Source organism: Hibiscus syriacus, unplaced genomic scaffold (genome assembly GCF_006381635.1).
Source record: "Hibiscus syriacus cultivar Baekdansim isolate YM2019G1 unplaced genomic scaffold, ASM638163v2 tig00111917_pilon, whole genome shotgun sequence".
In the NCBI taxonomy this organism is placed as follows: domain Eukaryota; kingdom Viridiplantae; phylum Streptophyta; class Magnoliopsida; order Malvales; family Malvaceae; genus Hibiscus; species Hibiscus syriacus.
In genome coordinates this window covers 226,662-298,750 of record NW_024063213.1, presented here as the reverse complement: position 1 = coordinate 298,750, position 72,089 = coordinate 226,662, and the positions used below count along the sequence as shown (strand labels likewise).

Below are 72,089 nucleotides of genomic sequence, written 5' to 3'. Positions count from 1 at the left end.
TTGTACAAGTGGAATTAGACAGAGTGCGTTATATGGTTAGACTTGTATTCGAGTCTAGTTTTCATTAGTGCAAACATAATAATTTTTCAATATATTAATTAATACAGAATAATATTTGTTTGATGGTAGTGCAAACTGTCAGAATATAGAATTTTGATAAGTTGTATATTGGAAGTAGTGGAAGGTAAATGATTTAAATCTAAAGCTTAGTGAGTCTTATATTTTGATTTAAAATGGTAGTAATAAAGGGTTAAAGTGAATTCAATTTGTTTATTTGATTATTATTATAGTCAAGGACGACTTGCGATAAGTCAACCTCATTTTATTTTCAGTATGATTTATAAATTTTCAGTATGGAGTATTTCTATAATATTTTGTTTTATTAAGCTCTATGAATATTTTGGGTATGAACTGCCCAAGTATGATATTTAAGATGATGAATTCTAAATGTTTACAGTTATCAGATAATTATAAGATCAGATATTTCACAATTTTCAGATACAAAATAATAAATGATTCTATTATGATAAGTATAAGCCCAATGTATGTTGCATTGAGAGTCGTAGGTACATTTGGCATGCCATTAAGTGAGTACATATCAGTTCAGCTTTGGTACATTCGTGTATAAATGCTCAGTTATCAGTTCAGCTTTGGTACATTCGTGTATCAATGTTCAGCACATTTGGTGCTCATTCAGGTTATGATTGCATTGAAGTGCATCATATCTCAGTTTTAGTTATGATTCGACACTGTGTTGTGCCTAGTGCGCACCTTAAACTCACGTACCTTATATTCTCTTACATATACATTGGGCTCTATACATATACATTCGTGTATCGATATTGACTTACAAGATTTTTGATAAAATCATGAGAATATGATTTTCAGGTTTTCATAAGGAAAAATGACTTGACTAGCCCGGTTTGGAGTTTAATGTTTTTATTTAAATTACAGTTTGTTTCTTATATTTTATGAAATTTATGGGTTTACATCACTTTAATTATATTTCTGCCTCACTAAATTTTACTTAGAGCGTGATGATTTTCATGCATAGGTTCGAATAAAGTAGAGGTCATGAAGTAAGGAGCTTGTCAGCATCTTATGCAAATTCAAACCTACGACACTATCAGTAAGACATCCTAACTTTGACTTATTAGTGGCATGTACATTATATTTGTTGGGTTGCTTTATCAAATTTATTTTAAAAGGGTTTGTAATAGTAATTAGGGTTATTTTCTTTAGTTTTGTCTAATTTTAGTATTAATCGTATTTATGAGTGAATAGTATAAGTGTTATATTTTAAATGATTTAAAATCAAGCGGTATTAGGCAGTCATACTTGGATATGAACAACACTGAACTGCCTAATTATTGATTGAAATCAGATTAGTTTTCAATGATCAAACAATGTTTTATAAATTTTATGATTAAGGAAAAAGTTTTCAAAGTAAAAAAGGGAAATTATTAAATGAAACGAAATTTTTAAGCCTTTAAGTTCAACAAAAGTCAGTTAAGTTGATGTGACATTTGTAGCTCGTATTATGAGACATATATGGGCTATGGTTGTTTCATAAAATTACCAAAGAAAGTGAAATCTGTATTAAAACCTAAACCCTAAAATCAAAAACAAATTAAACAGAAACAATTAAATTAAAAATATGGGTTGCCTCATATGAGCGCTATTTTTAACGTCGTTAGCCTGACGACCTAATTAAGACTGCAGGTTCGAAAAGAGATGATTTCTCTACTTCATACGTTTTTTATCCAATGAAGAAATTTCTTACAAGCAAGTCTTCGATCATAAAGTTCCTTTAGTTTGTCCTTGTAGCTTCGAACAATCTCATAAGCATTTCTTTGGATCTTTTTCAACTTTGAAAAATTATCTCCTTCGACCAAAAAGGCTTTCTTCAAATGTCCCAGAAGTGATTTTAATTTAAATTTTGATGTCTGTAAAATGTAAGGTAAACATTTAGTTTTTGTAGGAGTTAAGCGCAAATTTGAATCAACAAATGATATATATTTCAACTCCATTGATTTGTTATCTTTCACCTCAAATTCCCTACATAAATCATCATAAAAGTTAGATTCTATAAATTTATCAATGGCAGGTTCAATAACATCAATATAATTTAAACTCCCAACACTATCAGAATGTTGCATTGCTTTATACATGTCAAATTCAACAACTATACCGTTAAACTCCATTGTTAATATATCACTTCTCACATCGATCTTTGTATGCGCGGTGCTTAAGAAGGGTCAGCCTAAAAGTACTTCAGAACAAGTATTCGTCCTATCGTTTTCCATGTTGATGACATAGAAATCGAAAGGAAAGACGAGAACATCGACATTCACTAAGACATTTTCAAGCACTCTCTTCGGTAGATATCAGAATGATAAAACAACTAGATAATTACTATTGTTTCCTTCAAAGGCTCGTTACTTTTACAAACAAAAAGTGGTATAACGTTAATTGAAGCTTCTAAGTCGCACATTGCACGTTTAATTAAAATATTTCTTATTTTACAAGTTATAGCGAACATAACTTGATCATTCATCTTTGGTGGAAGTTTTCACTGAAATACTGCGGAGACATGTTCTCTCAAATTTACTTTCTCATGACCAATCAATCTTCTCTTTATGGTGAAAGTTCCTTTAAAAATTGGCAATACCTCGACACTTGTTGGATTACTTCAAGGAGAGGTATGTTGACCTGTACTTTTTGGAACACCTCTAGGATTTCCTTTTGTTCGGCTTTTTTGTCATTCTTCATCAATCTCGATGGGAAGGGTGGTGCGATTTCATGAGAAGGATCAGGAGGAGGTGGCGATGAAGATGTACCTTGGATGTAAGAATTTGGCATTTCCTTATTCTTTTTGGAATGTGTGACATTCTCCTCTCGGACTTTAGGTGTAATAACGGTTGCACTTCGGAGGGTGATAACACTAGCATTCTCTCTCGGATTTGACTCCATTTGAGAATGTAGTCTTCCCTACGACTCTACTCTCCCCATGGTTTGAGCCAATTGGTTCATTTTCTTATCCAACTCTTGAAGATATGCTTTAGTCCAGCTTTGGATTTTTTCTTGGGAAATCGCTAGCTTCTCCATTATCACCTCCAATGATGTCTTTTCCGATTGTTGTTATGGAGGTGGCTTCAGTATATATGTTGCCTTCTAGTTCTGTGCATAACTGAATTTTGAATGGTCTCGCCATCCTGGATTGTATGTATTTCCATATGGGTCGTATGGTCTGTGGGGAGGTCCTGGAAAGCTCCCTACGGTGTTGACTTGTGTGTTACCTCCCTCTTATAACATCGGGTAGCAATCCGTCGGATGATCCGACATTGTGCATATCCCACAAGCTCTTCTTATTCAATATTTTCCTGCAACAAGCAAATTAACTACTTTAGTTAATTTATATAATTTATTTTCAATGGAAAATGTACTTATCTTGTGGTGAACCCATCGGTTGGGTTCACTTGAAAACTATTGAGAGTTGGCTGCCATGGTTGAATTCAACTCTCTTGTTGTTGATGGGGTCATATTGACTAATGCTCCTCTACAGGAGGCATCTATCATTTTCATCTCTAAAGGTAAAAATCTTTCTTAAAAGTAATGAAGTAGCATTTGTTCGGTTAATCCATGCTGCAGACAACTTGCGCAAAGCTTCTTAAATCGCTCCCAATAATCATAAAGACTTTATTCATTCTTTTTTCATATTTAAGAATGCTCTTTGGTAACTCATTTGCTTTGGCTGTTGGGAAGTACTTGTCAAGAAAAATTTGACTCATGCCAGCCCATGAATTAACTGAATTTGGAGGTAAATGAAATAACAATTCCTTAGCCAAATCGGCTAAGGAAAAAGGGAAAACTCTTAGTTTTATTTGGTATTCGGAAACTCCTTGTGGTTTCATGCTAGAGCAAACCATGTGGAATTCCATCAAGTGTTTGTGTGAATTTTCATTGGGAAGACCGCAAAAGGTGGGAACAAGATGAATAAGTCCTGTATTCAATTGGAACGATTTTTTTGCTTTGAGTAAAGGTTATACATAACGACGTTTGAGTGGTAGGAGCTACAGCTAGTGCCCAGATCATTTGTTATGCTTCTTCTTTCATCGATATCTAATCTTCATTATTTATCTCTATATACGCATCAATTTCAGAATCTATCTCTAGATCTGGATCTGCTTCTGAACTCTACTTTTGTTTTTCTTGTCTTTTCCTTTTCTATCGAAGTGTTTATGCATAGATTCTTCAAGCTCGTGCTTTGATCTTCGGGTCAAAATCTATTAATTCTACAGGGTCCTTCTTGGTCATAAATTGAAAACAAAAGAAAGAAATAAATCAGTAACTTACTGTTAGTCCCTGACAATGACGCCAATTTGACACGCGTCATTTTCATGTCAATATAATTCCTTCTTTTCAAATAATAAATAAAATATATTAAACGTAGTAAAAGAGAAGTAAGGGTCGATCCCACAAAGACTAAGAAAACTTCCTGATTTATGCTTGTTTAAGAAAACTTCCTGATTTATGCTTGTTTAATCTATGAGCCAAGAAGTAAGTTGAATAATATTTAAGGCGGGGATTTGTGGATGAAAAAAGTAAAATAAAATAAAATAAAATAAGAGATTATGAATATTATTAAAAAGAAATATATTACATATGGTATAAGTCACCCTTAGGCTTTTTCTTTAACTCGGTTTCCTCAAATCATCGAAAATATTTTTTTAATTTGGGATTCACGTCAGTTACTTGTCTACAAGGACCAATACTTGTGACTATGCTTTGTATACCGAATACTTCAATGCAATCCTTGATATTGATTTTGGGAAATTGATCTACTCAACAATAATGTTGTAGATAAAAACGTTTAAGTTCGTAAAAAACCGACTGAGAATATGTTGTTTTAATAATAACTAATTTCGATCTCAGTTTTCTCTAGCAATTTTGCTAAGTGTTTTCCTAGGAAGTCAAATGTGCTTTCAATAAGCCAATCCTTCCTCCCACACATTTAACCATAACAACATCCTGACCAACGTCAATCTTTGGTTTTGAAATCGTTTTGATTTTGAAAATAAGCTCAAATAAACTAAGAGATATATCCGAAGTTGTTTAAGTGTTTTTCAATTCTCATGTTGGATTGTCATCGCTTTAGTCCTTAGCTTGCAAGAAAATTAACTAAGCATGAAAGAAGTCATATATAGCATTAAAAAGAAAATTGTAAACAAAAATAAAGAAAAAGAGCGAAAGTTAAAGAAAAATAACTTTATAAAACTAAAGAAGAAACAAAAGGATTCGAGAGATGAGAGATGATGTTTTAGGCTTACCCCGATAGGGTATTTATAGTCTTTGAAAATCCCTAAAATTACATTAAAAATCCTTAAAGATAATTCTTAAAATTAAATCCTAAAAATAAAGATAAATCCCAAATTTTAAATCGAATTTATGGTTGAGTCTTTTGCTTCCACAAAAATGTTGACTGCACATTCTAGAAGATGTTGATTGGATTCCACGTCAGCACTTTCATGCGCACTAGGTCGCCCGTGATTCTAAAAAAAAAAAAAAGGTGCAGGACTTCGTCTTTTAAGCATATTTTTCATAAGTCATTGTTCTACACAGAAATCATGTAAAAATGACCAAATTAAAGAGTATTTAAACACAACATAAACACTAGTCATCCACCAAGGAAGATAGTGATTCTAGTGATGAGGAAGATGAAGAAATGACAATGTTTTCAAAAGATTTAGAATATTCATAAGGTCCAATAAAGGAAGAAGATTTCAAAGAAATGAGGGTTTCAAGAATGAATCTAAGGAGAAGACTCCAACATTTTTTATGAGTGCAAGAATCTGGGACATATCAAGTTTGATTGTCCTCAATTGAAGAAGAATAGGTCAACCAAAAAGACACAAAAGACATATGTAGCTACATGGAGCGATGAAGAATGATCCGATGAAGAAGAACAAGAAGTAGCCAACTTGTCTCTTATGACCATCGAGGGAGAAACGGAAGTAACCTCTAGTTCATCCAATTTAAATGAACACTTATTTGATGAACTACAAGAGGCTTATGATGAATTAGCCTTAGAATGTGAGATCATGCTTTCGAAGAATAAGAAAAATATTTCAAAAATGAAAATGAAAACGATCCCTTATATAAGACCAATGATGAACTTGAAAGTAAGATGAAGGGTATGCAAGTCAAACTTGATGATTTTGAAAAAAAAAATCAAATTTTACATAAATTACTTTTTAAAGTTCATGATAATCATTAAAATGAGCTTGATAATCTTAAAGCTTCTTTTAACAAAGTTGGATCAAACCGATTTCAAAAAAGTCAAACTTCAAAATCCAACTATATTAAAAATAACTTTAGACAATACAAACATAGAATTCCTCAAAGAACCTCTAATGGAAAAGTTGTTAGGAGCATATGAGTCCCCAAAGGGCTCATTACTATTAAGGACAAGGATATACTAGAAAAATGGATACCCAAGGGGACTAGATTATCAGGAACTAATTCCTATAGACCCAAAAGAATTTGGGTACCAAAATAAAAAAATTAATCTATGTTTGTAGGTGGAGGAGGATTTCTACAAGGCCTAAAACGTAAGTGCAAATTCATGTTACATTGATAGTGGATGCTCAAGACATATGACCACTGACAATAACTGTTTCAAAGATCTTAAACCTAAAAATAGAGGAGTAGTAACTTTTGGTGACAACTCCAAATGCCATATAGAAGGAATCAATTCAATTGATAACGATTCTTCCATTTTAATTGAAAATGTGTTATATGTCAATGGTTTGAAGCATAATCTACTTAGTATAAGTCAATTGTGTGATAAAGGTTGCAATGTCATTTTTGAGTTTAATAGTTGTAAAATAGTTGACATTGCATCAAACATGATTATGCTTGTTTGATATATAATAGGAAACATTTACATGGTGTATTTAGACGATATTGTTTCCTCAAATGTATGCCTAGTAGCAAAGGATGAAAATGATTCATGATTATGGCACAAAAAACTTGGACATGCTAGCATGAATATATTAGATAAACTTGTTAAAGATGATCTAGTAAGAGGCATACCAAAACTAAAATTTGATTTAGAGAAAATTTGTGATGCATACTTAAAGAGTAAGCATAAAAGAGTTTCCTTTAAATTCATTAACGATGTTTCCTCTAGTAGAGTATTGCAATTGATTTATATGATTTGTTTGGGCCTATTAGGATTACTAGTTTGTATGAAAAACAATATACTTTCTTGATTGTTGATGATTACTTTAGATTCACATGTGTTCTCTCTTTAAGTACTAAGGATGAAACTTTAGATAAATTCATCACATTTTCAAAATAAACCAAAATGAAAAAGGTTACCCAATTTCTAGTGTTAGGAGTGACCATGAAATCGAATTTCAAAATCTTGGTTTTGATGATTTTTGAACTCTTGTGGTATTAGCCATAATTTTTAATCCCCTAGAACCCCTCAACAAAATATATTTGTTGAGAAAAAAATCAAACTTCAGAAGAAATGGTTAAAACAATGCTTTGTGAAAATAATTTGTCAAAATATTTTTGGGGTGAAAACCACAAACACCGCTTGTTATATTGTAAATAGAGTAATGACTAGACCTATTTTAAATAAAACTTCACACGAAATTTTCAAAAATAAAAAGCCTACACTATAGCAAAATAGATTTTTAGCGTCGTTTTTAAACTCTAGCGACGTTTTTAAGCGTCGCTAAAAATTTTACCGACACTAGAAAAAGCACAAAAAAAACATCGGTAAAGAAAATGCTACAATAGTTAGCAGCGTTTTTTAATCACAAACACCGCAAAAGGTCAAGATCTATAACAATGTTATAAAAACAAACGCCGCAAAAGGTCAATTTCTATAGCAGCGTTTTAGAGACAAACGTCGTTGATTACCTTGTCTGTAGTGGCTTTTGTTTTCTCAAATGTCGCTATATGTTATGATATATGGCGGCGTTTATGGTAAAAAAACCTTGCAAATTTATACACCATTAGTGGCATTTTCTTCACAAAACACCGTGAAAGAGTGTGGTTCTAGCGGCATTTGTTTACATACGCCACTATGATTGATTAATTTTGCATAACATAAATAAACTATGCGGAATTAGGTTCAAGAGTCATTCACCCACCATTCAGCTTTTCAGTGGCCTTTGGGAATACCATTTTAGTGGATATATCGTATGTTGAGCTTGGCCAGTTAAGCCTCTATGGCCGAGTATCCATTCCATCTGATAAAAGAACATCCTGTAAATTCTCACAGTGAAAAGTTAAATCTCTATTGCAAATAGTTCGATTCAACCTCGAGCTAAGTGAAAACCACCTGTTTAAGCCCATCCATGTGGATCAAAACAAAACACCCGACATATGGGTCAACAAAAAGAGGGCCTGCATGTAAAACACACATTATTCTTAACCGCTTAAAGGCTGCACGATGCCAACATTTAAAGTCAGAATAAATATGAGTAGAATCAGAAAACCATATATGTTCTTTTTTTTCTCTTTTCTTCCCATTATTCGAAATTGAATTGAAACTCAGTTTCAGTTGCAGCATTTGTACTCAGCACAATCATAATTTACTATGATCCTCCAAAATTTTGAGAAAATTTTGAATATAAACATACCCGTGCCCAACCCTCATTTCATTTGAATCTGGAGCATGTGAGAGAGCTCAGTCATTGACTGTTGTTAAGGGTTTGGTCACTGAAAATCTAAATAAAATTCTCTCTTAAGAATATTTCTTGAATCTCGAACATTTAAGACAATTCACTGTTGTTGCACCTCTAATCCATCATCCATGGTTCCAGATTAAGATTTATTTAACAGTCAACGAACATAATCAGAAAGAACCAAGAAATTTAATATACAAACATTTCCACGAATACCTGATCTACAACCCAATAGCTAGCAAAAAATTTAAACAAAATAAAAACAGATAAAAAATATTTCAAGAGCTGAAAAAGGGGAGATTTATTTTTTCTTTTAAAGATGCAATTATCCAACTCACAAAGCCAATCTGGAAAGACGCCACATACGAGCCTTAGAGATTCTTCAAGCGAGTTCTCATGTAAGGATCACAAGACAAGTAGAGATTCTTATTCCTAACCGATTCTTCACCAACCATTGTTGCTTGAAACCAAAAAAAAGAAAGAAAGAAAACTTCATGATTCAAAGGAAGAGTCAAGAAATTATGAAGTTATAGAGAGAAGAGAAGAGGCGAAGATATGGCACCTGTGAGTGACGCCTGAGAAAGATGAATGACGAAGACCAATGATTAGGCAGTACCCGTGAGATTCAGAGAGAGATAATAAAAAATTAGGGATTTAAAACTAGGTAACAGAGGGATAAAAGGATTGGGGGATAAATATATGAACAATGCGGCGTTTGTTTTCACAAACGCTACTAAAGTACTAAACAATTGCGACATTCAAAGTAAAACGCCACTAACCGCTATGAAATTATTAATCTATAACCGTGTTTCCACCAAAACACCACTTTATATCAATCTATTGCAGTGTTTTTACCAAAAACACCACTAATAGGTTCATGCTTATTGTGGCGCTTTCCTATAAACGTCGCGAATGTTAGCATTTTGTGACATTTATTATATAAATGACGCGATATGTACAGACTTAAAAGCGTTTACATAGAAATGCTGTGAAAAATGTCGCTATATACCAAATTTGGTGTAGTGTTAACATTAGCTATTTTTACTCTTTTGGGTGTATGTGTTTTATTTTAAATAACGGAAAAGGAAATATTGACAAATTTGATGCAAAAAGTGATGAATGAATATTCCTTGGATATTCTATAAATTTTAAATCTTTTCAAGTTTTTAACAAAAGAACTCTAGTGAAAAAAGAGTATATTCATGTTGTTTTTTATGATAACCCCTTTCGAGGAAGGAGTCTTGCGTGGAAGACAGAGTTATTATGACATTAAATGAAGTTGGTGAACCGTCATCTAAAGAGGATATGCAAGAACAAACACAATGTGCTCTTGAGGAGCTTATTCAAGAGGAAATTGAAGTATCATGCCCAAGGCAGTACAACTATATCAAGGATAGTGAGATATTGGGTGATCCATCCGAAAGGGTAACTATTATATCATCTCTTAGAAATATTTGTAATTTTGTTGCATATATCTCATGCATATAGCCTAAGAATATCAAAAAAGAATTAAAAGATGAATTTTGGATATTGGCTATGCAAGATGAGTTAAATCAATTCGAGAGGAGTCAAGTATGGACATTAGCTGAAAGGCCTAGTGACAAATCTACTAAGGCATTAAATGGGTATTTACGAATAAATTAGATGAAAGTGGTAACATAGTAAGTAACAAGGTTAGACTTGTTGCTCAAGGGTATACTCAAGGAGAAGGAATAAATTTTGGTCAAACTTATGCTCCTGTAGCTAGGATAGAGGCCATTAGAATGTTATTAGCATTTGCACGTTATCATGGTTTTACTTTATATCAAATGGATGTTAAAAGTGCTTTTCTAAATGATTTTTTAAAAGAAAAAGTATATGTAGGACAACCTCTCGATTTTGAGGATTCAAAATTTCCAAGTCTTGTTTTTAAATTGACAAAAGCTTTATATGGTTTAAAACAAGCTCCTATAGCTTGGAATGAAAAATTGTCAAATTTTCTTGTTGAAAAAGGTTTTTCAAAAGGGAAGGTTGACACTAATTTATTTATAAAAAGTAAAGGTAAAGATTTGTTAGTAGTACAAGTTTATGTAGATGATATTATTTTTGGATCTACTAATGATAATCTTTGCCAAGAATTTTCTAAGTTAATGCAATGTGAGTTTGAGATGAGCATGATGGAGGAGCTCTCATTTTTCTTGAGACTCCAAATAAAGCAAAGGAAAGATGACATCTTCATCAATCAAGTAAAGTACATCAAAGATATGCTCAAGAAGTTTGGATTGGATGATGTGAAACCCCAAGACACTCCTATAAGCTCATCTACAAAGCTTGACAATGATGAGAAAGGTATGTGTGTAGATGTTAAACTTTATAGGTCTATGATTGGATCATTGTTTTATCTTACCACAAGTAGACTTGACATTATGTTTAGTGTTTGCTTATATGCTAGATTTCAATCATGTCGTAAGGAATCACATTTACAAGCCATTAAGAGAATCTTTAGATACCTTAGCGACACTCCTAGTATAGGAATTTGGTATCCTAGAGACTCTAACTTTAGCTTGTATGTCTTCTCAGATGTGGATTATAAAGGTTGTAAATTATATAGGAAAAACACCTTTAGTACTAGCCAATTCCTAATTAGTATGTTGATTTCATAGTTTTCAAAGAAACAAAATAGTGTAGCATTATCAACCACTGATGAAGAATACATTTCAGTTGGTAGTTTTTGTGCTCAAGTTTTATGGATGAAACAATGACTAATAGACTATGAAATTGATGTAGGTACTATTCCTATCAAGTGTGACAATACTAGTGCTATTTGTCTCACAAAAAATCCCATGCAACATTATATAACTAAACATATTGAAATTAGACATCATTTCATTAGATATCATGTCTCAAAGGAATATATAGTTCTAGATTATGTAGACACTTTGCATCAAGTAGCTGATATTTTTACAAAACCTTTAGATAAGGAAAGATTTTGGGTACTTAGGAGAAAACTAGGTTTAACAAACCTACATTGACTTTGTGTTTAAATATTTTATGCACTTTTATAATTTTATGAAAAAACATGCTAAATGATTTCTTTGATGCCTACTATGCAATTAGTTAGGGGGAGTTTATGATTTTTCATTAAAATTAATAAAGTGTTCAAAGTATACTTAAATGTGTATTTGTTTGGTTGAACATGTTTTCTTTGTCAATTTAGAGTTACCTATACCATTATTGCTGCCCTAAAGTATGCATTATGACTTTTGAACATTTGATGCACTTTAACTAGAAATTCATGCAACTTTAGCATTCATAGGTGTTTTTGTTGTTAAGCCTTGTAATGAATGAATGAATGCTTGTATCTTGGTCATAATTTTTTGTCTCATATGGTCATATATGTTATATGTGCTTAATTGATTATTAAATGACAATCTTGGATTTTAATGCGGCATGTTTTTACCATTTCGTGCATTTAATGCGATATTGTTCATACAATATCGATAATGTTCTTCCTCGATATCAATATTATTCATCCAGTACCGATACTATTCTTATAGTATCATTAGGAGTATCGATACTCGATATCGATACATCCTATTTAGCATAAGAGTATCGATACTCATTTAAATGAGTACTGATACTCAGGGGTCTGATATGTGCTTTAAAGGTTAAAATGCCTAAAAATTTCATTTTCTCCTAACCTTAACTATAGCCAGTGATGAAATCTCTCACCCCTCTCTCAAATCCTCTCCATTTTCCATCTTTTCCGGTCTTTTTGGTCGGATTTCATCGCTTTTCACCTGAATATCATCAATTTTGAGCTACATTCCTTCATTTCTTTCTCAAATCAAAGTTTCAAGGTAAAACTTCTTTTAAACCCTAACTTTTATTTTTTAAAATTTTATCATTTATTTTTGCAAATTAGTTTGAAATACATATTGGGCTTTAGTTTTTAGATGATTTTGCACTATAACAAGTTTGGATTTACTCAAATTTCATTATTATTTTTATTTATTTTGAATTAATAAAAAAATTAATTCTTCCAAATTTTACTTTATATTTACCTTCTTACTTAAATTTATATGAATCTTATAAGTGTGTTTCTTTAGTGTGTGTGAATATATATATATATATATATTTCATACTTATTTCGATTTTTGTTTTAAATTTTTTGCTATGTAACACTTACATATATACATGTATAACATATTATTTTAAAATTCTTTACATTTATATATATATATATATATATATATATATATATATATATATATATATATATATATATATATATTTCAATTTTTTTAATTTTTGCTATGTAACACTTACATATATACATGTATAACATATATATTTTTTAAATTATTTACATATATATATATAACATTAAGCCCATTATTATTATTATTGTTGTTGTTGTTGTTGTTGTTGTTTTTTGTTTTTGTTTTTTATTTGATTTTTAATACCTTGAATATTGAGGAATCATTTTGAGTTTTGGGAATTGATGTTAGAATACACATATATATTGTGTCATTTTGCAGGTTTTTTTATCCCTATTTTATCTCAATATGTCTAAACGAGTCTGTTCTTCCTGATTACACCCTCCTCCCCGAGCACCTCCTTAAAATTCTCCTCCCAATCATATATCTAACCCCGTTCCTAAACCAAATGAGCTTACCATTCAAAACTCATTCTTTAATAAACCCGGTCGCCAAAACCTTTGGCATAGGTACTCATAATTCTTTGAGTCGTTACCCCTTAGGGGAGAGCATATGCCTTCTCTTTTCACCATGACCGAGCTTAATTTCAAATACCTTCCACAACTCCGATCTTGGAAACTAGACAACACCTTCAAAATCAAACATGTTGTCTTTCAACAACTTGTTCGTATCTTATATTCAAATGTTGTTTGTGTTATTGATCAAACTCTAAATGCCTCGTTATTATTCGCATCTATCTCTTGGGGTAATACATTGACAACTGTCATTTTTGATGTTAAATAAAATTCCTTCTTCTCAGTTAATAAATAAATAAATTCGTAGTAAAGATAAGTAAGGGTTGATCCTCAGGGACTTGGTAAAATTCTAACTTTCTGTCTGAATTGTTTAAACCAGGCGTGAAACAGTAAAATGGGGGGTTTTGGTAAAAATATTTAAATAATAATAATAATGATTTAAAGTAAAATAAAGAAAATATTTTAAAGTTGGAAACGGATATGGTAAAAATAGCCTCAAGCCTCGCTTTAACTCAATTTCCTTTAGATCATCGAACTAGATTTTCCATTCGGGATTCACATCGGTTACTTTGTCTACAAGGTCAATCCCCGTGACTCTATTTTGTATACCGATACCCAAGGCAATTTTGATTCCGGCTTTGGAAACTGATCCAATCAATATCAATTGTCGTAGATCAACCACCGTTTAAGTTCGTGGCGACCGACTCAGATTGTTTATTCAATAGCCGTTAATTTCGATCTCAATTCTTCTTGGCAAACTATCTCTCCAAGTGTGTTCCCAGGAAGTCAAATGTGCTTTCAATAAGCCGATCCTTCCTCCCACATATTTAATTGCAATAACCTCTTGACCAAAGTTTGAAAATTGTTTTGATTTTGAAAAATAATCAGAGATTGAGAGAGATATTTCGAAGTTACTAAGGGTCTGTTTCAATTATCCCATTGGAATTGAGTCATCGCTTCAGCTCTCGGCTTATGAGAAAATTAGCTAAGCATGACAAAAGTCATGCTTAGCATATTTAAAAACAAAGCTAAAAAATAAAGTAAAAACCGAAAACTTGAAAATAAAATAAAAGAGAGAATTTTTATAAAACTAGAAAGAAGAAGAAGATTGTAATTTGAGTTGTGAATTTAGGCTTACCCCAAAGGGTATTTATAGCCTCTAAAAACCTAAAGTTAAATAAAGAAATTAAAATAAAATAATCCTAAAGATAATTGTTTTTCCTAAATTCAAACTTTAAACAAGTCTCCTAATGCAACTTTGCTCGTCTATCTTCCAGAAGGCGCGCTGACTAGATCTTCTAGAAAACTGCCACTGACTGGACCTTCTAGAAACTGCCACGTCAGACCGTGTCATGCCTAGAGTCGTGCCCATGTCTCCAGCCATGAATAATGAAAAAAATTAGAATGCTTCAGTTTTACCACTAATTCTGGAAAGTAAGGCCCTACATGAAAACAAGCATAACATAACCAAATCAGCAGCAATAAATCCATAAGATCGAAGAATTAACGAGCAAATACTATCGATTCTAAACACTCATCATACATTCACATAGATGCCGCCTCTATATCCTGAGACTTAGGTCTAGAGGTTAAGGGTATAGGAAATGAGAATAATATTGTTGAGTCCCCCTATAACGTTGGTCATAGTATCAATACCCTAGACGTTTGAGCGCTTCTTGCATCTTATTATCACTTAGTGGTTTTGACCATATGAGGGTAAATTCTCCACCATTCATACCGTAGACATTTGGTGGCTTCATTGCTTTCAACATAATAAACAAATAATTTTTCCCAAATTATCTTTAGTGAGCTTGTCGTCGTCATCAATCTAAGAAATTTGATACCCTAGTTTATGGTTGTCTTCTTAGTCATATCTTTCTCAAAGCTGGTATCAATGTCTCTCTAGATCCCGTTATTCCCCAATCCTCCTACATTGATCTTAAATCTCTTAGTAAATTGGGATGGGAAAAGCTTGGGATGATGTGGACAAGAAAAGGGAAACAAACTATAAGCTCTACCTCTAGTGCACCTCAGCCTTAGGACGATGATCCGGTACTAGATGTCGATGATCCGATGAATCGTATTCCTGTCGATCCCCTTCAAGTCGGCGGTGAGGATGCAAGTGCGATTCCACCTTACTTTCATACATTCATGCAGGCGATGGACATGAGGTTTGCTAGCATAGAGTCTTACTTCACAACTTTGGGGACTCAGGTTTACGAGATTGGTGCTAAACAGTTATATTTGGAGGTGATGTATGTGGACTCTCGACGCAATATTCATGCTAGATTCGACACAGTGGTAGATAGGATTGACGATATTTCTCGCGACTTTACTTTCTTTCGCACTCTGTCTTCGGATCATGATCCTTCTTCGTCGGATGCCTGATCGCTTTTCCTTGATTGAATGTTTATTTTGTGCTCATGTTCAGTCTTGCATTTAGACTTTGTTAGATATTTTTATCTTTTAGATTTGGATGTTAGTTTTCATACTTTGATTGTGGATTTGGATATTTTATGCACATAAATCTTTTATTTGTTATTTATGTTATTTGGATGCTTGTTATGATTTATAATATTTGATGATTGAGACATGATTTTCTTTATGACCATGTTTATGACTTACGTGTATTTTTTTTATGTTAACAAACCTCTTTTGGCAACTTTGATCTTCACAACTTATCTTTATATCTTGTTTAAACTTTTTGATTTAATAAAAATGGGGGAGAAATGTTAGAGTAAAGGGAGTATCATTTCAAGAAAATCTTAAAATTTTTCAAATGTTTCATTATATCAAAAAGAGAGAGATTGTTGAACCATGGTTTGAGATTTTGATATACTAAAAGTAAATTAGTTTAAAGAAATTTTAAAATTATTTTTAATTCATTTTTCAAGCTTATATTAGATTCAACCATTCGAATATAATTTTTTTAAAGTCAAAAACTCAATTTTTACTCCTTACTCTTTTGAAAAACTCAAGTCATATACCAAAATTAATTTTCATACATTTTACAAAGGGTTTCGGATCTTAATGGAGTCAAAAATCAAAGTTTAACTCTAGAGTATCGATACTACAAGAACAATACCGATATTGTTCATGTGGTATCGATTCTAGTAAAATGTGTAAAAGTACACTGCAATATCGATGCTGGTATCGATACTAATGTGTAAAATACACTACAATACCGATACTGGTACATATACTCCTTTACGTTTTTAACAAACACCTATTCCAGTAGGCTATTTTCTTACTGATACTCTCTGAGTATCGATACTCTAAGTGGAGTACCGATTCTTATCTCTCACCAACAGTTAGATTTTTGTATTTGATGCATGCAAAACTGATACTCCTAGCCCGATAACCGATACTCAAGGCATATGGGCAACATTTATTGTGAGAAAAATCATCCCAACAACTTTAACTCTTGCAACAACCCAAACAACTAGAATTGAATGAATGGGTATAAAGACAATATTCCAAGTCATATGTGAAGATAAAAGCTTATAAAGAAAGTAAAAACAATCATATTGAGTCCAAATCAAGTCAACATTCTTCAATATTCTTTTAGCTTTCAAAAAATACTTTTGTACTCATTTGTTTCATTTGTTAAGTGTTCTTCCTTGTTCTTGAATTGTACAAATACATTCCTAGTGAGGTTTTCTAAGTTTTCTATTTGTAATTTCTTTTTAGAAAGGGTTGTACACTTGAGACTTTGCGGTATAAGTCTAAGTATGTTGTAAGGTTACACCTTGTCCTAAAAGGTTTGAAAAAATTAGTGAATTTGTTGAAATCCTTAGTGTGGAAGCTAAGGTAGTGGATGTAAACTTCATTGGAGAAGTTGAAGCAATCTAAAATTACTTGTGTCAAATTTTTCATTCTATTGCAAAAAGCTTTCATCAATTTTTTAATATTATAATTCACCCACTCTTGGTTATTTCATTAATTCGATTGACTCAACAAAAATTAGATATTTTCACAAGACATTATTAATTTTTTAAATATAAATATATCACACAAATATTTGGTAAAAGCTTATGACAACATCTATTTGACATTGATTAAAATTTCATTTCCTTAATAGTCATGACTAAATTAAAAAATTATTAAAATGAAAGAATCTTAATAGTTAAATGACTAATCGAGAATTTACCCTAAACATTATTACAAATTAGAATCACCGTTGAAAGTCTCTCATCTTTCTCTACTCTGCGCGGTTCAAAGAAAGAGAATTCGAGATTCCCCTGAAATTCCCCGCCGTGGGGGGAATTATCCATATTTCTAAAACGATTTTGTTTTTTGTTTGTTGGTGGTTTCGAATTCTGGGTATCGTCACCTTCTATGCAACTTTGTTTTTTTGTGTGTGTTTGTATTATCTCTCTCAGGTTACATCTCAACTAACGCTCGTGACTCATTCATCAAAATCTAATTGTTAATTTGTTTTTTTTGTTGCTTTTGTTTCAAGCTTGTTCCTTTTGTGATTTCTTTTTTCATTTCATCTTTTATAAGTTTTGAATAATTGGGTAAAGAAAACAGAAAGAACACAAGAATTTTAACGAGGTTCAGCAATGTGCTTACGTCCTCGATGACTTAGGCGGCGCTAGTTTTTCATTCAATGTCACAAAGGTTTATGTTACATCTCCTTTTATAATAAATAAACCATGGTACATATTTACAAAAATAACCATGTACCATACCGTGGGGGCTGTGCCCCCGCACCCCTAGCCCACATAATCGTAACCCCTATTATGAGACATTACCGATATATTTATGAGACATACCTAACAAATCTCCCCCTTGGCGAATATCCTGCTCCTTAGGAAATATTCAATGTGGGTTGGGTTACCTTACTTCTTTAACAACTGGAAACACTCAACAAGTCCAAGCAATGCATGAACTTGTCTGTCGTAACTGGCTTGGTGAACATATCAGCGATATTCTCATTAGTATGTACCTTCTGAAACAAAATGTCTCCATATACAACCAACTCTCTGATCTTGTGAAACCTTACATCAATATGTTTAGTTCTAGCATGATATACATGATTCTTAGCCAAGTGAATAGTACTTTGATTGTCACAAAGCAACTGAACTCCACCTTGCTGAACACCCAACTCCTTCACTAAAGTAGTAAGCCATAAAGCTTATTTTGAAGCTTCAGCCGCTGCTATGTATTCAACTTCAGTTGTAGATAATGCCATAACATATTGAATAGTAGACTTCCAACAAATAGGCCCTCCACCAAGAGTAAAGACATACCCTGTCGTAGATTTTCTATTATCCAAGTCACTCGCATAGTCTGAATCCACATATCCTACAACTAAAGGATTATCCCGCTGACTACCAAAAATAATTACACGTCCCACAGTACATTTTAAGTATCTAAAGATCCACTTGACTGCTTCCTAATGTTATAACCAGGTTTAGACATGTACTTACAAACTTGACTAACAATATGAGCTAAATCAGGATGAGTACATACCATTTCATACATCAAGCAGCCAACAACATTAGAATACAAAACATTTGTCATATCTTCAGCTTCCTTATCTGTTTTAGGGCACTGTTCTGATGAAAGCTTAAAGTGATTCGCCAATGGAGTGCTCACTGGTTTTGCAGTTCTCATCGCAAACATTTCTAGCATTTTCTCAACATAACCCCATTGAGATAGCCACAGTTTCCTTGAGTCTCTGTCCCTGCAAATTTCCATTCCAAGAATTTTCTTTGCAGCACCTAAATCTTTCATATCAAATTCTTGACTCAATAAAGTTTTCAAACCGATAACATCATCCATGTTCTTCGCAATAATTAACATATCATCAACATACAGTAACAGAAAAATAAAAGAACCATCATCAAGGCTCTTAACATAGATACAACAATCATACTCACATCGTTTGTAGCCAATCTTGATCATATAGGAGTCAAACCGTTTGTACTATTCTCTCGGAGACTGTTTTAACCCGTCCAAAGATTTCTTCAATCTGCAAACTAAATGCTCGTTTCCAGGTTCAGTGAAACCTTCAAGTTGTTGCATGTAGATCTGCTCATCTAAATCACCATGCAAAAAAGTATATTTAACATCCATCTTCTCTAAATACAAATCTCAACTAGACACCAATGCAAGTACTGCTCTGATTGAAGTGTGCCTGACCACAAGAGAAAAAAATTCATCATAATCAACTCTGAAGGCACCAGATTTTGTCCTGCCAACCGAGGAGTCTTCACGTAAACAACAAATAAGAGTTGGATTAGGACTCAAATACTAGTCTAAAATAGGTTTTTAGTACTATAAATAATCCTTGTAATTACCACACCAGAACACACACGAGTTACACAAAAGGAACGCCAGAAAAATACGAGCAAAGAAAAAGTGATTTTGAGGCTATTATAAACGATTCGAAGTAATAAAGGCGAAAGCTTTTTGCATTTCGTTTGTTTATCTTTACTCTTCACTTGCATGTGTTGTTAATCGCGTTTTCTTTGCTTGAGAATCCCAAAGACAAATGTTTTAGCCGATGACCTGGAGGGAGTTTTTCAAAACTTTGATTTCAGATCTACGCTCCCTAGAGGCTATTTCGCAAAAACAAATTACATTTTTGGAATAAGGGTGCGAAAATCTATTAAAAAATGAAAACTTTTTTTATTTTTGCCGGTTTTAATCTTCAATGTTCTTTGACATTTGCCCACTGTTTTAGCTTTTATTTCAATTTAATCCCCTACTAATATCATATATGTTTACTTATATTTCCATTATTATTATTTTTTATTTCATTTATACTTTATTTATTACTATTATTATTTTTTTATTTTAATACTTATTATTACTTTTATTTTTATACCTTGTTTATAAGTTATTATATATATATATATATTCATATAACTAGTATTATTACTATTTATTTTTTCTATTAACATATATATTTATATTTTTATAATTATCATTATAATTGTTATTACTATTTTACTTTTAACTTTTATTTTTTTATTTTTTTCTTTATTTTATGTGATTATATATTTTTTCATTTATTTTCTATTTTCTTTGTATTTTCCTCATTATTTTATTTTCGTTTTATTATTATTAGATTCGTTACTTCATTCTTTTTTTCTTGTTTATTTTTATTTTTACTTTTAGTTCTTTTATTTTCTTATTTTTTATCTCATTTTGTTTATTCGTGTTATTTATGTGTTTTCTTTGTTTTATTTATTTACTTTCATTGTCTTTTTCCTCTAACGTGTTTCTCGCCTTTTTTAAAAAGGGATATTTTCAAATCGAATTAGGGTAAGTAATTTTGGATCGTAATTTTACCTTTTGAGTTAAACGTTCAATTTTCTTACTTAATGACAACTGGAAATTATGTAGTACCGAAAGGGCAGTTCAAGGGTGCTAACCCTTCCTTGACTGTAACCGACTCCCGACTCCGACATATCTCTGGTAAGACGCAGATCAAATAAAAAATAAGGTATCCGATTAACCTACTTTTCGTAAAGCAAATTATCGGTGGCGACTCCCAATTCATTTAATCCACATCGAAGCCCAATTCCGGGGCCCAACCGAAAGACGATTACGACAGCTTGGCGACTCCGCTAGAGACAGGTAAGTGAGTCAGGCTAAGGTAATTTCCAGTTGTCTTTTTAACGAAAAGGGTAAGTTTAAATTTTAAGGTAATATTTCGATCATTTTTTACTTACTTTTGATTGTATTTTCGGGTAAATAGTTGTAATAATCGTTTTCTCATGATTTCAGCCCTTAAAGATTTTTTCATCTAAGGCTCTAAACTCGGGCTCCAAACCCGTTTTAAGTGGGGGTGAAAGCGACGCCTTCGTGTGAATTTATTCATCGTATGGGCCTAGCAAGTAGCCTTCGGGATTCATATACCTTATGCCTTCGGGATTCATATACCTTATGCATTCGTGTGAATTTATTCTACGTATGGGCATAAGGGAATGTGTCCTCTTGAGTTTAACTTAGTCTACACAAGCCTGTGATGGGTTTAGAACTAAGGGTCTGGCAAGCCCAAGGGGGCACTGGTAAGGAGAACTCGTGTACCGTTTTTAGAACCTAAACCGAGAGACTATGGAGAAATAGAGCCTACCCCAAAACCCCATTTCAAACCCTAGGACATTTTTACCCTAACCATGTTTTTTTCCTTCTTACTCTTCTTATTTTTCTTTCTTCATTTCTTATTTATTTATGTATTTTCATTTTACTGACATGTTTGCCTTTGTGTTTGTTTTCTTAGCATTTGCATCATAACAAGAGGCCATTTATCACTAAAAAGGTGTTTGTTATACACAAAATAATCTGAACAAACGGAAAAAGGTGTTGTAATGCAAGAGATTAAAAACCCTGAGGTACGACTATGGTCCGAGAAGACTCAGAAGGAAAAGGGAGACAGTCTTCAAGGGAGTTATGTGTCAGAGCTGGTTAGCTACGCCTATATCAGCCTAAAACAGAACAATGTGCAAGAGCTTTGAGACATCTGGGACAGTTGGAAGAATGATCGGAAACAAAAGTTCAGCCAACGGTACGGTGACATTGCGCTTTTACTCCAAGTTAAGACATATGAGCCTTTAATCAGAGCCCTGGTTCAATTCTGGAACCCATGATATAGTTGCTTCACTTTTAATCGGGAAGACATGGTGCCCACCATTAAAGAATACACTAGACTGTTGCACTGTGAAAGTATCAGACTAGGGAAGGCCTACCTTAAACACATCAAGAGCCAACCTTTCAAGAATGCACTAGCCAAGGTTGCCGGGGTTGACGAAAAATGGGTAATTGACCAGACTCAGCGCAGAGGCAGTGGGGAAGGAATTGAGTGGATCCACATAAGGCAATTAATGAAGAACCACCCTGATGAGTGGAAGACTATAGACCTTTTTGCTCTAGGTCTGTACGGGTTGATTATCTTTCCAAAGGCTTTGGGTTGCATTGACGCAGCCGTGGTGGAATTATTCGAGCAACTTTCGAAACGGGTTAACCCAGCACCAGCCATCTTAGCCGAAACCTTTTGATCTCTCAACCATTGTCGAAGATCTGGAGGAGGAAGGTTCGTTGGGTAAGTCCAGCTCCTTCAAGTCTGGATTCACATCCACTTCTGGAAGAGTAACGGGGTTGCCTACCACCGATTTAACACCACATATTCACCTTTGGGAGAGTTCATCACAATGAAATGGCATGAAGGTGCTTCAAAGGAAAAGTGGATGAAAGTTTTTACACATATTCAGGATCGGGATATTACCTGGAGAGCCCCCTGGTTGTTCCTCGGTGACGTTCTTTTCTGGTGTGGGGATTCTGATACTATGACCTTGCTTGGACTTTGGGGTGCAGTTGGGTATGCTCCGTTGTTGGCACTGAGACAGTATGGGGCACATCAGTTTGTCCCACAATATACAGAATAATTAAATCAGAGTTTGTGTATAGCGGTGACAGTTATAAGAAGATGATCAAAGAAACAGCCGAGTCATGGAAGAAAGTATCATGGATGGATGTCGTGGCTGCTAGAGATATGCTTACTCCGGATTATATGGAGTGGAGAAGATTGAGAAAGAATGATAACATCCCAGTGCCAGACTGTGAAGACACCCGGACCAGGAGGAACATCTCAGGCTTGTCCCTTCTGAACTTGAGATAGTCAAGGCATAGTTTGAAGCTGTGAATAACGAGCTGAAGCAGAGGATTAAGGAACTTGAAGTTGAACGTTATCAATGGAAGCTAGATGTCGACTCTCAGAAAGATAGAGCAGACAAACTGGAAAGAGAACAGAAAAGAGTTTGTTTTGAGCTCGAATATTTGAGAAAGGGGTATCAAGATAAAGTCAAGGAAAACTCCAAGTTGAAAGTAACCTCTGAATACTAGAAAGACGAAGTTCATAGCCTGAAAAAAAGTTTGAGGGGTCTGATGAAAGAGCTTGGAAGGAACAGTTGAAAACTACTTAGAGACGCTTAGCAGACAGTCAGCATCAAAACCAATGCTTGAGAATCCAGATGGCTGACCTAGAAAAACAACATGAGAGAGATGGCAAAGCAATAGCCGAGTTAGAAGTTATTGTGGATAGATTCAAGAAGTAAGCAGTCAAGCATCAGATAGTGCCATTCGACGGGGGTTTACAGTGGCGTTTCCGTTGGGAGCAAGCACAACAAAGGGTAAAAGCTAGAGATGTAGTCATCCGAGATTTCCTAGATCAAGTACAGAAGGCACCCCGTCATCTTCACGACCTAGCAAAGGAAGCCGAAGTCGTTCGACAAGGCATTCAACCAGTGACAGATGAAGGCAAAAGACTTGTCAATCTACTAAAACTGTTCGGGGTCTAGAGGATTTAGTCCGCACGTATATTTGATTGTTTTTATGTCTCTTACAAGATAAAACATTTTTGTCTAAAATAAGGATTATTTATAGTAATGGACACTTTTCTGGATTAATGCCTCTAAATTGCATACATCATGCACTGCATACTTTGCATTTTATATTTCATGTTTATTTTTTATATTTTCCATGTTTTTACATTCGTATTAAAAATATAACATGTCTCAGAAAGAGAAAGAGCAAACACCAAGTCTACCACTGCAAGCATTAAATACGCATCACTCGTACAATACTCGAGCAAAGAAAAGACAAATGGAGGCTAGAATGGAAAAACTCAAGGAGAACATGGCAAGACTACAAAAAGAACTGGAAGATAAGATGGCTCAAAACAGTCAGAGCACTCTGGAGTCCATCAAGAAAAACCAGGAGTCCTTGGTCGACCAAATCGTGGCCAAGTTATCGGGTTTACAGCAAGCTAGTGTAGTAGGGGGAAGTCCCTCTGAAGAGGTAACCATGTCACCAACCCACAGGTGGTTATTTCACCCGGGATCTTACCGAAGCCACGAGAAAATTCTTCTGCTGTCAAAGGAAAAGCATTATCTGCTATGAAGGTGTAAACTTCCACAACTAATCCTGATAACCATCCGGATGATTACAACATCCCGGATTTCAATGAAGATGACAAAGTAAGAAATATAGAAGAGAAAATTAGGATGTTAGAAGATCAAATGAAGATGGTCCAGGGAGACCATGATTATTATGGAGTGGACGCAAGAGAGCTGAGCCTGGTTCCAGATTTGGTGCTTTCACCAAAGTTTAAACCTCCTGAGTTTGAGAAGTTCGATGGGAACAGCTGCCCATCAGCCCATATCATTATGTTCTGTCGAAAGATGATAGGATATGGGAGAATGACCAACTCTTGATCCATTGCTTTCAGGAGAGCCTGTCCGGTTTAGCTATCCGGTGGTATAACCAGCTCAGCCGAACTCATATCAAGGCATGGAAAGACTTAGCTAAGTCTTTCCTAGAGCAATACAAGCATATCAATGATATGAGACTAGACCGGGTTATGATAAATCCTGGAGAAGAAGCACAATAAGAGTTTCTGACAATATGCACAGCGTTGGAAGGATTTGTCTGTGCATGTTCATCCATCCTTGGATGAAAAGGAGACTAGAAAGTTGTTTGTATAAACCCTGAAGACACCTTATTTCGAACACCTGGTGGTAATTACATCGGGAGGTTTTTCAGATCTAGTCATGGCTGGTGAAATGATCGAGTTGGCCATTAAACAAGGAAAAATCGAGGGAGGAGACTCCAATAAAAAGCCTCCCACGAAGAAAAATATCGAGACATCAACAATGCCAACACTTATAACGTCAACAAGGGTGTTACGGTCTCAAGCTCAAAAACCACTGCAGCTGTACAATCTGGTACTTCAAACCAGGCTCAGAGAGAACCAAGAAAGAAAGGGAAAGGGAGCAGATCGATCCCATTCCCATGACATATAAACAGTTATATCAACAACTCTTCGACACTCATGTAGTGTCGCCTTACCAAATGGATCCGATGAAGCCCCCGTATCCGAGATGGTATATGAGAACGCTCAATGCAAATATCATGGTGGTGTGCAGGGGCATTCAATCGAAGGTTGTCTCGCATTCAAGAGGCTTGTACAACGAATGCGGAACAAGAATTGGATCACTTTCGACTCTGAAACACCAAACGTCGCCCAGAATCCCTTGCCTAATCATCCGGAGATCGGAATTAATGCAATCACCACTGAAAACGAAGGAGAATTAAAACTAGTATTTCAGAAGTCAAAGCTCCTTTGGCTTGGGTATAGTGCCAAATGGTAAAAGCAGTGCTTCTTACACCGTAATCAAGTGCAGTAAAGAGTGAAGGGGTAACTATTATTTTTATCACAACGAAGGGGGGCATAAAGTGCAAGAATGCTCTGAATTTAGAACATTAGTCCAGCTCATGATGGACCAGAAAGAGTTGGAGTTTTACGAAGAAGTTCAGGATTCCCTGGAAGCAGATGTTTACGCTACCAGAGAATCATCAGACAAAAGACTCTGTAGGGGTAGTCCTTTGGTTATTACCCCTAAAGCAAAGATGATAACAGCAACTCCGTAAGCAAAGGTGGTGATCACGGTACCTCGACCTTTTCAATATAAGGATAGTCGACAAGTGCCTTGAAAGTACGAATGCCAGGTGAACACTTCCAAAGAATATGACAACAAGGTGGGGCAAAGACCACTAGAGCTCTTCAAGGAAGATGTGTTGGCTATCATTGAACCTATAAAAGAGGAAGAAGCTAAAGAATTCCTTAAATTTTTGAAGCATAGCGAGTATAGTATTGTAGAACAGCTCCACAGCTTGCCAACGCACACTTCAATGTTGGCACTTTTACTAAGCTTTGAAGAACATCGGGAGGCACTGTTGAAGGTCCTGAATCAAACATTCGTGCCACAAGACATACCAGTCAGCAAGATGGATCGACTGGTAAATAATATTCAAGCTGATAATCTCATCTCATTCTCAGATGATGAGATTCCATCCGGAGGAAGAGGCTGAACTAAGGCATTACACATCACTACCTATTGTAAGGGGCATGCCCTACCGAGTGTGTTGATCGATAACAGCTTAGCCTTGAATGTAATGCCTTTGGTGACATTGAAGAGGTTGCCAATAGATACCTCTCATATGAGAGCCTATCAAAATGTAGTCTGAGCATTTGATGGGACCAAGAGAGAGGTTATTGGCAAGATCGAGGTGACCTTAACTATCGGACCTACCACCTATGATATCGAGTTTCTGTTGATGGATATCATGCCTTCTTATAATTGTCTTTTGGGAAGGCCATGAATTCATCAAGCTGGTGCAATATCATCCACACTGCACCAAAAAGTTAAATTTGTTATTGACGGGGCCTTAATAATTATCAATGCTGAGGAAGATATTGTGGCAAGTGTGACCACAGAGGCCCATATATCGAAGTGGACGAGGAAGCAGTGGAGTGTTTATTCCGTTCCCTGGAATTTGTGAATGCCACTTTTGTGGCAGAAGGAAGAACGATCCCCATACCCCGACTTTCTAAATGTACCAGAATAAGATCATGCAAACATTAGGACGAGGTGCCAAGACTGGAAGAAGGTTCGAGATATTTCTGCAAGGAAGGATTGCTCCAGTCCTTCCTATTTCAAAGCCAGACCGATTTGGGCTCGGCTTTCAGCCCAATTACCATTAAAAAAGAGAGGAAGTTCAGAAGAAACGAGAGAAAAGACTGGCCAGACTGATTGGAAATGAACTTCAATAGGAACCCATGACATTCCTGCCTCTTTGCCATACATTCAAATCGGGTGGTTACGTGTTTGAGACCACCTCATCCGATTTAGAAGCCTCTCTGGAAGATCTGAGCATCAATGCCATAACCACTAGAAATGCTGACGACACAGTTAGATCTGGGATATGCCCTCTGCCACCTGGGTTTGTGCCTAGCTGTTGGTCGGTCGAAGAACTACATGTGGTTTACAAGAGTCTTTCAGAGTAATATTCGAACTATCCCTATTTGCCTATACCCGGGGCAATAGGTGATCTTTTGTAAGGGTTAATAAACCTTCTTTTCTCTTCTCATGGCAAATAAATTTTTCCTTTATTTTCTTTTTGAATTCGTTGTCTATCTTATACATTTCAGTACATTATTTTCACTTTCTCTCGAATTTAATTCTTGACTATTTCATGTGGGATATATTCCTCTCACACATGCACATTTTCCCTTCTTTCAGATCCCCAGATAACAATAATTTAGGCACTAATGATCCTAATCCGGAGGTGGATTTTGAATCAGCCATTTGTCTCGGGGAATTTGATGAATGCGACACTGAAGAGGAGTGCAACTTGCCTACCGAATTATTGAGAATGGTAGAAAGGGAAGATAAACAAATACTGCCCCATAAAGAGACGATCGAAATCTTGAATATGGGTACTGAGGAAGATCGAAATAAGGTTAAAATCGACGCAACTCTTTTGACTGAAGCTAGACAAAACCTGATAGCCTTACTTCAGGAGTACAGAGAGGTGTTCGCCTGGTCGTATCAAGATATGCCAGGATTAGACACAGATATGGTAGTCCACAAACTGCCTATCAAACCAGAATGCAAACCCGTGCAGTAGAAACTGAGAAGAATGCGACCAGAAATGCTTCTTAAGATCAAGAAAAAGTCAAGAAACAATTTGATGTCGGTTTTCTTCAAGTGGCCAAATATCCGGAGTGGGTGACCAACATAGTGCCTGTGCCGAAGAAGGACGGAAAGTACGCATGTGTGTCGATTATCGGGACCTTAACAAGGCAAGTCCTAAAGATAACTTTCCTCTGCCACACATAAACACTCTAGTGGACAATACAGCTGGGAACAACTACTTTTCATTCATGGATGGATTTTCGGGGTACAATCAGATCAAGATGCATCCTGAAGACATGGAGAAGACCACTTTTGTCACAATATGGGGAACTTTCTGTTACAAAGTGATGCCTTTCGGATTAAAGAATGCTGGGGCAACATACCAGAGAGCTATGGTGACCCTGTTCCAAGATATGATGCACAAAAAAATCGAGGTTTATGTCGACGACATGATTATCAAGGCACTAACCGAGAATGAACATATTGAACATTTGAGAAAGCTCTTCCAGAGATTAAAGAAGTTCCAGCTACGACTGAACCCTAGCAAGTGCACTTTCGGGGGTAATATCCGGGAAACTGTTAGGCTTAATGGTCAGCCAAAAAGGCATTGAGGTTGATCCTGACAAAGTTAAGGCTATCCCGAATCTACCTCCATCTCGAACAAAAAAGAAGTCCGAGGTTTTCTGGCCAATTGAATTACATAGCTCATTTCATATATCAGTTAACCGACAAGTTTGATCCAATCTTTCGCCTTCTCCGGAAGAACATCCCTGGAACGTGGGATGAAAACTGTCAGATTGCATTCCAGAAGGTGAAAGAGTACCTATCTCATACTCCTATCTTAATACCCCCCATCCCGGGCAAACCTCTGTTCTTGTATTTACCCATATTTGAGAACTCAATGGGGTATGCCCTGGGTCAACATGACGAATATGGAAGAAAAGAAAGAGCCATCTACTATTTGAGCAAGAAGTTCACCGATTGCGAGGTCAGATATCCTCCTATTGAGAAGGTTTGTTGTGCTTTAGTCTGGGCTACAAGAAGACTCTGACAATATATGTTGTATCATACCACTTGGCTGATTTCCAAGCTAGATACATTAAAATACATGATGGGTGTACCTGCTCTATCTGGAAGGCTAGCCCGATGGCAAATGTTATTGTCTGAATTCGACATCGAGTACATGAGCCAAAAATCCATAAAAGGAAGTGCCATATCAGATTTCTTGGCAAGCAGAACCGATGAGAATTATGAGCCATTAGACTTTGATTTCCCAGATGAAGAATTAATGGCTTTATCTTTAGAAGAAATAGGTACTTCAACAGATAGTTCCTGGAGAATGTATTTCGATGGGGCATACAATGCAGTAGGACATGGCATCAGGGCAATATTGATCTCTCCAGAAGGGAGTCACTACCCATTTACCAGCAGACTGAACTTCGATTGTACCAATAACATGGCAGAATATGAAGCCTGTGTCTTGGGAATTCGAGCTGCACTGGGGCAAAATATAAAGACCTTACGGATATACGGAGATTCGACATTAGTAATCTATCAGCTCCGTGGAGAATGGGAAACTAAAGATGCAAAACTGATAGAATACCGGAAGTTAATACTGAACCTGCTCGAAGAATTCGACAAAGTTACCTTCCACTATGTGCTGAGAGAAGAAAATCAAATGGTTGATACTTTGGCTACCTTGGCAGCCGTATTCAAAGTTGGCGCGGAGTCTGAAATGAAGACAATTGACATGCAGTCATATGAGTACCCGACTCATTACTACGACATTTTGCAGTATATCAAGCATCGAAGTTATCCAGAGGAAGCCATTGAAACCGATAAAAGAACCATTAGAAGGATGTCAGTTGGATACGTCCTTGATAGGGAGGTCTTGTACAAGAAAAGCCATAATCAAGTTCTGTTAAGGTGCGTCGATACTGAAGAGGCAAAAATGATAATGGAAGAAGTACATGACGGAGTTTGTGGAGCACATGCAAATGGACATATGATGTCGAGACAAATAATGAGATGCGGATATTTCTGGTCCACACTAGAAACTGATTGCATTAACTATGCTAGAAAATGTCATAAATGTCAGATTTACGGAGATAAAATAAATGTTCCACCTCATTCACTTCATGTCATGACGTCACCATGGCCTTTCTCTATGTGGGGCATGGATGTTATTGGAAAATCCATCCGAAGGCTTCGAATAGTCATCGTTTCAACCTTGTAGCCATCGATTATTTCACCAAGTGGGTAGAGGTTGCTTCCTATGTCAGTGTCACTCAATCCGTTATTTGCAAGTTTTTGAAAAAATAGATCATATGTCGGTATGGTTTACCTGAAAGGATCATTACCGATAATGCTACAAACTTGAACAATAAAATGATGAAAACTGCTTGTGAGAAATTCAACATAAAGCATCACAATTCTACTACCTACAGACCAAAGATGAACGGCACAGTAGAAGCATCAAACAAAAACATTAAAAAGATAGTGGAGAAGACGACCGAGACCTACAAAGATTGGCATGAGAAGTTGCCTTTCGCTTTGTTCGCTTACCGAACCTCAGTACGAACCTCGACTGGGGCAACTCCATTCTCATTAGCTTATTGAATGGAAGCAGTGCTACCCATTGAAGTAGAAATTCCATCATTACGGGTCTTGACAGAAGTTAAACTGGATGATGCAGAATGGGTGCAATCCAGATACGATCAGTTTAACCTGATAGATGAAAAGAGTCTGAAAGCCATTAACCATGGTCAAATCTATCAGAAACGAATGATTCAAGCACATGACAAGAAGGTACGCCCAAGAATATTCCGTGAAGGAGATCTGGTGCTAAGGAGAATTTTGCCAGTCCAGAAAGATTACCGGAGAAAATGGATGCCAAATTGGGAAGGACCTTATATCGTGAAAAAGGCCTTCTCCGGAGGAGCCCTTGTCCTGGTTGAAATGGACGAACCTGAACTGCCGCATCCCATCAATTCAGATGCATTCAAGAAATACTTCGCTTAGGATGAAAACCCGAAAGGGCGTCCTAAGTCAAAAAAAAGGAAAAAGGAAAAAAGAACAAAAAAAGAAAAAAAAAACTTTTAGGGTGAAAACCCGAAAGGAAGCCCTAAATTGAAAAAATTGAAAAAGAGAACAAAAGAAAAAAGAGAAAGAAAAAAAAGGTGGGTTCAAGATGAAAACCCGCAAAGGGCGTCTTGCAACCAAGGATGGGTCCAAGTTAAAAACTCGAAAGGGCAATTTGGATAATTAAAGAAATCCAGATAGTTGAAACTCCCCGGCATCTGAATTTTCCACAGACTCAATGAGTCGGAGAAAGGTTGCACTCTCCTGAATGTTTTCGCATTCTCGAAGATCCTTTGGCAAAGGTTGGATTCAAGGTCACCTAACGACTTTTTAGCTTAGAAGTGCCCACATTATTGAAATCTAAGATATTCATTTTCACCTCATCATGTCTTCATCTTCTAAAATGTTTGTCATGTATTATTTGTTCTTTCTCCCTCATTAATAAAAGACAATCTTTTTTCCCTACACCAATTCCTTTTGAGCATCTTGGATTGAGCTTAAACTTAATGATTTATTTACTTATGCAAAAGATATTCGCATATTACTATACAAACATTCATTGAAAAGTACAGGTACTCGGAAGCCGATCAAGGCTCATACTTGAGATTGGTTGAGAAGCAATTCCCAAATCAAGAAAAAAATAGAATGTGCACATCAGATTTGAATATTTGAAGAATTCGAGATCAGGGATCAGAACTTCAAGATTCCAGAGTCAAGATTCCAAACATGCAATCGGAGATCGAGATTTTTCTCCAGAACCCAAAATAACATATGTTACATATGCATTTTAGGCATACCTAAGGGCATTGCATCATCGCATATATGCATCACTTTGCAGGTTTTAGCTAGAGCCAATTTCAACTTCGTAGCGAAGGATATTGAACTCGAAGCGACACAACTTGTTCGAAAGTATATTTTAACTTCACGACGAAAGATATCTAGCTCGAAGCCAAACTTTATAATAAATGGGTCATCCACGTTTTTAACTTCACGGTGAAGGAAATCGTGTCCACCCGCAACGTTCAATACTTGGATTTCAACTTCACGACGAAGAATATTCAAGTCAAGGCTCAACTTCATGACGAAGAGGCCATCCGCGATTTCAACTCCACGATGGAGGATATCGTACCCAGACATCTACGATTTCAACTCCACGACGGAGGATATCATGCCAATTTCAACTTTACAGCGAAGGATATTGGACTCAAGATAACACAAGTTCAACTTCATAGCGAAGGGATGGCTGATTATCAACAAACAACTTTCAGAGTCAATTTCAACTTCACAATGAAGGATATTAGACTCAAGACAGCATAAGCTCAACTTCATGGTGAAGGGGCGGCTGACTGTCAACAAACAATTTCCCAGTTCCAGAGCCAATTTCAACTTCACGACGGAGGATATTGGATTCGGAGTAATAAAACTTACTTGGATTTCAACTTCACGACGAAGGATATCCAATTACCATGCTCAACACTCAAGACAACACAAGTTCAACTTCACAACGAAGGGACGACTGGTTGTCAACAAATAACTTCCCAATTTCAGAGTCAATTTCAACTTCACAGCGAAAGATATTAGACTCGAAACAGCACAAGCTTAACTTCACAGCGAAGGGGCGGCTGACTGTTAGCAAATAATTTCCCAGTTCCAGAGCCAATTTCAACTTCATGACGGAGGATATTGGACTCGGAGCAATACAACTTACTTGGATTTCAACTTCACGACGAAGGATATCCAATTACCAGGTTCAACTTCACAACGGAGGGACCACTTACGGTTTCAACTTCACGACGAAGGGAATCGTGCACACAAGCAGCAACACAACTTACATTGGATTTCAATTTCACAATGAAGGATATCCAATTCTAAGGCTCAACTTCACGACGAAGGGGCCATATATATATACAACTTCACAACGAAGGGTATCATACCCCAACGGATTAACTCAACTTCACGACGAAGGGGCCATCTGTAACATCACAACACCAAAGTCTTCAGGTCAAGTTCCACCTTCACGACGAAGTATCTTGAACCAGAAGATGATTTAGAGGCCACTTGTCAAAAGCTTTGAGCTCGTTTTCAACTTCGCGACGAAGGATTTCGTGCTCAGAATTTTCCAATTTTGACTCAACCTCACAATGATGGAGTCATTTTGTGATTGACAAATCAGTTTCAATATCAGATTTCAACTCTACGTTAGAGGATATTCGATATGGACAAAATTTGTGTCTTGAAATCTTTGCTCTATTTTCGTTACACGATAATGAGCAAAGAGGGGCAGCTGAAGACACCAGATTTTGTCCTGCCAACCGAGGAGTCTTCACGTAACCAACAAATAAGAGTTGGATTAGGACTCAAATACTAGTCTAAAATAGGGTTTTTTAGTACTATAAATAAGCCTTGTAATTACCACACCAGAACACACACGATTTACACAAAAGGAACGCCAGAAAAATACGAGCAAAGAAAAAGTGATTTCGAGGCTATTGTAAACGATTCAAGTAATAAAGGTGAAAGCTTTTTACCTTTCGTTTGTTTCTCTTTACTCTTCACTTGCATGCGTTGTTAATCGTGTTTTCTTTGCTTGAGAATCCCAAAGACAAATGTTTTAGCCGATGACTCGGAAGGGAGTTTTTCGAAACTTTGATTTCAGATCTACGCTCCCTAGAGGCTATTTCGCAAAAACAAATTACATTTTTGGAATGAAGGTGCGAAAATCTATTAAAAAAATGAAAACTTTTTTATTTTTGCCGGTTTTAATCTTCAATGTTCTTTGACATTTGCCCACTGATTTAGCTTTTATTTCAATTTAATCCCCTACTAATATCATATATATTTACTTATATTTCCATTATTATTATTTTTTATTTCATTTATACTTTATTTATTACTATTATTATTATTTTTATTTTAGTACTTATTATTACTATTATTTTTTATACCTTGTTTATAAGTTATTATATATATATATATATTCATATAACTAGCATTATTACTATTTATTTTTGCTATTAACGTATATATTTATATTTTTATAATTATCATTATAATTGTTATTACTATTTTACTTTTAACTTACATTTTTTTATTTATTTTTCTTTATTTTATGTGATTGTATGTTTTTCATTTATTTTCTATTTTCTTTGTATTTTTTCTCATTATTTTATTGTTGTTTTATTGTATTAGATTCATTACTTCATTCTTTTTTTTCTTGTTTATTTTTACTTTTACTTCTTTTATTTTCTTATTTTTTTATCTCATTTTGTTTATTTGTGTTATTTACGTGTTTTCTTTGTTTTATTTATTTACTTTCATTGTCTTTTTCATCTAACGTGTTTCTCGCCTTTTTTTAAAAGGGATATTTTCAAATCGAATTAGGGTAAGTAATTTTGAATAGTAATTTTACCTTTTGAGTTAAACTTTCAATTTTCTTACTTAATGACAACTTGAAATTACGTAGTACCGAAAGGGCAGTTCAAGGGTGCTAACCCTTCCTTGACTGTAACCGACTCCCGAATCTGACATATCTCTGGTAAGACACAGATCATATAAGAAATAAGGTATCCGATCAACCCACTTTTCGTAAAGTAAATGATCGGTGGCAACTCCCAATTCATTTAATCCACGTCGAAGCCCAATTCCGGGGCCCAACCGAAAGACGGTTACGACAAACTCCTTTCTGCTGTGAAAAACCCTTGCTACCAAACGAGCCTTGAACTTCTCCCCCTCTTTTTCTGTTACTGCTGGTTTCTTCTTATACACCCATTTGCAACCAATTGACTTCTTAGCCTCAGGAAGGCGAACTAACTCCCATGTATGATTGTGATGCAAAGACTCAATCTCCTCAACCATGACAACCATCCGCTTGTCGTTTTCCTGACTACTAACAATATCATGAAAAGTAACTGGATCATCACTGCTAACAGTAAGTGCAGAAAAGACCAAGTCTTCAAAGCCCAATCTGTTCAGAGGCTTTATATTCGTCCGTCTCACCCTGTCTCTGGCGAGACTATAATCATGCAAATCAACCGTAGCGGAACCACCAGAAATCGTTTGAGAAGTTTCTATTTTCTCATCTGGAAACTGCTCGAAATCCACCATTGTCGTGTCTTTCTTCTGCTGCAATATGGAATGTTCATCAAAAACAACATCTCTACTGATCACAATTTTCTTCGCAACTGGATGTCAGAACTTGAATCCTTTGAAACCTGTCTTATAACTCATAAAATACACTCCTTCGATTTTGGATCTCTCATCAGCAGGTACATGCACATAAGCAGGACAACCAAAAATCCGTAAGTGATCAATAGTAATATCATGACCAGTCCATACCTCTTCTACAACTTTCCCAACCAATGATGCCCTTGGCGATCTATTGATAAGATAACACACCATGTTAACAGCCTCAGCCCATAAGTGTTTGGGAAGCCCCGCATTCAACCGCAAACATCTGGCTCTTTCATTCAATGACATGTTCATCCGTTCCGTGACACCATTCTGTTGTGGTGTATTGTGCACTGTAAAATGCCTCTTAATCCCATACTCCTTACAGAAGTTTAGAAACTGTGAATATGTGTACTCCGTACCATTGTCAGACGGCAAACACTTGATTTTTCGTCTTGTTTGGTTTTCTACCTCAACTTTCCACAGTTTGAACTTCTAAAAAACGTCATACTTCTGTTTCAAAAAATACACCCAAACTTTCCGTGAAAAATCATCAATAAAAGTAACATAACACCTAGATCCACCCAAAGACGATGTCGTGGAAGGCCCCCATACATCAGAATGCACATAATCAAGAATCCCTTCAGTTGTGTGCTTCCCAGTCTTGAAACAGACTTTAGTCTGTTTACCAAGAACACAATACTTGCAAAAATCAAGCTTACAACTTTTAACACCATGCAAAAGATTTTTTTATGTAATTCAGCCATACCACGTTCACTAAGATGAGTAAGACGCATATGCCACAGTTTGGTAGTATCATCACATGACTCAACAGAATGAACTTCACCTACAACGATACTCCCTAACAATCAGTAAATATTCCCTGCAATCATCTTTCCTTTCATCACAGTCAAAGATCCTTTAACAATCCGAATGGTTTCCCTATCCTCATCAGTCTTAGGGATAAAACCATTCTTGTGAAAAGTTCTCAAAGAAATCAAATTCTTCTTCAAATCTGGGATATGTCGAACACCACACAACGTCCGAACATAACCATCATACATCTTAATTCTAACATCACCAATACCAACAATATTGCAACATCGATCATCACCCAAATGGACACAACCAGAATTAATTAACCTGTATGTCGAGAACCATTCCCTATTTGGCGTGATGTGATAAGAACATCCAGAATCAAGAATCCAAGCATCCGTCAATTGAGTCGTTAAAATAGAGAGCATATCACCCTCACTGCAATCAGAATTGTCATCCTCGACCACATTCACATACTTGGATAAGTCATCACGCTTCTCATCAATCTGTTTTTTCAACTTAGGACGGTCTCGCTTCATATGTCCCGCCTCCTTGTACTTGTAACAATGAATTGTCTTCTTATCCCTAGATTTAGATTTGAAATTCTGCTTCCCAGACCCTGCCTTCTCTGTCTTCCGTCCACGGTCTCGATTACCCTTAATATATATAAGCTATCAGCTTGAGAGTTTTCCCCTATATTCTGCTTTTGCTGGTTGTGAGCCAACAAGGCTGCAGTAATCTCCTCAACTTTAATAGTCTCTTTCCCATATGTAAGAGTAGTCACCATGTGTTCATAAGAGGGAGGCAACTAACACAACAGAATCATCGCTTTGTCTTCATCCTCAATTTTCACATCAAGCCTAGCCAAATCAGAAACGATTTGATTGAAGTCATTCACGTGTTGCGCCAAATCATGATCATCCTGCATCTTCAGCCCATACAGCCGCTACTTTAGATACAGTTTAGTCGTTAAGGATTTGGACATAAACTGACTTTCCAACTTTTTCCAAATTTCATCTGGAGATGACAAATACATGACGTAATACATGACCTCGTCCGCCAAACATAATCGTATGGTTCCTGCCGCTCGCTGCTGTAATTCTTCCCAATCTTCCTCCTCCATCGACGTCGACTTTGTAGGTCGCAAAGCCTTCAGGATCCCTTGCTGAGCCAACAGATCCTTCACCCTTGTTTGCCATAATCCGAAGTTGCCCTGACCATCGAATTTCGCAACTTCGAATTTGGCTCTTGACATCTGATACCAATTGTTGAATAATCGGGTAAAGAAAACAGAAAGAACACAAGAATTTTAACGATGTGCTTACGTCCTTGGTGCCTTAGGCGGCGCTAGTTTTTCATTCAATGTCACATAGGTTTAGTTTACATCTCCTTTTATAATAAATAAACTCTGGTACATATTTATAAAAATAACCCTGTACCATACCGCGGGACTGCGCCCTACACCCCCAACGCACATAATCGTAACTCCTATTACGAGACTTTACCGGTATATTTATAATACAAACCTAACAGTAAGAAAATTAGACAGGAAAAAGTTTTGACTGTGATTATAGTAAGACTTTTTAGCGACTTTTGAAATGGTCAACCAATAATAGAATCGCAGAAGGTTTTCTTTTAATCGAATTTTCAGTTTACTTTTCGTTTTAAGTTTGGCTTTTGTAGAATACAGGAGCTCTGCATAGCTAACTCTGGATATTGGTGATGCTTGTTTTATTTTCTAAATTTGAAGCTGAACTTGAAGGATAGTTTGTTTTTGGAGAACATAGTGTTTTAATTGATCGAAATTTGGAGAATTTAGGGGTTTGAATTGTGGTTTTTAGCTGCATACATTGAAATAGCTGACATCTTTAACTGGGTTTTGTACAAGGATAAAAGGGTTTTCTTTTATTGATCTGGGTTTGTGATTTTGAGTTTTAATATTTGAAGACTTGGGAAATCGAGAATCTCGAAATAGAGCCTCTTGGAAAGTTATAGATCCTGGTTAGTAAGGTAATAACAATCTTCGGTTGAAAACGGTATAAGGGCAGTCAAAGGTTTGTTCTTTCGATTGATATTGATTGTCAGAGTGAGGATGTTCGCTTCTACGGTCTGAGAGTTCGATTTATGGGGCAACTGTTGCCGTTAGTTTGACATTTGATTTCTGGGAAGGGTGTTTGAGATTACATATACTGGGATTTTGGTATGGATGAGAATCAGGCCAGCTCAAGTTCACTCCCTCCTTTCATTGCAAAGACATATGAGATGGTGGATGATCCTTCTACGGATTCTATCGTGTCGTGGAGTGCAAGTGAGAGAAGTTTCATTGTATGGAATCCGCTCGAGTTTGCAAGGGATTTACTTCCCAGATTCTTCAAGCACAATAACTTTTCTAGCTTTATCAGACAGCTTAATACATATGTGAGATGCTTGTTCTTTTTGTTACCCCACATTTATCACTCGAATACGCATTTGTTTCTTACAGCTTGAATCAAGTTTTTTCCGTATTTTGGCAGGGTTTCAGGAAAACTGATCCCGAGCAGTGGGAATTTGCAAACGAGGATTTTATAAGAGCTCGGCCCCATCTTCTGAAAAACATACACAGACGCAAACCGGTTCATAGCCATTCCATGCAGAATCATGTAGGTCAAGGAGCTTCGTTAGCAGATGCAGAGAGACAGAATCTAAGGGACGGGATTGAGAGACTTAAGAATGAAAAAGAGTCACTTGCGTTAGAGTTACAGAGGCATGAACAGGCGCGACAACAATTTCAGATGAAAATGCAGCTTTTGAGGGATCGTTTACAAAGTATGGAACAGCGGCAGCAAATAATGATGTCTTCTGTGGCTCGAGTCTTGCAGAGACCAGGACTTGCCATAAACCAGACATCACAATTGGAGACTAATGACAGAAAGAGAAGGTTGCCAAGAATTGCTTACTTCTACGATGAAGCTGGGATGGAAGATACTCAGACAGGCACATCTTTGTCCAACATGGAGCCATTTGGACAGTTAGAGTCATCAATGGTGTTTTGGGAGAACGTGGTACGGGATTTTGGTCAAACTAACGTTCAACGTAATTCAAACCTTGATCTGGATGAATCAACTAGTTGTGAAGAAACTCCATCAATATCTTGCACACAGGTTAGTGTCGATGCTCGACCTAAATCCCCTGGGATCGACATGAACTCTGAGCCTGTCCCTGTTGTTACTTCTGAGCCTATTACAGCAAAGGAACAAGCTGCAGTAACTACCGAGCCTGCAAAAGCTGGGGTTAATGATGTATTTTGGGAACAATTTTTGACTGAAAATCTAGGTTGGACTGATACTCAGGAAGTTCAGTCAGAAAGAAAAGATGCCGATGCTAGAAAGAATGAAAGCAACCCTAGTGATCACAGCAGATTTTGGTGGAATATGAAGAATGTAAATAACCTTGCAGAACAGATGGGGCATCTGACTCCTGCAGAGAGAACTTGATATTGGTTGATTATTTTCATAGATGTATAAATCTAGGTATGATTGGTTTGATGTTGAATTAGATAACATATGTTTGAGTTATCATCTCAAGCATGTCATTAACATTCTCAGGTTCATTTGTTTTTAGGTGATATACAGCTATAGTGATTTACATGGCTTCTTCTTGTCTGCTTCAATATAGTTCAGACTCAATTTTAGAATCAACACTAAATTTAGTGAATTTGCAAAGTTGTCTTGTTACAATATTCCATGGCATCTTGATGAGTATCTTGTTGCCTGCATCATGGCATATATCAGTGCAATGATGCTTGATGACATGTATCATAACTGTTGATTCTAAACAAAATGCAAGTCTTTTAAGGTATTATTTGATCATTGTGACCAAATTACACTGAGAGTAATATATAAGATCAAGCTAATTAAACAGTACACTTTCTATAAACTTGTCTTCTTCAATATCTGAAACTTAATGAAAGAATCTGTGAAATTTATTTGCTTACAAAAATGGGAACTAATATGAGTGATTACAATACCGAAATCGACAGAGGGACCAACACATGACCCGGTAAACTCGAATTGTTCATGCTTGAGTTGCCTGCAAATGCATATCTGACACTCAATCCTCCGAAATGTAAAGATGCATACTCACACCTCTGGAACACTCTAGCAAGTGATGCGGCCTTTCTTCTTGCTCGCTTTGTACCGGTAAACAATAGCGCCTGAAGTAAACCAGCCAATGCTGGGGCTTTGAGCACTCTTTTAGTTGTGGCGGCCCCACCGGTGCGGCAAAACTCTAGTAATGCTGCAACAGCGTTCTCTTTTCCTCTTGGTGTTCCACATCGCATCATTGCTATTAACCCTGCCACTGCCATTTCTTCCTTCCCCACCGCTTCGGCTCCGATTGGCTGCCTGACAATGAAGGCCAATGCACCTGCTGCTTCCTCCGCCACCCCTTCATTTTCTAAAGCTCCGACGAGTGCAGTAATTGCTCCAGCCTCTATCATGCTCTCACAATTGTCCGAGCGAGTCGCCAGATTAAATAAAGCGGTCACTGCATCCTTCTTCCCTCTGGGTGTCCCCACTCTCAACAATTCTGCTAAGGCTTCAACTGCTCCTCCCTAATCCGCTATCCTCTTCTTATAGTTGTGAACTACGGAGAGGCTGAACAACGTCGCTGCAGCATTTTGCCTGGCCTCTGTTGTGAGCCCAAGCCTCAAGATTTCAACAATCGTTCCTAGACAACCGTCCTCGTCCATAATTTGAGTTTTGTTCTTCTCATGAATGGACAAGTTCAGCAATGCAGTTACAGAATTCTCGAGCAATGGGATTCGAGGACAACAGCAACTTTTGTAAGTGTGGTATAGCCCCAACCTCTGCAATAAAAACGTGGTTCTCCTTTCTTGTTTTAGCCAGCAAGCGAATTTCACAGCAGCTACAGTCTGAACTCCCTGAGATCCATTTGCTAGTTGTTGAACAAGAAGTATTGCTGTTGCTCTATTGGCTTCAGTTGCTGCTTTGATCGGCAAACCTGCAGCAAAAGACTCGGCAGATGCATCTGTGGTTTCCAGAGGATCGTACAGAACACCATGAGCATTACACCACTGCATGATCAAATTCCTCAAAGCCCGATTAGGAACAAGGCGATTATGGACAAGCATTTGCCCCATCTTCAGACTAGTACAATGCCCTTCAGCCATCCACCGAGCTATCGAACTCCGATCATAAGTCTGCCCTGTCAAAATTATCACAGGGTCTCTCATCAAGTCCAATGATATAGGGCAACAAAAGTCTTTCGGAACAGTCTAAAACGTATCGACTATCTCCCGAGTAATCAACCCTTTTCTCGGTTTCTTCCTATTCCCAAAAGAGAGCCGCAACTCATCTTCCTCGAAACCAAATAGCAAAAACCTACAATATCGGGTTATTGCAACAAATCCATTAAGCACAGCAGCCGTAGGTTCGATATCTCCTTCGCGATTAACAATCTGCTCCTCCAAAAACTCGATTTCGGACTTGCAACTTGTGGCATCTTTAATCCCCAATCTCTCCACAAAGAGCAACCTCAACTCGACATGATTCGGTATCCTCCCGTGCTCAAACTCATCAAGAAATGAAAAGAATCTAAGCCTTAAATTCTCATCACTTTTATCAACATTCAATTTTGCTTTCCTTGCCTGTTTCTGCAACAGCTCAACTCGCTCCCTAACATCATCACTCAAATTAAATTCTTTTATTGGAAAAAATCCAAAAGGGTCGAAATTTCTTGGTTCAAATCATGGAAATGGCCTGAAACCGAGTGGTTTTGAATCCAAAGCCATAACTTACAGGATTGAGAGCAATAATCAAGCAGTATCTTGGACCTATATAGCAACAAATAGAGCTCCTTGAAGCACAATACGGCTGTAGAAGGCAGGTTCGACATGGACCCTGAAGCTGAATCCCTCAAATACTCCAAAAGGAGAACAAAAACTTCAACTTTTCGAATCAAATATCGATAATTTCTTCGTTGGAAGAAGAAAACATTATTGGAAAAGCAAGAAACAAGCTCGGAGGAGAGATTTGCAAGGGTTAGAACGAGGGATACTCCAGTTAAGTCAACGGGGGCCAAAAAAGCCTCTAGAGACGGCGACCTTCGCCTTCTTAGAGAAGAGAAAATAGCTGCTGATGCCATTGTCGATAACCCCAAAACTGAATTTCACAGCCTCAGATCTGCAACAAACAAACGAAATGGAAAAAATAAACTGTACCCAAGAATCTCAGCCTTATGATATAGTCCTTGGATCGTTGGCTAAAATTTGAAAGGATGCTTGACAACAAAGATTTTTTTTTAACACACACACACACAAAGATAGCTTTTTTATTCAAGTGAGAAGGGAAGATAAAAATGGGGATTCTTTTCCAAGAGTGGAATCCGCGTTTAGCAAAAAAGAAAAGAAAGGATGATCATCGATATTTATACAGACTTTTTTTCATACCAAACAGTAAGAGATAGAAATGGATACAGCTTTCATTAACTCTATCCTTTTCTGGTTTGTTTATAAAACGATATTTGGTTAAACTGCAAAGGACAACCCCCTTTTTTAGGGATTTTAAGAGTGGAGATGTTACTTTATATGGTCCGTATATGAGATATGGATTCGGATTTGATGAATTTTAACCCGATTTAATTATATTAAATTTAAGTTGAAGATAAAAAAAATCATTTGATCCGATTTAATTCTAAACTTAATTTGTTTTTATAATGAGAGATGCCCAGGGATTAAAATTGAAAAACTAATAAATTTAGGGATTAAAATTTTATTTTACCGATTCCACAATTGATTAGTTGACCTGGAGAAAATGTCTTAAAATCTGACAAAACCTGTGTTTGGACTTTGGATAGTTGACACGGCTGGCTCAATCCTCTTGTCGGCTGAATCACATGCCTCCACGTCACACCGTTCCCGTGGATCACACGTTGGAAGGACACGTGTCTCCTTCGCCTTCCGTCAATTAAGACACGTGTATTGATCGTGGCCAACCCATCTAAATTTTTGTAAATTGATCATAATTAAAATTTCGGTTATAGTATAAAAATATCAAATTATGAATTTAGTCCTTATGATTCCATCATCATCATATTATATAAAATTTAGATAGCACTTTCAAATCTTATAATTAAATCACAAATAAAAAAAATAGTTCAACCATCTATATAAAAAGAAAAATATAATTATTTGGAACAAAATATCTCAATAAGAGCCCCCATATCGTCACATGATTTGATAAACAATGAGACATTTCGAATCTAATGTAGACAGAAACTTGCTTTATTGTTAAACTATTGTTAGTGTGTAACGTTTTTCATTAAAACAATATGTACCGATTATAATCGACACTACTTTTATATTGCTTATAAAAATATTATATTATTTAGTTGTGTGTGAACTATGAACTTGAAGGATGGAAAAGTCGCTCAATGCAAGGTTTTGTTTGGTTAGGTGAAAAAATAATTTCGAGCTTTTTTATACCGAATCAAACAATTTTTCAAGGGACTAAATAGAAATTACACAATTTTTATTAATGGTGCCAAACCTTAACAACTTCTCCTTCATGCTAGTTGCAGAGTTTGAAGATTAAAGTGTGCTGCTTTCTATAAAACCAAGATCACCCTTTGGATGTCAAGAACACAACTCGGAGAGTCCAGGTTCGAACATTGCCATGACCGACTTCGGTCCAGGTTTATTCCGGTAAGTTGTCGAGATGTATTCGGGATCGGCTCCGGGATGAAAGTGGAAGAAAGCCTAATAGCAGTAATGATTGAATAAACTGAAAGAGTGGCTTTGCACTAATCTAGTTGCCTGCCTACATGTTTCTCAGTGGAAAGAACTTGTCATTTATTCAAAGGAAAAAGAATTTGACACATTTGAACTTACCCTGTGATCCGGCAAGAAATTAGCTAATTACAACTGTAACTATGAATTCAACCAACTCATGCACCAAATCTTCAAAGCCATCCTAAATGTTCGTCCGTCGTACCTACCTAGCAGACTTAGACGAACGACATTGTCCGCATGAGATGAGCATCAATAACGAATGCGGTCTTTTTGTCCGAATTTTCAAGCGGGAGAGCTGTGGGACGTAAGCAGACTAATGATCACACACTTTTCATTGGTATAATGCTGGTTTTAGTAAGTTAAACAATAGGTAAATTACCTTCCGACGAGTTGCTCTTGTTGCTTTCCAGCAAAGCAAGCTTTTCGACCTAGGTTCCAGTCTCCTGAAATGTACAGATACGAAGTTAATTCTTATTTCTTAGTTGAAGATAATAAAACGACGGATTCGTGCTTATCGATGCATCTCTAACACCAAAAATGAAAGCTGAGAAATCATAATGGCACTGGATGTACACATACAGGTTCTCCTGTTCGAGTTTTTCGGCAATGGAAACTGCTTTGCGCCTTGACCACCCATTTCGTTTTGTGCATCCTTCTGCCTGTTGAATTAAATGTGCGAGGGACACCTTACCCCTAACAATGCTCCGACTATGACTTAGTTCCCCAGGTTTCTGTCTTCCCGAGGTAGACACCAACGTCGGTTTCCTATAAATCGTAGCATCGATCAGCATTAAACCTCTTCTGTTAGATTCTAAGCTATCAGTGTGTTTGTTATCCTTGGCTTGTCTTGGAGAAGCGGCTGTTTCAACAATTTCACCCCCTGCATCAAGAGATTCGCCTTGCAACAGCTGAGCTGGACCACCCTTGGAAGCTGGTAGACCAAGAAGCCCGTGAAAGACAGCTCCGGCATCTTTCTTCGCTTCACATCTAATTTCAATTGTCAGGGACGAACCAAGAACAGACTCGAATGCTTGTAAAATATGCCCCATAAATTTCTCCGCCTTAGATTTGGTCATATGCGAACTCAACATCAACTGTACAGTTGGAGCTGAAGAAAAATAATGCTTGATTAAAAGGAGAAAAATACACCACCGGCAACATTCAAGTAACAAAAGAATATATATATATATATATATATACACTCACACAAATGTTTTGGTTATTATTATGCAATTGCGGATGTGGAGCATGAAGCTACAATCTAGATGGGAAAGAACAACTGAAATAAACTTTTGGGACATTTTATTCTAGCTTGGCCATGAACTTCGATAAACTTCATAATCGTTAAAACGTGTTACGGCTTCAGGTTTTCTAAAGTTTCTTGAACATAGTAATTTAAAAAAGTAACTGGAAACGATTCTCATCGAAAAGCATGTTGTGATTGTATGATCAAGGCATGCAAAGATGAGCATGATGCACAGTAGGGTATACCTGCATCAAAACTGACAGAGATCAGCTTTCCTTCTTGATATAAGAACTCTTGCAGACTACTAACTTGAATCTTCTCGAGCACCTGCAACCAAATTTGTTCGAGTCCGTTACAGTTTTTGACCAAATTCTGCCTCCCAATAGGAGCTGTGGATACTTGCTGTGGAGCCATCCCGGGCACACCATGTCTCTTCTTATCAAAGCGTCCACTGTTAGTTATACCCATTTCGAAATCCCCTAAACTTCCAGCATGGAGATTTTGCAACCTATCATTTTTCGGCAAGCCTCTATAGCTATTACGGAGCTCATCTTTTCTGTCCACGTCGCTTTGAGGCAAGGGGCTATGATGAGAACTACTCCCGGCCGAAGATGTGGGCAATATATACTGCTGATCAGAGCAAGCTGAAGCAAAGCAGCGGTTAGCCATGTTAGTTTGTCACTTGACATCCTCAGCTGTTTTTCTGCCTCGGATAACGTTTTCAAAGCTTGGCGTAGTTTCTCCATATCTTCTTTGGACACTGGATAGCATACACCGAGTAAGATTCACAAATATGAAAATTTAGTGGGAGCGTATATGCAACTACTGACAAAGTTCAAGAGGAAATGGATTATTTAGCATTGAAAAGCAGAAGATTAGTTTTTCCTTTTAGACTTACATGGCTGTCGTCGAAAGAACTTCCTTCTATGCCTTTCTTTAGTGAAATCATAACTGCCAGCAAGAATGTCAGTAATCACTGTAGCGAGCTGTGACATCAAAGCTAAAGGTTCCACACCAGTTTCCATGATCACCCTCAAACTCTTTACAGTATTTACGGTGTCCGCAGACAATGCAAGATCGAGAAGATTGACCAGCTTTTCATCAGAGATAAGCCCAACCTGTGAGCCAGATCCATAATATTACTATAGGCTATAGAAATACTAGTGCATGCATGGTGTTATGACTTATGAGTTATCAAACTGTAGGATATAAACTCACCAGTTCTTGAATCAGAAGAACCGAGATCTTTTTCCCGAGTAAACTAAGCTGCTCGAGTGTCATCTCTGCATCCCTCAGTGATCCATCATATCGAGAGGCAAGCAGTTTAAGCGCATCTTTATCAATTTCGATGTCCTCTCTGATGCAATCCACTGCAAAGTATTAATGATATTCACATCCTTCAGTTTGGGGAAGAAAAATTTCTGGCACCTGGACACGATTATATGAGGCAAAATATCAAGACTTGAACTGACAAGAATAAAAACCACACGCCTGGGCACTCGATCAATGACCTTTGATATGGCACTCCAACAATTGGGGACAAAGTATCACAGTCATCAAATATAAAAACCCTGTACTGTGAAGATGGCTGAGATATGATCATATTATCCAGTTGATCCATGATACTTTCGAATTCGAAATTACTTATAGCACCAACTTCCTGAATATTTCGACTCTTACCGATATCATGTGAAATACAAGAATCACAAAAACCACACGGTTTAGGTTTTTCACGTGATTGACAGTTCATAGCTCTGGCAAATATCCGAGCACATGACGTTTTCCCTGTTCCATGAGGTCCGTAAAAGACATAAAGGAATCCAATCTTCCTTTTCATAACAGCATTGGAAAGGGCTTGTGATACCAAGTTTTGTCCAACAAGGTCTCTAAAAGTTTTAGGCATGTATTTTTGTGTTATATTTTGGTGCCTGCCATGGAGGTTCTCGCCCTGTCTGCGTTGTTCACTGAATCTAGCTTCGGAAGCAAAGTCGGAATCAATATTGTGCTTCAATAAGTTATCAGCAAATATACCTGGCTCCCCTGAATAGTCATTCACCCAACGAGCATTCGCAGCGCTGTCCAGAGATCCAGATGCCTCGAGTAGAAGAGGCAGTGCCTCCGCCTCGGATTTTGCAGATGAGCTTGATGGATTAGATTCCACAGGCATTTCAGGAGTATTTCTTCCATGGGAACCTGCTCGACTTTTCCTTAATCTAGAAGCCGATAGACCACAAGTAAAGCTCCTCCCTGCTATGTCAAGGGAAGTTTTACCCTGGTGGCGAATTCTTGACCAATTAAAAGGGATCCCACACCCATTTCTAGGAGCCCTTGAGACATTTTGATCATCATTTTCATTTCCTTCATCTTCCGTACAATACGTTTGATGCAAAGAACCCTGACCAAATGAATTAGAAGCCACTGACAACTCATTTTGACCTCCAACCTCTCTAGAAGGAGCAGCCCGAGCTCTTCTCATTCCTCGAAACTTGCGCCTTCTCCCCCTGTTTAGTCCACTTGAATGACCGCGGATGGCGACTTCAGGTTCCACACGAGTTTTCTCTGGTTGAATATGCCTTCCACAAAGGTTAACATTCGAAGATGCTACATCATTGTTATCTAGGGGGAGGTCATTCAATTGCTCAGACAAAGTCCTGACCTGAATGCCTTGTGCTTGCTTCCCCTTCAAATTTTGTGTCTTTCTATTTTTCAGTCTGGAATTACCGGAGATTGCATCAGGAGGCAAACTACTACTACCATCTTGCTCCATCACAGGCTCCTTGTTTTCACCCATAAGATCAGCCCTATTACTTCTCCTACCAGATTCTTCTCTCCTAATTCTTCGACCATCTCTAGCTCCGCTCTTGTTATTAAGATCACTAGTCGCAGGCACTCCTTCATTGACCCCACCAGCTTCACCCAATGCAACTCTTGAAGCTGCAAAATTATCTAAAGGTGGCGAGCTTACCGAAAGCCTCCTTCCATCCGTCTGCTTCTCGACGCCCAATCGACCCTTCTTGTAAAGCAAATCAATAACAGACGGCGAATGCCAAGAGGGAGGACTGGCAGAAGGGTCCCTGAGGGAGCGTGATCGTTGAAGGACAATAAGGTCCCTCATAAGCGATCGATCAGCCAACATAGGGCTGTTCTTATGCATATGGTTCTTCAAGTGGATACAGTTAGTCAAGTGAATGTGGTTTCGAAAATGATCGCTAACGTTACCGTTCGCATCCTTGAGCACCCTATCTCCAACACCCCTGGTCATGATCAATGTGTCCCACTGCAGAATCTCATTTAGCCTAACCAAACATACCAAAAATAGATCGCATCTTCATCACTCTCCTTGATTATTTCTATTCCCATCAATTAATCGAGTACCAAACTTGAAGTTCTCACAGTCTTTTCCTCGAAAACAAGGCATTCATTTTCAAGGCACAACAAACCCTCTGAGCTAGCCATGGTGTATTCAAAGACATAGGCCTTCAAGCATCAAACTAAAGTAAGCAACATAAACACCTCAGAAATCCAAGAATTCAAGCTTGAAAACACAGAGACTGAAGGCACGGAACAAACAACTTTTCAAACATGCAAAAAAACAAATCATGGAATCAAACAATCAAAAAAAGGACAAAGAAAAACTCACTGGTTCAAATTTCATAGCTTAGATTCCTCAAAGTTGTAGCCTTCTTGAAAGAAATGGACAAAAAAGTGAAAGAGGAGGAAGAAGATGAAAAGAAAAAGAGGGTAATTTCAACTGCATTCACCTGATAAATCCCAAAAAGCAAAAACAAACCGTTGCCATCATTAAGAACCAATAGATCTCTCTTACTGTTTGGTCACCTCAGATCACATGTTGTTTAACAAAGCTGTCCCTGCCTCTATCTTACAAGAGAAAACGATAGTCAGCCACAATAAGGAGTAGAAATAAACAAATAAAAAGAGCCCAGAGACAGAAACCAAGTCTCTTTTTCATTTTTTATTTTCCTCGAGACAGAGAGAGTACTTGAATTGAAACGAAAGAGAGGGGCGGTCTTTTTCAAGTGTTTTAGTGTAAAAATGATTTCTTTAGCTTAGATTAGATCTGATAACAATTGTAACAGAGAGATACCTCTTGAAACAGGACATGGTACCAACGAGGCGGTTTTGTCCGTTTGTTTTCAGCATGCAAACTGATATTTTTTTTTTTGTTCAGATTTAAAGGGTTAATTTCATCATAAGTCCTCAAACACTCGGGTTTCAAAATTGATCCTAAACTTTAAATGTGTTAATTGAGTCCCTAACGAATCATTATCTCATCAACGGCTATAGGAATGTTCCTCTTGCGTACGTTTCTATAGGAAATTTCTTCTTATCTCTGTTATAAAACTTAAATTTATTTCTATTTTACGACTCATAAAACTAAAAGTTTTCTGATTTAATCTAGTTATAGTTATTTTGTAACTTATTTCATATATATATATATTATTTTGTAACTCATTTCATATAATACATATTAGTTGTTCTAAAATCTCTCAATCATTTACTAACAGGGTTAGTTCGAGTTGTAAGAAACTTGATATTGCTTAAGCAAAACCTCAAGTTTGAGTTCTTACGCATGTAGAAAATTCTTGTTGGGAGACTCAACCACCAAAGTAAGATGTGTAATGCGCGTAGGTCTGAATTACTTAATATAAAACCTTGGAATCTAGAAGACAACCAAGTAAAATATCTCAATCTTTAACCATAAATATTCAAATATTTTAGCTTACTCAAATTTAAGACTCTAGAAAATAATAATTATTCTTTAACCATTGAAGTTGTTTGGCTGATAAAGAATTTGTGAGGGTTAACTGCGAAGAATAGAAAAGAAATAACCAGAGAAAAAGGGGTCCGTAACTCCGTATACCTTCAAATTCCATGTCCGCTACGGCACCAAGAAGTGAGATTTTGTATTAAATTTATTCTCTTTAGCTGCAGATCATATCAACACTTTGTTATACGGTTCAAAGACAAATTTGAAAAAAGAAAAAGAAAAGAAATGGCGACGTTATCGTCATTGAAATATTAGGTGGATTTTGCAGAGCAGTATTAATTCACAGACAGACAGAGTAAATTGTTTGGCTGCAAGCGAACACAATACTTGCATAATAGCGACATCCCATACCAAAATGTTGGGGACTCTTTGTTTTTGCTTATCCACATCATATGTTTCGTCATTTTCAGATACCTCTTTGCAAATTCAAATGAATCCGAATACGTGAAGAATTCTCATGTTCTGCGATGCGAGTCGGGTTTTATTCGATTCGAATGTTATTGCTCTTCGTGCATGGGTTCAAGAGGACTAACTAAATAAATTGGTTCAGTCCTTGGGAATGCCCGTATCCTTTTATTTTTTGTGCTTTCGTGACCGCATGTGCCTACACGAAAGAGAGAGGGATGGATAGGTAATTGGGATATGGTAAACAAATAATTTGCACATGTCAGGTCACTCCAGTTTCCATGTGTGGATTGTCAAGACATCACCACGTGAGTCAATTTTGTAGTCTAATACATATAAGAATCAATCGCCATAAATATTAGTTGAATTTAAAACAATTAAATTATGACATAATATTTTCGATTCCTCGATATTATAGATGTTTTCAGAATCATTTTTAATCGTTGGAAAACGTTTTCTTCATGTCAAGAAACAATATCATTGCAATCCGTCTCAACCCTAAACACCTTTGTTTGTTAATCGACTACTTTTGCCAGCATTGAATCTGGAGTTGCCACTACATAAATGTAGATTAGTAGGATGTTTAAGTGGTTAATTACGGAAGGTTGGCTAATGCCGTATTTGGTGGGATCTACCCATGCACGCTTGAAGTACAATGGCAACCCTAATTCATTAAAGATTGCCCACTTGTTCTTCATCCAACAAAGTTAAAAAGGCAATTAGAAAGCAGGTGTTTGGGTTAGTACTATTCTCAACATAGCTAAATTACACGTTTATTCACTTATTTTCTCTCTTATTTCACTCACCGTACTTTTAATTTTTTTCAATTTATTCACTGAACTTTAACATTAAACTTTTTTGTCATTCCGCTGTTAATTTTAACGGTTATGACGTGAAACATATAAATAATTTTTAAATCATCAAAATATTATAAAAAAGATAAACTATTTTTACTTTTTCATTTTTACTCTTTCCTTCTTCCTTTTTATCCCCTTTTCTCTCTGCATTTCTCTGGGTTTTTAGTTTTTCTTTTCTTTTTTCTGGTTCTATTATATTTCAAAATCACTATCTTTATAAAATCCCAAGTCCTCTCTTGCCTTCCCCTCATTCTTCTTTATTCTGGTGTTTCTTCTCTCATTACTTTATGTTTAGTATCTTCAAAGTTAAAACAAATTGATAGGAAAAAAAAAGGAAAATTTACAACTATGGAGAAAGAGAAACAAATTTCTCTCATCTTCTGGAAATAATGGATACCCATAAAAGACCCATATCACCACTCCACTCTCTAAGTTTGAGGTACAAATTTTCTTCAACTATTTAATTTTTTTAGGAAACTCTTTTTTTAATTTTGATTTTTAGTTGTTTCTTATTCACTGTCTATGCTTATATTTTTGGTTTTGTAAGAGAATTGATCTTCATCTTTTCTGGGTTTTATCTTCGTTCCATTATTTTTTCGTTTGTTCCTTTCGATAATGGGGAAAGATTGCGAAGAAGCTATGAGAGTATTTGGTTTCAACTTGCTTAGAATTCATTATTATTTGTGGCATTGGTTTGATCCAAAATGATTTTCCCTTGGGATTTATTTCTTCAAGCACCGTATGATGCAATCGGACTTCGTATTGTCCCTCTAATTTATTCTTTCAACTCTTGAAAAATTATAAATGATGGTAGCACAATTCTTTTTGCAAATTTCGAAGTCAATATTTGATCATTGGTCTCCGGTAAAGGTGATCGGAAGTGGTCAGAATAGTTTTCGGCGTTGTGGCTAGAACATGGGTTCAAATGAGATTAAAGGAGAAATAGAGATCTTAGGGGAGAAAGAAGAACGATAAATGAAAGAAAACACGTCGTTTTGATCCAAAACCATGTCTTTTTTTTATAGAATCCAAAACCATGTCTTTTATTTATTGTCACATCATCACATTGTTAGAAAAACTAAAAAAGTTAAGTGAACAAATTGAAAAAATTGAAAATACGATGAGTGAAATAGAAGAGAGAATAAAATTCATAAGCGTTTAATTTACCCTAAAATTGGAGTTATTCAAATTTACGAATCTTTCAAACTTTAAAATTTTTTTGAGTCAAATTAAACTTATGGCTTGATTTCCTCAAAACCTCTTATTGAAAAATAAATTATAAATACATTTTATAAATTTAAATATTATTTAATTTATTAAATAATATTACAAATCTTACATGTACGAAAAATATAAAAGTATATATACGTATATCTTATATGATTAGAAAATATTTTTTAAATAGAAATCAATCAATAAAAATTTAGATTATAAAAAATTTATAATTAAATTTAAATGATTCGTAAATTATGAATCAATAAGATTTTTTGAAGAAAAATTATCGATGGAAATATAAATGAGTTAAAAGAATTAATAGAAAGAACAAATTTATAAAAAAGAAAAGTCAATTAAATGATCAAATTGAATAAAATAGGTTTAAATTTAAAAAGAATAAATTTGTTGCTGATGATAGGAATTGAAATTACGTATTGGAGTTTTAGTGGAACATGCCATTTAAATTCGAGTGAAAATGAACTAAAATGATTAATTAAATAAATAATGAATCATATAAAGTTAAAGAATTAAATTGAAAAAATAAAAAGTTGATTTTCGAAAAGGGAAATCAAAGCTACATATGTATACTACTATGAATGAATGAGGAATTTGATAAAAAAAATGGACTTAAAATGATGAGGAATTGAATTCTACTATGATTTATGAGAGTATACTTCAAATTTGATTTAAAAAATGAACTTAAAATGAATGAAGAAATGAGGAATTTTAAAGTCTCCTTTAGCATAATGAACTATTAACTAACTATACTGTACACAAATGGGGATGGTTAAACCAGAGGATTATGAGCTTAATTTACATTCTAAAAACGAATTGTTGTACCCTTTGGTCTCTCTCTGTTTGTCAGTTCTCGTGAACCAAGTTGGTCAGCTCGCTCAAGGCGTACTTTGGTAGCTTGTACTTGGCACCTGCATTGTAATTTTACGAGCAGCATAAACTACGGAGAAACAATTCCGTAAAAAGAAAAGAAATAAGGAGTCGGCTATCGATATGCATCTCGCTCATCATAGCAAATCGTTAGATCGTTGTTCTGAACAATCACCCCATCACTATCGATAATTGCTTGTGCAAGGACTAATTCGGCTTCTGCTGCAGCTCGAAGAGCATCCCATATCTCTGGTGGCAACAAAACAATCATTCTTCAGATGTAGCGGAAAATATGATAGAACAAGAAACATATAAAAAAGGCTTCAACCAGGGGACAAAAGTTCATTTTAGAGATATCGATACGATGAGTAATAGCATGGCACCAATCATAAACAATATCTCATAAAAGAGTAACGAGAAAAGAATCTCCGGTATTGAAACACCGCTCACCACAGACACTCCCAAAACTATTTCTAGTTAACACCTATAGGTTTCAGTAGCATTAAAGATGGGTGCTGGCTCAATAGAAGGGTATCAAGCATAAATAATGAGAGAACAAAATGAGCAGATGGAAAGAACTTAAACTTCCGATGAAAAGAAAAAGGTTCGCAAGACGTATAAAACGACGGTTAACGTTGTCGACTACCATTACATTAGTTCAAGATCAAAACCTATAACTGAAACTTGTTAACATAAACCTTTATACATTAGAAGAAAGATGCATCCTACAGATTGGGTAGAGAATTCAAGATGAAATTTAATGGTAATCCGGCTCCAGAACCTTTTACTTTGGAGAGCAAAAGATGGCAACCTTTCACAAACATTGTTAAGCTCTCACATCTGGTTAACATCACGATCAGGTGTTTGTTTTAACAAAAGGGGGTTGATACCATTACAGCCTTACCCATTGCTCTCACCTTCCGTATCATCTCAAAGCTTCAGTTCTCATTGAACAAGGTCTTAGGTAGTCCATAGTATGTGAATCGAATCGGCTTATTAATTGTTTAATTGAATAGATTCGTACTCACATTACATTTAAAAACTAAATCCGATAGCAACCAAGTTGATAACTCAATGGCAGCCGTTACTAACTTCCAAAGTAAGATGGACCAAGCAGTCCAATTTCATCCTCACATTAATAACTCAACTATCGTGTCTGAGAAGCATTTCGAGTAAAGACTATATAAATGTGCAACAGAAACAGCACCGGAGGAAAACATTACACAAAGATCCAGTACTGAGTCCATTGCAATCTTACTAATCTAAACATTGCATCGAACAATCGATCTCTACAATATTATCAAACTTTACTAAAAACCATGTCCACAAAGAAAACAAATTTTAAGAACTTCACTAACAATACAACGGTAAATACCTGTCCGGCCACCGTAGTGAGGAGCTGTATCCCCAAATTCATCACGCATCTGCATAAGCTGCGTCCTCGTAATCAGTTCAGAATGCTTCCATGGTTTCGGCTTTCTGATTTTCTTCACATTATCTGCAGTGTATTGGAATAACCAAAAATACCACAATTGATCAAAAAGAAGTAGCTTTCAATCTTACTATACAAGCAAGGATCATTCATTAGAAGATATTTATAAGACATCGGTCAAGTTAAAAGTCGAATTATGAAATGTATCAATTAAGGAAAACAGATTAAGAGTAAGTTCATATAAACATGTATGTTACGCCAAATTGCATGCATGGTTTGGATTTTTAATGGGCTATTTCGTTTGGTTTATTCAGGGTTGTGATGCCTCGATCTTACTGGAGGATTCCCCTCACCAGCGAAAGATTCTTACCTCAAAATAACAACTCGGTACGAGGCTTTGAGGTTATCGATCAGGCTAAATCCGCCGTCGAAAACGTTTGCCATCTTATGATGATTAAATCTAAACCCTACATTATAAAACAACAAGATCATCAAAACCATAGTCAAAATTAGTCCAGAAACAAATCCACAATTCAAGCCAATGTAATTAAAGAAGAAGAACCGTTAACATAAAAAAAACACAATAGAAAATAATTGGTTAATTGCATAAGTGAAGAAAGCGATTTCTTTTTTTAAAAAATTACCGTCACCCCTGGTTCGCTTGGATCCCGAACAACCCATTGCCACTAAAGAGCAGTAATCGAAAAAACAAAAGGTTGGTTTTTCTTTTAAAGGAATTTGGAGTTAAATAAATGGTGCAACAGCAGCAGCTGGCGTTGGTGCTGGTGCTGATAATGCAGACTTTCTTCAATCGCAAAACAGCGAGCGACCTTTGAGCAACAGTTAATGAAAGGACATAAAGTTGCGCTCCCTTCACTCTTCTTCTTCTTCGTTTTTTCTTCTACTTTTCTTAAGGGCGTCGATTTTCAAAGAAACTTTCTTTTTAAGAATGGGCTTATATTCTTTGTATCACCTACCGTTGCTTCTTTTCAAACTTCATCTTTCCACTTTTGTTTGTCTTTTTGATATATAGTAATTTGAAAACTTATAAATAAATATATCTTAAATATAATTAAATGAAAAGATATATTATGATATTTCAATTATATATGAAAAGATTATATCATGAATCCTCGTTATCATATTAATCATGATTTTAATCAATAAAATTATTTGTTTTGTTTTTTTATATTCTATCGTAAATCATTAAGTTTTCACTCATATTTTCACATTTTTTTAGATTTTGTAAAATTTTCATTTAAATAGATTAACAGAAAAAAATTAAACATATATATCTTTAATGAATGATCTTTAAAAACCATCAGTTTTATGTTAGTTAAAGTTTTCAAAGAGATTTTTCAACGGATCAAGTGTCGTAATTGTCAAATAATTAATCATTTTTCTCATACAATTATGCTAAAAACGTAGAATAAGGAAGAAGGGTGTCGGTCCACAGGGATTCGAAAACTTCTAATTTTTATTTGATTTGATTTTGAACCAAGATATCTGTAAAACAAAAAAAATTAAAAAGGGGTTGGAATAATCAAGTAAAATAAATAAAATAATTTAAAATAAAAAAGCAAGAAAAGATAATTATGATGAGAGATATCCTTCAGCTTCGCTTTGCCTCAATCCGTCTCAATCACTGAAATAGGTTTTACTTTGGATACTTGCCGGTTATAGTCTACAAGACCCAACCCTTGTAACTTACTCTTCTATCTAATGAATTAATTCCCAAAGACAATCTTTGGAATTTAATCCTTGTTTAGATTAACAACGACAATCGATGTTAACGCCAATTCTTTCTTTAATGTTGGAAAAACACGTGCTCGGATTATAGTTTCTCGATAAGAATCGAATCCGATATTTATTTCCCTTAGTGGACCACCGCAAGTCTATTCTTAGGGAATTGAATTTGCTACAAGTCGAGTATCATCCCCAACAATAGATCACAACACCAATCAAACCAATGTGCACACTTTGGATTGAAGATATTGAGATGTCTGAAGAAAGGTTGATTGTCTCTCTGTGTCTGTCGAAAATCAAGAAAGACACTAAAGATATGAAGTGCTTTTACAATTATCACGAGATCGGATTAAATCGTAGCTCAGCTATCGGCTATGAAAAAGTTTAGCCAAGTATGATATAATTCATACTTGGCATGTGGAAGAGAGAAAAAGTGAAAAAGAAAATAATTTTATTGAAATAAAAACCTAAAAGCCAAAATCAGTTCTATACTGAATTCTGAACTTATCTCTCAAGCTTCTCCCCTAAAGGGTATTTATAGTTTTGAGATAACCTAATGAAAATAGAATACTAACTCTTAATTACATTAAAATACTTAATTAACAATAAACTAAAATTCCTAATAAAAATAATAAAATCTAAAGTGTTTAAATTTAATTGCATCTTTTAATTCCTAAAGAATTGTGGTTCGCCTGGCTTTTCCCCTTTGATCTTGCTGATTGAATTATTCAATTAAAGTTGGAGCATAACTTGGTCTTTCAATCTGAGTTGGCGCGACTATTCCCAGAAATAGAATAAATATGTTTTGATTCATTCTTTAATTTTTGTTTTTTAGGAAGTAGAATCCTACATAGAATCTTATGTAAATAACTCAAATTAGCACTATAAAAGAGATACCATGGATTAATTAATAATAAAATATTAACCAAATAGAACATTTATCAAATTTCCTCCTCACTTATTCAGTGTTTGTCCTCAAGCATGCCTTAATTAATTATTAAAATCTCAAATTATCAATCTTTCATCTCATAATATATTAAGGAAAACCAAACGAGTCAATAATCACATCAATCATTGAAAACAATGTGACAATTAAGCAAGTAGACACAACTAGTAACAAGTTTAAGTAAAAGCCAAGATATCCCTATTATCCATCAATTTCAATGTAACAAGACTCAATACCTCACAAGGATTCACTCATTATCACTCAAAGTGTTTAGGGTAAAAAAATCGCTCAAAGACAAGATTAATCAAGACATTACCATAGGCTTGTAAGAAAATCAAGTATCCACCACTTGTTCAAAGAACATGCATTTAATTAAAGGGTCTTTAATCAAGTTGTAATGGGGCTTAATTTAGGGTAGGGATAAGGTTGAAAAAATGGGTTAAGTGTCAAGACAAGAGATGTAAAACATATGAGTTCAAGCCACGATTTCAACAATGTAAACACACTCGAATAAGCGCAATTGAATAATCAAAATTTTCCTTTTCCTCTATTTTCTTTTTCGATTTATCTTGTTGTTTTTTATTTGTATTTTGCTGCTGTTTTTTTATTCTATTCGAACATTTTGTTCGATCTATTTTTTTAAAATGTTTCTTATTTTTTCTCTTGATTTTTATTTTGTGGAACAAATCTATCTCATTTCTCGATGAGGGTAACAAAATAGGGTAAAAATAAAAAAAAATGAAAGGTTTTATGTTTTTATAATGTGGTAAAATCAAAGAAAGGGGTGAAGGCTTAAAATGGGTAGAGAAGTGTGATAATCCTACGTGCCCTAATTATCTTAAAGCATCAAGTTTCAACATGTGGTCTTGATATGCATTTAATCACAAGCTCTAGAATGTCAAAATTAATCCAACACACTCAGTCAAACAAATGAACAAGAAAGAAAATGTATGCTCGTTTAGGCTCAAATCTCACAAGAAGTTATATTGTGTATTGAATCAAGAAACATATCAATCAACAGATTCATAGAACATCAAGAAAATTTTAAGGAAAAGTACAAATCATGTCGTTTTTACCATCATGCACCCGAAATCTGATAAAAGTGTGATCACAAACTCATAAGGAGTTTCTACAATGCAATGACGACGAAGAAAGGTCGAGAGCTAAACAAAGATACCAGGAGGCAAAGCGGGAAGCCAAGAAAATGGTAGCTAAAGAAAAGGATAAGGCATACGAGGAAATGTACAAGAGATTAGACACCAAGGAAGGACAAAATGGCATCTTCAGACTTGCAAAATCTAGGAGATTAGGAAAAAGGATCTAGGTAACATTAGGTTTATTAAGGATAACAATGGTGTTCTTTTAGCGAAAGATCATGATATTAAGAGGGTCTGGGGTAGTTACTTCTTTGGCTTATTTAATGAAGGTGCCTCTCCATGTAGAGATAGTATCGTTGATGGGTTAGCCGACTATCATACTACGGCCAATGACTGCCCTACAAGTAGGATTGGGTTTGAGGAAGTTAAAATGGCTCTTAGAAAGATGGGAATGGACAAAGCTGTCGGTCCTGATCAAATTCCTATCACTGTGTGGTTGGCCCTAGGAGAAGAGGGAGTTAAATGGTTGACCAACATCTTTTATATTATTTTAGAGACTGCCAAGATGCCAGAGGAGTGGAGAGAGTCTACGGTGATACCAATCTATAAAAATAAAGGAGATCCCCAACGTTGTGGTAACTACAGAGGTATTAAACTACTCAGCCATACCATGAAGCTATGGGAAAGGGTGATAGAGGCTAGGTTGAGACAAGTTACTAGGGTTTCGGAAAACCAATTTGGCTTTATGCCAGGCAGGTCTACCACAGAGGCGATTCATCTACTTCGACGGCTTATGGAGAAATATAGGGAAAAGTCTAGAGATCTTCACATGGCGTTCATTGACCTTGAGAAGGCTTATGATAGTGTTCCCCACGATACGATCTGGAAGACTTTGGAAACGAGATGGATCCCAACTGCTTATATCCGGGCGATTCGTGATATGTACTGTAGATCTACTACTTACGTCAGGACTACAGTTGGCGACACCGAGGTATTCCCGGTGGAAATCGGACTCCACCAGGGGTCGGCTCTTAGCCCTTACATCTTCGCCTTGATTATGGATGACATCTACTGTGCGACACCAGACGGTGTACCATGGTGTATGTTTTCGCTGACGACATTGTCCTAGTTGCTGAAACAAAATCTGAGTTGAATAGTAGACTGGCTACCTGGAAGACTACTTTGGAAGAAAAAGGTTTAAGGATCAATATTGAAAAGACAGAGTATTTATGTTCAAACTTCAATGGGAACCAAAACGATGAAGATGTAGAAGTATGCATAGAAGGACACGTTCTCCCCTCAAAGGATTGTTTCAAGTACCTAGGGTCTATGATACATAAAGATGGGGGTGTAGATGATGACGTTACACACCGTATAAAGGTGGGATGGCTAAAGTGGAGGGCCGCTACTGGAGTTCTGTGTGACAAGAAGGTGCCTCTAAAACTTAAGGGAAAGTTTTATAGAATTGCAATAAGACCAGCGCTGTTGTATGGATCAGAATGTTGGGCAACCAAGAAGGATCACGTAAGGAGGATTGAGGCCGTAGAAATGAGAATGCTTCGATGGACATGTGGTAGGACTCTGTGGGATATGACGACAAACTCTGCGATTAGGATGTCCTTGGGGGTGGTGTATGTTTCCGAAAAATTGAGGGAGGGAAGACTACGGTGGTTTGGGCATGTCCTTAGGCGACTACCGTCGGATGCGGTCAGGAAGGTAGAGTCGATTACAGTCGACGGTGCCAGAAGGAAATGACGACCAAGGCGGAAGTGGAAGACTACTTGAGATCTGATTTGAGGGATTTAGCCCTTACCGAAGACATGACCTCTGATAGGAAAATATGGAGGCTAAAGACTAGGGTAGTCGAGTAGTGTGGGTCACATCTATAGGGTGTATCATCTCTGTATTCTTTTAATGTCTTTGTAGTATTTTCCATGACTTCTACTTTTTATACGTTTCTGTTATTGGTATTTATGAAGGATTAGAACTGGTCTTGCTATCGTTGACTTCTGTGTATCATTCTCCTCATGTTTCCTCTTTTAAATTTAGCCGGGTCTTATGTTTCTGTCTATATGCAGAGATTCTTTCGCAAGGATTATTATGCATGGATTAATTCCCGTTACAGACGCACATATAGATTCTGACTGCCGGAAGTCTTCCACGGAAGCTACTCTCAACCTGGCGTTGGGGGCAACCTACTACCCTACCTCCCCCTTACCCCATACATATGGGAATTGGGTTTTGTTGTTGTTGTAACCATGGCAACTCAATTTCAAGAATATTAATAAGCGAGCAATAATCCAACGTAAGTGTTCTCTAAGTTATCTACCCCCTCATTTAACGCATATTGTCCCTATATGTAAAATAAAGCATAAGAGAAATAATAGAGATACTACTCGTGTTTAGTGACAATCGTGATCACGAACTCAGCGAGAGGTACCCGGGTAAAGCTATCGCAATACGGATCGATGTCGAAGTTTCCACTAGTCTCAAGAATTGCAATCCAACTTTGTTTCATCCTACTGATACATTTCATATTGTTTTCCATATAAATTCGATGCCATGGTCGTTCATTCAAGTTTGATAAAAATATATATATATGAGGTGCCTTAAAAAATCAAAGAAAAATCAATTAATAATCAAAATAAATAAATCAAATACTAAAATTAAATAAAAATAAATTAAATAAATAAAAATGGGTTACCTCCCATTAGAGTGCTTTTGTTTAACATCGTTAGCTCGATGTCCTAGTTCAGAATACATGTTCCGAGAGAGATGTATCCTCCACTTCATACGCTTTTTCCAACAAAGAAATTTCTTATGAGAAATTCTAGAATCATAGATTATGTCATTCTCACATACCTTTATTTGGATTTTTCATCTTTGAAAGTTTTTCTGAAATCGATAAATTATCTACTTCATACAAAAATGTGTTCTTTAAATGTTTCGAAGGCGACTTTAATTCCAACTTTAATGTCTGCAAAATAGATGGAAAATTTAGATTGAGAAGACATCAAATTTAAATTTGTACTTGGCTCTTCTCTAGATGATTGCAATTCCAAATTAGAAGATATATCAGTTCCAACCTTTGAATTCATGTACAACTCATCAAAAAAATTATGTTCAACATATTCATTCACCAAAGGTTTAATTATATCGACAAAGCCAACATTAACCATAGAGTCAAGATGTTTCATTGCTTTGTAAACATCAAATTTTATCACTTCACCGTCAAATTCCATGTTAAGAGTTCCACTTCTAACGTTAATTTTATTGTGAGTCATGCTTAGGAAGGGGCGACAAAGAAGGATTTCAGAATAAATGTTGGTTCGATCATTCTCCATGTTAATAACATAGAAATATGCCAGAAAAATTAATTCATTTACCTTAACCTGCGTTTTAAGAAGTCATTCGAGATAGATGAGAATTATTATAGACAATTGCAATATCTAATATGGGAGAAAGGTCATCAAGACTACAAAACAATTTATGAACTATTGTATTATGACGATGTGTTGGCAAGTTTAAAATGTAATGCAGTTCAATTATATATGAGAAATGTTTTTGCTACACTGTGCAAAGAAATGTCCTATGAGGGTTATTATTTGGTTAAAAATGGAAGTATAGAATAAGTGCATGTGTTATTAATTAGAGCATGTTGAAAAAGAGAAGTTGTATCTTGTACTTAAATATACCACACATGATATCATGTACTATTGTTGTATAAAGTTGGAGCCTGTTGATTTTTCATGTCATTATATGTTTACCGTGTTGAAATATGAAAAGGCAAAAGAAATAACAGAAGGGTGTTAATGAAATGATGGACTATTTATGCGAAGAAAGATGATGGGTTATAAAATAATAATGCAGATGTTGAAGATAATAATCCAACAACAGTTCAAGTCAGGTATTCCACTCTAGCCTCTTATTATATGACTTTATGTCAACGTGCATCACAAACATTCAAAACTTTCAATGAGGTTAAAGATCAATTTGCAAAATTGAGTCTCAAATTGCAAACGGTGAAAGTGGGATATAAAAAAGTGAATTGGTAAAAGTGGAGAGACTCTTGGAATTGAAGATCCTATAGATCATGAAAAGAGGAAACCGAAGAAAACAAAGCACTAAGCTTCATCGTCCAACCCAACACATGTTTCATATGACGAAGATGTCATGTTGGACTTGCGTAAAACCTCTGAACCTTCTCCGAACAAGCCTTCTAATAAGGATATGATACATACTAATGCACTTCAAATATCAAAATTAGTTGGATACATACCTGATGCATATGAAAAGACGACATATATGAGGTAATTAAATATGAAATATAATAGTGATTAATCTTTGTTGTTATATATGTTGATAATATTTTTTGTATGTTGTATATACTAATGAATTGAAGAATATGAAAACAAATCCAACTATTTTGGATTGGAATCCATATAAGGATTGGTAGTGTGCGGTCTCGTCTAAATATCAGGGGTAATTAAATATGAAATATAATAGTAATTATTCTTTGTTGTTATGTATACTGATAATAGTTAAGAATTAGTTTTATTAGTGATTTATTGACTTAAAAATGTTTTAGTTTTTTTGTTGTTACGATTACTAATATTTTCTATAATTTTTTAACTCTCGTGATAAACAAGACTGGATCTGAGCATGCCTCGGTAACATATCAAAATTCGAATCAACTACCATATGATGGATGTCAGTTGTGATTGTCATTTTCTATGTCCATTGGGAGATTTAGTTTAACTATGTTATTCTAGATATACATGTAGGACATACTAGTTATATGCAGGAAATAATGTTAGGTTTTAATCTTTCAGATTGTATGAAATTGGTTTTCTACTTATTTTACTTTTATCTTATTTGCAATTACGATGTTTACAGTGTTTTGTGATTTTCATTCTTATTCTTCAATGTAGTGGATATTCATAATACTCTTACTTTTTAATATTCAATGATAGTTTGGTTTAAACTAAAAAATATATCCAATTCAAATTATTTTGGTCTTTGGATTCAAATACGAGTATCAAATACGAATATAAACTTATTTGAAACAAATTCATATTCAATGTTTGAATATAAAAGTTTTTTAAAACAAATTCTAATTATTTTTGGTTTAAACAAATTCAAATAGAACATAGTGGATAAATAGCGCCTATTGATACAGTACATCATGCGTATCGATACAGTGTAATTATGTGAATTTTCAATGAGTTTCAACGATACTGATACAGACTATGTCTCGAATGGCTGTCCCTTGTTCCCATATATAATGGGGTAAGGGGGAGGTAAGATAGTAGGCTGCCCCCAACACCAGGTTGAGAGCAGCTTCCGTAGAAGACCTCCGAATTATGAAATGCCCTCCGTGGGACTCGATACCACGACCTCAAGGTTAAACTATGTCTCGATACCGTTTAATTATGTGTATCGATACTCATTATGAACGTAACGATACACGCGAGCATGATGATATAAATATGCCTCTTATCAGTTTTTCACCAAATTTTATCAAACTATACCCTAAGAACACAACTTCTCTCAAAAATCCACTTATTTATCACTCAAAATACTGAATTCCTTCATGATTTTTGCAAGTATTTCAAGAGATTTCATCTCCAAACAATGAATCGTGCATACCCATCACATCATTGACATTTTTCCTATGTATTATTTGAATTTCCTTTAATTTATTCAAATGTTATATATTTTAAGTTTTGCATCTAGATTGAACCTTTTTAATTTTTTTGCATGTAGTTTAATTTATTTGAATATAATATTTATTTTAATATTTTTACATCTAGTTTAAAATTAATGGATTTTTTTATACAAAGTGTTTATTTTTGAAGGAGTTTGTTTTTTCTGTGTCTAGAACCATCAATTTTTTAAATGGCACCAAAATCAAAACTTACGACTAAACATCGTCATTCAGATTTATTGTCTACAAGTCAACCCAAAATTGAACCTCAACCTTAACCTATTTTAGCAAGTTCTTTTGACACATAATTGAATGAACCCAGAGCAATAAACCAAATGGCAAGGTTTGAAATGTTCAAAAAATTTACTATTATGGATGGGCGTGTTGTAGATTTTGAATTTATGTTCGATCCCAATTTTAAATTTCCTTACCTTGGTCTTATGAAGCTTTGGAATTTTTTTACCTTTCTTAAGCTTATGCCACAATATTTTCCCACTTTAACCCTTTTTTTTTGCAATGCTCATTGTCTTGTTGATGAAACTAATAACACTGTTATTTATTTAAATATTTTACATGTATTAATTATAAAAACATGAAAATAATTCATGGAGAGTTATGCGGCAGTAACACCAAGTTTGTCCAGTCATGGATAAAAGGTTGGAAGCAATAGAGCAGTCCCAAGGCGATTTACGGGATTGATTGCAAGATCAGTTGACTGCATTGCAACAAAATGTGAAAAATCAAGCATTAAATTTCAACAATAAGTATTGAGTCAAATGACACATTTGTTGGCTACAAGGGATGTTGACAAAGAGAAAACGCTTGATGAGGTACATCAATGTTATCATATTGGCACATCAAGATTGGCAACCTATCTTGAGGCATCCTATCTGAATGAAATGGAAGAGTTCCCCTAATCTTGAGAAAATCATAGATAAATTTAAACAGTTATAGGAATTGGTTGAAGCGATAAAAGGTGTTGATGTTTCCCACAAGAATCTAGATACGAGAGAACTTAGTTTAGTTCATGACTTGGTCATCCCACAAAAGTTCAGGGTGCCCAATTTTGAAAATATGATAGTACTAGTTTTCCTCTGATCCATTTGAAGTTGTTATGTAGAAAGATGGAGGGATACTTGAATGATGATAATTTATTGTTCCATTACTTCCATGACATCTTGTTGGACCTATTGTAGTATGGTATAATAAATTGAGTGAAGAATAAATCAAGTCATGGGTCGATTTGGCTAATGTTGCTCTGGAATAATATCGATATGTCAATGGCTTGGCTCCGAGCTGTCAAGATCTCCAGAAAATGAAGATGGAAACTACAAAAAAACTTTAAAGAATATGCAATGAGATGGAGAGGCATGACATATCAAGTTCAACTTCCTGTGCTAAAAGAGGAAATATCATTCATGTTTCATAGCACATTCTCAGCTCCTTTCTTTGAGTTAATGATTACAAAATCAACAAATGACTTTGAAGATCTTGTGACAAGTGGGGAATAAATAGAGTATGTTATTAGTAAAGGGAACTTGAAGGTCGCTTCCAAAAGTCCAATTAATAGAAAATCAAAAGAAAATGAGGTGAATGAATGACATTTCCAAAATCCTCATAATCGTAAATAATATGAGATAGTTAGTCGCTTAGATCGGCTAAAGTAGATTCCTCGAGTAAGAAAGGTTTAGATGTGTTCCAAACACCCATCTTAGACTTGTTCCCCTATTTGATTAAAGGAATTGTGGGTCATTGATGAAAGGGATAGAAATGATTCTTAGCAATGGGGCATTAACTCGAGATTTGGCCGAGTAGTAGACAACTAACTCAAATGGGGCATCAAATATGTAGCATCTAACTGCATCAATATTAGGTGGACAACAGTGGCATTATGGGATCAACATACGAGTCTGTTATTCATCCTCCATGAAGCTTTGTTGCATTTCCATTGTTTTATTTGAATGAATTTTTTTATCTTTCTTTATTTTTAGGATGTTTTTAAAGTTCTAATTGAATAAACACTACTCCTTTTCAAATTATGAGAAATTAAACAAATTTCTTTCTGAAGTTCAATGAGTATAATAAGTTATTCTTATAACCATTGACAAGTGGTAAGATTGATCTGTTATAAAACAATATCCTTGATCATGCTTCAGAGGTTACACCCAAATTGTACACCTTCTTTTTTCAGGATAGAACCTTCTCCTTACATGACAAATAATATAAAGGCAATGCAATAAGGTACGTATATGAGCTGACAAAATGAAGTAACTCGTGTATGAAGTTGCAAAACTGATTAGATCACATTTATGTTGAAGACATTTAATGATGATCATAATATTCACAAATGGGATGGTGGAGTAGAAGAATTTAGTTTAGGTTAGTAGCTTGAGAATTAAACTCTAAAGATGAAATTTCCTAACCTTCAACGACACCCGGACTATGACAGTTTCTTTTTAACGAACTTAAAAAATATTGAAGTTAAGTACTCATAAAGTCATTATTAGGTGAGTGTAATAAAGACGATAATGCCTAAGGTGAGGATGTTGAGTGCAATAAAGGTGATAATGCCTAAGGTGAGGTTGTTGAGTGCAATAAAGGCGATAACGCCTAAAGTGAGGTGGATCAGTTCAATAAGGCTGGTAATGCCCAAGGTTGAGGTAAAATGAGTGCTTGTAGTCCAATAAAGGTTGTAATGCCTAAGTCTTACGATGTGTTTATGTGAAAGAGGGACTAAGGGAGTTGAGAAACACTTGTTATAGTCAACTTTACATGAGCACTCAGTAATTTTGTTTTTAGACCGATATTTTAGCATTGTCATTACTAAAGGAGTATAAAGCTTGAAAAATGGAAGTTTTCAGATAACCAAAATGAAAGTGTTCTAAAAGGTCTAGCAATTGAATATTCTAGTTGCTTCATTTTGTCCGCATTTGATTAGAATGTTAAGCCGAGATAGAGGGGCATATCATGATGCTTGCAAAGATTGAGAAAAGAACGGCGTCTTGATGATTAAAACCATAGAAAATAAGAAGCTAAATAAAAACCAACTCATTGATCTTGACACTTGTTAAATGAATATAATTTCTAAAAATAAAATTCTTGATTTACTCGATATTCATTGAATTGTTGATTTGTTTCAATTGTGAGCTTGAAGCAAGGGGCATCATTTGTTTTAATAAAATTCTTTCATTCTTGTGAATTCTAAAAAATGAAGATATAAAAACATTTCCAAATAGGACAATCTTGAGAAATGAATGAAGTCCTTGAAGTTGATGAGGCTCATTCTACCTCAAATGAACAAGTGATATAGTAAAAAAAAACAAAGCAAGAAAAATAAGCGATACATTAGCAATGAAAACATTCTCCAATTTTTGAATAATGAAACCTGAAAAACTAGAAGACTCTAGAATAAATTTCTCACACTTCTTTGCAATGTTATCAACATTAATAATCAATCAGGATACAGACAAATGCCTAAACAATAAGAGTCCTGGCTTATTCTGAGATTTACTGATATCTCAAGTCATAGAAAAGATTCAAGGCATTTTTATTAGAAATATTGATCACTTCTTGAGTGCCTATCTGATTATAAGACCACATAAAAGAGACGCCCTCAAACTATTAGATCGGAATAAGAAGACAGAAAAACTTCTAATGACACTTCTATTGACCTAAGTTAAGAGTATTGGTTGCTGATAAATGGCAAGAAAATGAAAATATTGTGTAATACCCATCTCCCGTATACCTTTCCGTACAGGAGATACATATGTCACATCACTTTTAAAACAATTCCTCATTTGGAAACCCGTAAAATTTTATTTCTTTTTATAACAAAATTTAATTTAATAATAATAAAACATGCATTAAACTTGCTTAGATAAACAAAAAAATAATATTCAAACATTTCATAATTTTACATCATGGTAAAGCAAAGACTTTTCAGAGCGTTTTTACTAAATCTATTACATGCCAACTAAATATATCAAAAGAAGACATGGATGTCGTACTGCTACTGACGAGGTGACTTTTGCTTTGATGTTCGATGATCTCTTTACTTCGCTTGTATTAAAATCTACACGTGAAATTAACACACGCTAAGAAATTTCTTAGTGAGGCATAAATAATCATAAGCAAAATTCTAAACACAAGTATATCATGAAAATTCTAATGTCCATTTATTCTTTCAATTCATTAAACACTCTATAGTTTACACTTATAGTGCCAATACAGTTATTTCCCAATCATTACTATAATTTAGGTGGGTTGCACACCCACTACCAATACGGAAATTCATATACTTATTATGAATTTCTTAGTTTTGCACACAATGTGCTTATACAAAAATTTATAAACTTATTATGAATTTCTTAGTTTTGCACACAAAGTGCCCATACAGAAATTCATAAACTCATTATGAATTTCTTAGTTTTGCACACAAAGTGCCCATACGGAAATTCATAAACTCATTATGAATTTCTTAGTTTTGCACACAAAGTGCCCATACGGAAATTCATAAACTCATTATGAATTTCTTAGTTTTGCACACAAAGTGCCCATACGGAAATTCATAAATTTATTATGAATTTCTTAGTTTTGCACACAAAGTGCTCATATGGAAATTCATAAACTCATTATGAATTTCTTAGTTTTTCACACAAAGTGCCCATGCGGAAATTCATAAACTCATTATGAATTTCTTAGTTTTGCATACAAAGTGCCCATACGGAAATTCATAAACTCATTATGAATTTCTTAGTTTTTGCACACACAGTGTCATTTGGTCATCATCATACATATATTAAGCAATCATACATCTATGACTATCATAACATATAAGTACATAATAAATGCACTCACCTGGCTTGTCTCGCTATTATATCCAAAATGTAACTATGACTACTCAGCTACTTTATTCTTGCCTTTCGTTTTGCTTGACTCGGGAGTTTCATTACGATCTACACATGCATCCATTAAAGAAATATACCATACTAAATGTTATTATATTCCCTAACATTTATACTTTAATAATATACACAAGTACTATTATTTACATTTCTATAACAATTTTAGTTTATCCTATAATGTTTCTCTCAATAGTATCGGTACCTTAGCAACTATTGATACTTCTATACTGTGGTACCGATACTCCCTTTCAGTATCGATACCATTTCTACATTATGGATCCATGGTATTGATATTTCTCTCCTAGTACCGATACTTCTATCCTATGATACCGATACTCCATTACAGTATCGATACCATTTCTACATTCTGAATCAATGGTATCGATACTTTCTCCATAGTATCGATATTGTTCAGCTGATTCTTCCAATTTTAAGCCTATAGTATCGATACCCTTACCCATATTTTCCATTTTCAGCCCAATTTTTACCCAAATTTGGTAAAATTTCCTTATGTTTACACCCAACAATACTATTAAACTCTTCTCTACTTATCCCTACTAACTTTCCTTCATTTAGCTTCTTAAAACATCTAAAATCTCCCAATAACATTTCAATCTAAGAATCGCCACTTTTTCTAACATGTTTTTAAACCCATTTAATGCTTCTAATCTCTTATTTACTTCTTTGACAAGTCAAATATACTAGTAAACATCAATAAAAACTCATATCTTAACATATCATTCAAAAACTCATTTTCCTAAATCTCAAATATTTCATCCATCTCTTAATTTTAATCTTATGTAACCCTTCCTTAAGCCTCTATAATACTCAATAATTCAAAAACCAACAAAAAACGAAAGGAAAAGCTAGCCAAATGAAACCTTACCTTTGGCTATGAATGAGGGTTTTTCCACAGGAAAGAAGAAGAAAAGATATAGCTTTTGGTAACTTACTTTCCCCTTTTCCCTTAACTTTAATACCTTACTAAAAATGAATTTTAAATTTATTTTCCTTTAAAGGACCAAAATGCCCTCTTTATTCATCTATTGATACAAATTAGTCTAAAACGCTATTCCAAATCATTTTCTCATCTTTTATCATTTAATCAAATAAATCCTCATATTTTAAAACTTTTCACTAAAGTCTCTAACCTAATATTTGGGGTATTACAATTCTCCCCCTTAAGAAAATTCATCATCGAATTTAAAGAAGTACATGAAACAAAGAGATGTGGAAACTGCTTCCTCGTATCATTTTCTCTTTCCCAATTAGCTTCTTCTACCTTATGATTCTGCCAGAGCACTTTAACTAACGGAATCCCTTTGTTACACAATTCCTTGTTTTCTTTAGCTAAGATTCGTACTGGTTCTTCCTCATAAGTTAAATATGGTCGGATTTCTATCTCTTCAGGCGTGATGACATGGGATGGATCTGATATGTACCTTCTAAGAATCGATACGTGGAAAACATTGTGGATCTTGTCCATATCCGGAGACAATGCTAATTGATAAGCTAGGTTCTGACCCTTTTTAAGATCTCATAAGGTCCAATGAATCTCGGGCTCAGCTTTTATTTTCGCCTAAATCGTAATACCTTCTTCCAAGGCGATACCTTCAGAAATACTTTGTCCCCCACTTGAAATTCGATTTCCTTTCTTTTCAAATCAGCATAAGACTTCTGGTGATTGGAGAATATCTTTAGATTTCTCTGGATAATTTTCACTTTTTCCTCCATTTCTTTCATCAAATTCGGGCCAACTAGGCCTCGATCTTTTAGTTCAAACCAATTTAATGGTATTCTACACTTCCTCCCATACAAAGCTTCATATAGGTCTATCTTAATACACTATTGGTAACTATTGTTATACGCAAATTCTACTAAAGGTAAATATCTTTCTCATGATCCTTTAAATTGAATCATACAAGCCCTTAGCATATCCTCTAGTATTTGTATGGTTCGTTCTGACTGCCCATTTGTATGTGGATGAAATGTTGTACTGAAGTTTAATCAAGTACCCAATGCCTCGTACAAAGTCTTCCAAAATCTTGAAGTAAACCTTGGGTCTCGATCGGACACTATTGATATAGACACTCCATGCAGTCTAACTATTTCTTTTATATACAACTCCACATACTTATCCATCTATTAATCTACTCGAACTGGAATAAAATAAACCGTCTTAGTCAATCTGTTCACTATTACCCATAGCGAGTCCTTTTTACCCGCTACCAAAGGTAGCCTTGAAACAAAATCCATTGTAACTCGCTCCCACTTCCACTCAGGAATGGATATCGGTTGTAGCAATCTAAAAGAAACTTGATGTTCAGGTTTCACTTGCTGACATGTTAAACATTTTGCAACACTCTCTATTACAGCTCTTTTCATACCGTGCCACCAATAATGACTCTTCAAGTCATGATACATCTTATTCCCGCCTAAAGGACTATAGTGTGCCTTGAAAAGAATATCTTTCTTTACTTCATCATTATCGGGAATACAAAGTCTTCCACAATAACATAAACCTCCATTATCCCTCATTACAAAGTCCTTGGCCTCTTATTTTTTGACTTGCGCCAATCTCACCAAGCATTTCTCATTTCGACCTTGCAGCTCTTTTACCTGCTCTAAAAGCATCGGCTTTAACTTAAATTCAGCAATCAAGGCACCATCTTATTTTAAAGACATAAGTGCATCTAAAGCCCGTAGAGTTACAAAAGTCTTTCGACTGAGTGCATCAGCTACCACATTAGCTTTTTTAGAATGATAATCAATAATCAAATCATAATATTTTAAGAGCTCAATCCATCTTATCTGTCTCAAATTCAGTTCTTTATGAGTCAGCAAATACTTCAGACTCTTGTGATCCGTGTAGACATGGTAACGTTCACCGTACAGATAATAGCGCCAAATTTTCAAAGCAAACACTGTTGCCGCCAATTCCAAATCATGTATCGAGTAATCTCTCTAATGATTCTTCAATTGTCTTAAGTCATAAGCCACAACTTTCCCTTCTTGCATCAGCAACATCCCAATCCATTATGGGATGCATCACTGAAAATGACATAATCATTACCTAACTCAGGTTGTGCAAGTACT

At 35.5% G+C, this 72,089-nt stretch overlaps 2 protein-coding genes and 2 pseudogenes across 2 annotated transcripts; 1 reads left to right on the top strand and 3 right to left on the bottom strand.

Annotated features, from left to right (window-relative positions):
* Positions 1-38,155: 38,155 nt before the first annotated feature.
* On the top strand, positions 38,156-39,486 carry LOC120172927 (heat stress transcription factor A-4c-like). Its single transcript, XM_039180251.1, has 2 exons — positions 38,156-38,393; positions 38,489-39,486. The coding sequence occupies exons 1-2, from the start codon at positions 38,178-38,180 to the stop codon at positions 39,446-39,448; spliced, it is 1,176 nt and encodes a 391-aa protein (XP_039036182.1). The 5' UTR covers positions 38,156-38,177; the 3' UTR covers positions 39,449-39,486.
* A 329-nt stretch (positions 39,487-39,815) lies between these two features.
* Positions 39,816-42,148, bottom strand: LOC120172926 (annotated as a pseudogene).
* A 1,402-nt stretch (positions 42,149-43,550) lies between these two features.
* Positions 43,551-48,446, bottom strand: LOC120172925 (annotated as a pseudogene).
* A 4,815-nt stretch (positions 48,447-53,261) lies between these two features.
* On the bottom strand, positions 53,262-55,392 carry LOC120172928 (ubiquitin domain-containing protein 1-like). The gene is made up of 3 exons (XM_039180252.1): positions 55,238-55,392; positions 54,537-54,659; positions 53,262-53,410 (listed from the first exon to the last, which is right to left on the bottom strand). The coding sequence occupies exons 1-3, from the start codon at positions 55,272-55,274 to the stop codon at positions 53,277-53,279; spliced, it is 294 nt and encodes a 97-aa protein (XP_039036183.1). The 5' UTR covers positions 55,275-55,392; the 3' UTR covers positions 53,262-53,276.
* Between the last annotated feature and the right edge of the window lie 16,697 nt (positions 55,393-72,089).

What these genes read in the sequence shown, in the direction of transcription:
- LOC120172927 (XM_039180251.1), top strand. Translation starts at nt 38,178, where the DNA reads ATGGATGAGAATCAGGCCAGCTCAAGTTCACTCCCTCCTTTCATTGCA. An exon ending in TCAGACAGCTTAATACATAT is followed by an intron (nt 38,394 to 38,488) that starts GTGAGATGCTTG and finishes GTATTTTGGCAG; the next exon opens with GGTTTCAGGAAAACTGATCC.
- LOC120172928 (XM_039180252.1), bottom strand. Translation starts at nt 55,274, where the DNA reads ATGGGTTGTTCGGGATCCAAGCGAACCAGGGGTGACG. An exon ending in CAAGCGAACCAGGGGTGACG is followed by an intron (nt 54,660 to 55,237) that starts GTAATTTTTTAA and finishes AATACACTGCAG; the next exon opens with ATAATGTGAAGAAAATCAGA. An exon ending in TCACTACGGTGGCCGGACAG is followed by an intron (nt 53,411 to 54,536) that starts GTATTTACCGTT and finishes TGTTGCCACCAG; the next exon opens with AGATATGGGATGCTCTTCGA.